At 42.7% G+C, this 60,948-nt stretch overlaps 2 protein-coding genes across 3 annotated transcripts; one reads left to right on the top strand and one right to left on the bottom strand.

Moving 5' to 3' along the window:
- Nucleotides 1-523: 523 nt before the first annotated feature.
- Nucleotides 524-4,000, top strand: LOC120017898 (fidgetin-like protein 1). Its single transcript, XM_038960856.1, has 2 exons — nucleotides 524-571; nucleotides 1,425-4,000. Exon 2 carries the CDS (start codon nucleotides 1,442-1,444, stop codon nucleotides 3,386-3,388), a length of 1,947 nt encoding a protein of 648 aa, XP_038816784.1. The 5' UTR covers nucleotides 524-571; nucleotides 1,425-1,441; the 3' UTR covers nucleotides 3,389-4,000.
- A 4,533-nt stretch (nucleotides 4,001-8,533) lies between these two features.
- On the bottom strand, nucleotides 8,534-32,163 carry LOC120017897 (DNA-binding protein Ikaros-like). 2 transcript variants are annotated; one of them, XM_038960855.1, is made up of 8 exons: nucleotides 32,033-32,163; nucleotides 27,016-27,069; nucleotides 26,723-26,845; nucleotides 20,333-20,614; nucleotides 17,854-18,021; nucleotides 17,218-17,343; nucleotides 10,885-11,019; nucleotides 8,534-10,123 (listed from the first exon to the last, which is right to left on the bottom strand). In XM_038960855.1, exons 2-8 carry the CDS (start codon nucleotides 27,053-27,055, stop codon nucleotides 9,414-9,416), a joined length of 1,584 nt encoding a protein of 527 aa, XP_038816783.1. In that variant the 5' UTR covers nucleotides 27,056-27,069; nucleotides 32,033-32,163; the 3' UTR covers nucleotides 8,534-9,413. The 2 variants fall into 2 exon arrangements, with proteins under 2 accessions (XP_038816783.1, XP_038816782.1); XM_038960854.1 differs by lacking the exon at nucleotides 10,885-11,019 and having other exon boundaries at nucleotides 32,033-32,162.
- Nucleotides 32,164-60,948: the final 28,785 nt, after the last annotated feature.

Here is a 60,948-nt window from a genome sequence, read left to right as displayed (position 1 = left end):
CCGTCAGTTGAGAGATCCTGAAATACTAATCGTGAAGAAAGTTGATTTTGTTGCGTTTATTGCTCAGGTGATTAATTGTACAGGACAAATGAACAAAAAAATCTAAGAAACTGGAAATCATTGTGAAAGTGGCTAAAAGGTTCTTTGATCTCCAAGATTTCACAGCTGAAACATTGCAGAGAATACTGTCTTTTTTATTTTACACACTCAGGTGTCACTACAGTCCCTGGTTTGAATCCAGGCTGTATCATATCCGGCTATGATTGGGAGTCCAATAGGGCGGCGCACAATTGGCCCAGCGTTGTCTGGGTTTGGCTGGGGTAGGCCGTCATTGTAAATAAAACATTTTTTAACTGACTTCCCTAGTTAAATAAAGGTTAAATAAAAAAATATATTAAAAAAAATAGTATAGAATTGGGCAGAATACATTCCAGCACAGTAGGTGGCAGCATGCACATTAAAGTTTGTTTGCGGTCCGCCATGATATCATTGAAGAAGAAGACCATAAAAAAAAAAATATGAAGAAGAAGAAGAAGAAAGGTCACCTGACGTACCCAAAAATAACATAGGGGTGAGTTCAAAGAGTTGGCGCGGGAATTATTTTTGTTCTTCCAACTGCGAATATGATATTGATATAACCACTTTTCCATGGTGCAAAAAAGTTATGCTCTCTGTTTTCCAAACTACAACTGTTTGTTACTTATCTGTTGTTAAGTCGAGATATGTGTAACACGACAGTTACAGTAGGTTAGTAGCTAAGTCAACTAGCTAACTTGGCTCTTGCTATCTTAGCCGGTACTACAGTAGTTAGCTAAACAGTCTAGGAACAGTGAGCTAACGTTAGCTAACAATGGAACCCCGTTCCCATGGCATTGGCATTTTTAAATCAGCGCCAAATTCGAGCTAGCTCTATTTTTTTTCCCGAGCTAGATCGAATTTCGCTGGTTCGGGGGAAACCCGGGCTAGCGCATCCCTCTTCCCCGAGAAAATGAGCATCCTAAATGTAAATTGTGTTCCAAGTCGTTTTTTTTCAGTCGCGCAGCATTTATCCTGGCGTTGTTGTGAGAATATGCGCAGCGCGAGTGAAAAATGACAACCTGGAACACAAATGACAACAGTAATTTAGGGGACACATAGCTAGCTTCTGCCACAGGCTAGAGGGGTACATATTTGACACTACGTTATTTTTCACTTATCGGTATATTCATAATCCCAATATGTCATAGCTGGCTATGTAATTTTAGATACTTGTAAGTCTAGACATGACTTACATTGAATAAGTGAAGTTATAATGTGGTGATCCCTTAAACACAATTTTTTTTTTTAAGGCTCATGGAATTTATAAGATGTGAGTGTTATTGTTTGCTTGGCTGCTTCTTGGGTCATGCATTTTTAATAACTCCTGTCCCCCATTCCTCAAACAGGCGGGAGCACGCCAGGCATGAGTGGTGCACACCTGGGCGAGTGGCAGAGGAGGTCCTTTGACATTTCATCTGGCACCTGCACACCTGAACAGACGGCAGACGCCTATCGGGTGCACATCCTTGCCATACAATATGCATGGGCGAGCGCCCAGCTCTCTCAGGCCGGCACGGGCAGCCTGCTCAGGACCTACTCGGAGCGCTATGCTGCAGTGCTGGACTCGGAAGAACCTCGCACGGGGCTTAACAACTATGCAGAGAGCGTACTGCACCTGGCCCGCAGTCAGAGGAACCACAGCGACAAATGGGAATCGTCCCTGACAACTGCAGGTGTGCTGGAGCTGCCGTGCGTGCGGAAGATGCTTCGGGCTGGGACAGGGGGTGGAAAGTCCCTTGTTGCACCTGCAGATGTTAACATCTTCGTTGGACAAGAGAGAGGAGGCAGCTCCCTGTCTCTTCCTTCCACTGGACTCGAAGCTTCAGAGACTCCATTCAAAGCATCGGGGCCGCCATCATGGCCCAAGCCTGAGGGCAACAGCACTTTCAGCATTTTACATAGTGCTACAGCAGAAAGACGAAGAGGCGCTCAGGGAGTCCCCAGCTACCCCCATTCCTCCGCTGGCCCCTCGGCACGGGCCCAGTCTCTGTTTTGCCAGCACTCCTCAGCTCCACCACAACTAAACCCAGCCCCTGCAGGTCACCAGTCTGTCTTAAACTCTATCACCTCCAAGAGGAACACGTTTTACAACTCTGGTGGAGAGAATGGCAGAGGGGGGGCATCTGGAGGACAGGCAAGGCAAGACCCATGCTGTGGTGGCACAAACTTCAAAACGGCAAGGGAGCAGTTTATTGTTGATCAGCAGAAAAAACACCCACACCAGTCCCAGAGAGCCCAGCAGCCCCCTGCGATGGCAGCTACCATCGGGGGTGCCACAAAGAAGTCACTGGGGGCCAACAGGCCACGGGGGACATTTTCCAAATTTGTGTCCCCCATGCCGAGGCCGGAGGACCAAGAGAGTGGTGTCGGTAGCAGCAATGCTCAGGAGACTCAGCCAGTCGACGAGCGTCTGAAAAACTTTGAGCCCAAGATCATCGAGCTGATCATCAGTGAAATTATGGACGATGGTCCGCCCGTAGCCTGGGACGACATCGCTGGCCTGGAGTTTGCAAAGGCCACGATTAAGGAGATTGTGGTGTGGCCTATGCTCCGGCCTGACATCTTCACTGGCCTCCGTGGTCCACCCAAAGGCATCCTCCTATTCGGGCCCCCGGGCACAGGAAAAACTCTGATCGGGAAGTGCATCGCTTGCCAGTCAGGGGCCACCTTCTTCAGCATCAGTGCCTCGTCTCTCACCTCGAAGTGGGTGGGGGAGGGAGAGAAAATGGTTAGAGCACTCTTCGCCATCGCCCGCTGCCATCAGCCAGCTGTTATCTTCATCGATGAGATTGACTCTCTTCTGTCCCAGCGTATGGACGGGGAGCACGACTCATCCCGACGGATAAAGACAGAGTTCCTGGTTCAGCTGGACGGGGCGGCCACCTCAGCCGACGACCGCGTCCTGGTGGTGGGGGCCACCAACCGCCCTCAGGAGATAGACGAAGCGGCCCGGCGCCGCCTTGCCAAGCGCCTCTACATCCCCCTCCCCGAGGCAGCTGCCCGACGGCAGATAGTCTCTCACCTCATGGCCCGCGAGAAGAGCCAGCTGGGAGAGGACGAGCTGGAGACAGTGGTCACAGGGACGGAGGGCTTTTCTGGGGCTGATATGACGGGGCTGTGTCGGGAGGCAGCGCTTGGCCCCATCCGGAGCATCCAGCTCCGTGACATTGCCACCATCACCCCCGACCAGGTGCGGCCCATCCTCCACTGTGACTTCCAGGAGGCCCTGAGGACAGTAAGGCCCAGCGTCTCAGCCAAAGACCTGGAGCTCTATGAGGAGTGGAACAAGACTTTTGGATGTGGTCGTTGATCTGGGCAGCAGTATAGACTCAAATTACAAATATCAGCCTATATTTAACATTTACTGCTGTTGGGGATATATTTAATTTGTTTTGTTCAGTAAATGACCTAGCATTTAAATGTTAGTTTTCCTGCGACAGACTACCATAAGATTTTAATATTCTTTCTGAATGTTAACTTGATTTTTCACTTACTGATCATTGGCACAGTATATTTATTCACAAATATAGGTTATTTGTTTTTCTACACTTGGATTCACTAAGTAAGATGTTGGTGTAAGTAATATGTTCTTAATAAAGTTGCTGAATGTTTTCTATGGTATTGCATTGCAAACAGGTTTTCCTTTGTACACAGAGAGGAAATGTGGAAAGTGTTTTTCTGAGGATGGGTTATGGGGCCATGTGGCAATATGTTCCCTTTTCACTCCATTCGCTACCTGTTTATCCAAAGTAGGTGAATATAGGCCTACATCAGCTATCAGTTTCTCATCAACTCGGTTTGTTAAAGGTCCAATGCAGCTGTTTTTCTCTATCAAATAATTTCTGGTTAAAAATGAAGTACCTCACTGTGATTTGTTTTCAATTAAAATGGTAAAAAATAAATAAAAATAGCTTATCAAATAGCAATTTGTAAAGTAATTATTTAGCTAGGACTGTCAGGGAGTGGTCTGAGTGGGGAGGGGAGAACTAGCTGTTATTGGCAGAGAGGTTTGAAACTCTTATTGGTCTATTTACTGTGTTTTATATATATATATATATCCACACTAAGGGGTTGGAGTAATACTGTGAAAATGATGAAAATTGCCCTTTTAGTGTAGAGAATTGTTGTACCATCTAAACCGCTGTGACAATATTTTTGGTATTGGAAAAAATATTTATTTTCAGCTGTTTAAAGCTGGTGTACAAAACCGAAAGTAAAAGACGCAGAAACGAAACTTAAGAATGAGAGGCATAGAAATGGAACACATAGAACATATCTACCGCTTCTTAGACTTGCTTTCAACGAGAATGACAGATCTATAACGCATATTTCTATGTTAATCTGGTCGGTCGCCCAAAAAGTTACATATTGCAGCTTTAATAGACCAATAACAAAGAGTGTTTCAAACCTCTCTACCAATAGCAGCTAGTTTTCAGGTTATCCGATCCCTCCCATTAGGCTCATGCAATTAGACAACTCAGACAACTCCCAGACAGACCTAGCTAAATTCTTGCTTAAGAAATTGGTCTTTGCTAAGAAGCATTTTTTTCCCCTTTTTTGACCATTTTCATTGTAAAAAAAATAACAGTAAGGTAGTGGCTGCAAGGGGCCTTTAAGTGATGGATGTGCCAACCATGGCTGGGGAAGTTGGTTAATGCTGAGAGTATCCTGGTCTCATGTTAAGGCTTGCCCACAGATCTGCCTTGTATTGCCTCTCTTCCTGCCACAATGACCATGTGCTATTAAGCTGGTACTTGACAAAACAGGAAAACTGTAGTTTAATATTTGTGTAAGAACCCATATTTGAATCATCCCAAAACAAGTACTTTAGGTATCCTGCTGACCTCACAAAGCTATTTAGTCAGGTTTCACCAAATGCAAGACTGTCCTCTCCTTAAAGCCACAACTTTTTTCCTTCTCTGCCAATTCTTGGTCCTCCAGATGCATAAGGAGTCAACAGAGATTTTGAATGTAGTTGATCTCCTTTTAAGTTGATCGCCTTTCTGGACATAGACTGCCGCTGGTCGAGAAGTAGACGATTATAGATTGTGCACACATGAAATGAAATTGTAATGTAATTTTCATGAAACAATCTTTGAAAAACTGGAAGACCATGAAAAAAGTATTTCATGTATTTTTCATCTTTTTGTCAAGTCGCTGATTAATATTTCAGAGTTCTGGGGTTGGCTTCAGTATTGAAACTTTGTAAAATTAGCCAGCAATGCAAGTACTGAGCATATCCCAGAGGGCTGGTGGAAGCTTGTTAGAACAGCGGGGCTCCCCGCAGCTGGACCGGGCCAGATGCACAGAATTCCTCTGGTGCATGCAGATCCAGCCACTTGACACCAAGAATAATGTCATCTTCTACCGTCTTGTATCTTTAACACCTTATGTTATATGTCTAGGAATGTTGGGTTGAGTTTTGGCTTTGAATTGAAGTTGAACAGTACTAGGCTACAAAGGAAAATGACCCCTGTCAAGAGGATATAAGATGATACACTGGAGATAAATATTTCCTATGTATTATTTTAGTTGCTGACTGCCAAATAGGCCCATACATCCATGTTTCGCAGTATTATGCCCTATCATTTGTCCCAGTCGAGCTATGATCACGGTCGCCCACGGTCTGCGCATGTAATCTAAACCTTTGAGGACCAGTATGACATTTGCAGTCCATGGATAAACGCCTTTCCAACAATTCCTAAGATTAACAGATATGATTTGTGGGCATGTTAAATTGTGATGCTTTTTTTCATTATCTTTTTCTCTGGACATAATCTGGCATGGTCAAATAGGATCCTCCCTAATGGAATAGTTCACTGATTCTTAAATGGTAGAGTAGGCCTATTTCAGTAAACTGTCCGAAAGGGGAAGTGACATTTGGGATTCTGGCAGGGGGAGAGTGGGTTGGCCAGATTATCCTTTTATGCAAATGTCCTCCCTCCCCTGTTAGGTCCCAGTGAAGCGTGGAGGGAGCCTCGGTGCTGCCCACAGCTGCTTCCCATTTCTGCAGAATCACATAGTAGCCATCTGGAAGGACACCGTTGTCGCTGCACAGCCCTGATGAGCTCCTCTGCTGGGCCTCGCCTCTCTCTCCAGGAAGCTAGGCCTGGTCCTCTGAGCCCTGGCCCTAGCCTCATGCTCCACTGCCTCATCCTCAGTGTGCTAGCTAGCTAGTTGTCCACTCTCTTGTTCTGTATCCCCCTGGCAATTTATTTCACTCTTCTAGGTTATCTCTGTGCTATATGTAGCATTCACCCACATCTTCTCTCTGGCCTGGCATTCCTTTCTCGGGTCCTCTGTGTGTTAGCACCCCCCCCCTCCCCCCCGGCAGTCATTCTGTCTGGTTCTGTGTGTAAGCACTGTTTTCTCTCAGGTTATCATGGACCTCTGTTGTCCAGTATTCAGTGCCCTGCCTTGTAGTTATTTTCCTGAATTCTGAGCCTTACTCCTCTATTGCTAGATCTTTTGAACTATAGTAAATGACCTAATCAAATCCTCTGTCCTTCAAGCCTTAGTGTACCACTGCTTGGTGATCATGTGGTTTCATTATATCATTCATCTATTTATATTTTATATTTTAACCTGATAGTCAGGACACTTTAGCAAACCCATGTTGGAGTTAAAAGTCATGAAAAGTATCTTATGCGTAGTTTAAATACAATAAGCATTCATTTATTCAGCATTAATTAAGTTGGCTGCAATGTTTTTACGTTGAAAAAAAATATATATATATATTCACCAGGAATATGACTGTCAATCATTCAGTCTGTTTTTCCTTGACAAGTAGCGGCTACATTTTGAATGACTGGCACATTGTGAACTTACCGATTTAGGTACGTTTGAGAAAGTGCAATTACATTTCATATTTCTATAAATGTATTTATCCATTTGGTTATCATGGCAGTACGGTTTGGTAATGAAAGTATTGAGAGGGTTGCTCACTCAAATGTTTCGGGTCATGTACTGTACATCTAGTTTTGCCTATAGGCTATTCTCAATGAGTGAAATGTACAGCGCAAACACAGTTCTCTATTCCACGGTATATTGTCAGATCAATAGTATTTGTTTTAAATGTATAAATGTGCCAGATGTTACACCCTGATGATTCTGAATTGCTTTTAATAACTGCAATTAATTTTCATTCAAATATCCATGTGTAGAAATGGAATAGTGTGAAAAGTTTGCTATGGACATGGGTCCAGTGGGAAAATACAGTGCATCCTCTATTTACCAGCCACTGGTGAATCTTACTATGAAAAAATACCAAATATCAGTATTATTTTTGTGTATGTAAAATATCCTTTATTGATATTTGCAAGCATGATATATGAGTAAAGTTACTTTAAAAGTTTAGTTCAAATTGAGAGTAACATTTTATCTGCCACCGAGGTAAAAAGCTGGGACAAAACTGAATACCATCCATACTTTATATAAAACAAAAATATATTTCAGTAAATAACACTCGAGTTCAGTCATTCATTTATTCAACTCAAATCCATCTATCACATTTGATTAATGGTAGGGAATGTTTGAACTGAACAAATCAAACATAGGAAACCCTAACACCAACTAATAAATTACAAAAAGAAACACATGCATGTGTACACAGCATAAATAATGTATAAAAAACTTTATACCATGGAATTGTTGAATTCTCATTTCTGACTGGCTTGAAGGGCATTCTAGAGCGTGCATTATTTAAGCAATAAGGCCAGAGGGGGTGTGGTACAGTATATGGCCAATATACCACGGCTAAGGGCTGTTCTTAACCACGACGCAACACGGGGTGCCTGGATACAGCCCTTAGCCGTGGTACAGTATATTGGCCATATATCACAAAAGTAATGAGAGCAGTAAATATAAATGTTTTGTCATACCCATGGTATACAGACTGATATACCACAGCTGTCAGCCAATCAACATTCGAACCACCCAGTTTATAATTACCTTTATAAACTGGGGGGTTCGAGCCCTGAATGCTCATTGACTGAAAGCCGTGGTACATCACGGGTATGACCAAATAATTATTGTTACTGTTCTAATTACGTTGGTAACCAGTTTATAATAGCAATAAGGCACCTCGGGGGTTGTGGTATATTGGCCATATATAACACCCTCTCAGGTGTGTTTCTTTTGTTATTGGTTAAATAATGCACGGTATATTGCTTAGTTCATTCTATAGCTCATTCTTGCATGTTTTGTTTGAGCTCATTTTGAAAGCAAAAGTCAAATTGAAAACAATATTGGTATTGTTGAATCCGATTTTCATAATAGCAAGCTAGGACTGATGGTTTGGTTAGCTTTACAAGCATGGGCTCCCGAGTGGTGCAGCGGTCTAAGGCACTGCATCTCAGTGCTAGAGGCGTTATTACAGACACCCTGGTTCGAATCCAGGCTGTATCACAACCGGCCGTGATTGGGAGTCCCATAGGGTGGTGCACAATTGGCCCAGTGTAGTTTGGGTTTGGTCGGTGTAGGCCGTCATTGTAAATAAGAGTTGGTTCTTAACTGACTTGCCTGGTTAAATTTAAAAAGTCTGTTTGTTTAGTTACCACAGCAACTACTTTAGTTGTAGTAAACTCTACAGTGAATGTTGAACACATTTCTACCTGCAAAGTAACACATTTCTTGTGGCAAATGTGCTAAATTATAGCCATGGTATAAAAGAGATATTCAACTTGGTGCTCTATGCGTTCTCTGGATAATAATGCAACTCAGTGGAAGGTTTAGTTCCTCTCCTCTACCGCATTGTGGAACACACCTTCCACAACATTCATTATTTTCCATAGAACGCATAGCCCCTTGTTGATTATCCCTTACGTAAATGTCAAGCAATACCTTGCCATTTAAAAGCCAACTTTATTGGATGATTGTATTCTTTAGAATAAAGTATACAGATATTTCTCCAGGTAGGCTATCAGATATTCCTCCAGGTAGGCTATCAGATATTCCTCCAGGTAGGCTATCAGAAAACAGACATTTATTTAATGTATACAGACATCAAAGGGTAGATCAATGACTTAAAACTATACAGTATGTGACACATAATACTTACTGCTGAGGCACAATCATTTCTAAAGTTGTTTGTTTTGTTCACTGAACAGTTATTTTAACACCTTTTGTTTTCTAAAAAGCAGATGGAGGAATCGTTTCCCTTTTTCTCCTGAACATGTGAAATTAACATAAACTAGTCTTGTTCTTTGTTTTTCAAACATGCAATTTCTTGACAACGTATAAAAATCGCCACTTTCATAGAGCAAGTGTGTGTGGGTGTATGTCTGTGTGTGCGTGCGTGTGTGTGTTCATGTGGTAGTGTGTGTTCAGTGGGCCACTCAGTAGCAATGCTCCCCTCGGGTCATGTGTGAGGAAAACTCGTAACGGTCCTGACTGCGGTGGCCACAGAGGTTACACTCGAAGGGGTCTCGGAAGCCGTGGCAGCCCATGTGGATGGTGTACATCACGTGGTCTAGGAAGAGGATGCGGCAGTGTTCACAGCAATATGCCCTCAACTGCTCCCCCTCTCCACTCAGCACCTTGAACCCCTCTGAGGCCATCTCGATGCTGGCCCGCATGGCCTCGTACTGCCGCTGCTGCTCCTCCTTCGCCAGGGGCAGCACGCCATTACGTACCGCAGGCGTGATGTGGTTGTTCAGGTAGATGAGGCCCGATGCCCCGCCACCTGCCCTCTCTTCATTGTTGCTCTCCGTGTCAGTGGAATCCTGGCCACTGTGGTTGGGGGAGCCGTCCCTCTCGCTGGAGGCTGATTTGGACTTGGCGAGCAGCAGCAAGTTCTCAGCTGCGCTGTCCTTGGCTGACAGGCTGTGGCCCCCCGCCCCTTGGCCCTCTACAGGCGGCTTGTGGAGGGGGTACATGGAGCCAATGACCCCCACGTCAGAGGAGGTTGGGGAGGTCTGGATGAGAGGTCGCAGAGACTCGGCACCCAGGTAGCTGATGGCGCTGTTGATGGCCTGGTCGATGACATGAGGCTGCATCAGTTCCCCGGGGTTGCCCTCGAAGGAGAGTTCGGAGAGACGCTTCCCACCTGAGGATTAGAAAGGGAAAACAGATGAATTACCAATGTTACAATTCAAATATAAAATCCCTCATATCAAACACTAATGTTTCTCTGTAGTTCTACATTTTTTTAGCTTTATTTAACTAAGCAAGTCAGTTTAGAACAAATTCTTATTTTCAATGACGGCCTAGGAACAGTGGGTTAACTGCCTTGTTCAAGGGCAGAACGACAGATTTTTATCTTGTCAGCTCAGGGATTCGATCTTGCAACCTTTCGGTTACTAGTCCAATTCTCTAACCACTAAGCTACCTGCCACCCCAAAATGTATTGGTCACAATTTTACTGATATTGATTGGTGATTCTCCTTATTTCGAGTATTCCATTCTTTACATGTTCTCCTTAGTGTCTCATGGCTGATTACTTTGTTTTATTTGTTGTAAGTTTTTACATGTTTTGTCAATATATTCTTATTAATATATTTAATTAATTTAATTTAAGTAAGAGTCATCTTCAAATAAATGTATAATACACAAAGCCTTGGAATGGAAATATTATGTTTGATCAATTTAAAATAAGCTCAAACATTGTTATAATGATAACAGATTCCAGGCACAAGGGTGCCTGAATATGTGTTGTTTTATTAAATAGCATATTCTGCAGGGCAATCGTGGCAAATCAGAATGCATCAAACTGAAATACGCAATTCTCACGTTTGGAACCTAAGTCGTGTGCTTTGCAGTTAAAGCAATGTTTGTTGGTATACAAAGGAAGCAGACTTTATCCCTTACCTACAAACTTCTGTGGCATAGTGCTCTTACGTTTGGCTACATTATTAGCTAGTCTTTCTAGCACCAAGACTCTCTCAGATCCCGTCTGGCTTAAGTCTTCCCTCTGCTCATTCTGGTTGCTTTCTTCCTTTACTACTGGAAAGCAAGATAGAAAAGTAGGTTTCAGAATCAAAGTAGTAAAATCTGTCCCGATCAAATGTAGGATTGTTGTATAACAGGATCTTGCTAATATTGGCTTAAGCATCCCTGAAAGTAGATTTCTTACAGGATGCTTTTATTGAGAGACTTGGAATGCAGTGCCTTCAGAAAGTATCTATCCCCCTTGACTTATTACACATTTTGTTGTGTTTCAGCCTGAATTCAAAATTGATTATATCGATTTTTTTTTATCTCACCCATCTACACAGAATAACCCATAATGACAAAGTGAATTTCTTGCAAATGTATTGAAAATTAAATACAGAAATATCAAATTTACATACAGTTGAAGTTGGAAGTTTACATACACTTAGGTTGGAGCAATTAAAACTCGTTTTTCAACCACTCCACACATTCCTTGTTAACAAACTATAGTTTTGGCAAGTCGGTTAGGACATCTACTTTGTGCATGACACAAGTAATTTTCCCAACAATTGTTTACAGACAGATTATTTCACTTATAATTCACTGTATCACAATTCCAGTGGGTCAGAAATTCACATACACTAAGTTAAGTTGACTGTGCCTTTAAACAGCTTAAATTCCAGAAAATTATGTCATGGCTTTAGAAGCTTCTGATAGGCTAATTGACACCATTTGAGTCAATTGGAGGTGTACCTGTGGATGTATTTCAAGGCCTACCTTCAACCTCAGTACCTCTTTGCTTGACATCATGGGAAAATCAAAATAAATCAGCTAAAACCTCAAAAAAAATTGTAGACCTCCACAAGTCTGGTTCATCCTTGGGAGCAATTTCCAAATGCCTGAAGGGACCACGTTCATCTGTACAAACAATAGTACGCAAGTATAAACACCATGGGACCACGCAGCCGTCATACCGCTCAGGAAGGAGACGCGTTTTGTCTCCTAGAGATGAACGTACTTCGGTGCGAAAAGTTCAAATCAATCCCAGAACAACAGAAAAGGACCTTGTGAAGATGCTGGAGGAAACAGGTACAAAAGTATCTATATCCACAGTAAAACGAGTCCTATATCGACATAACCTGAAAGGCCGCTCAGCAAGGAAGAAGCCACAGCTCCAAAACCGCCATAAAAAAGCCAGACTACGGTTTGCATCTGCACATGGGGACAAAGATGGTACTTTTTGGAGAAATGTCCTCTGGTCTGCTGAAACAAAAATAGAACTGTTTGGCCATAATAACGATTGTTATGTTTGGAGGAAAAAGGGGGACGCTTGCAAGCCGAAGAACACCATCCCAACCGTGAAGCACGGGGGTGACAGCATCAAGTTGTGGGGGTGCTTTGCTGCAGGAGGGACTGATGCACTTCACAAAATAGATGGCATCATGAGGATGGAAAATTATGTGGATGTATTGAAGCAACATCTCAAGAAATCAGTCAGGAAGTTAAAGCTTGGTCACAAATGGGTCTTCCAAATGGACAATGACCCCAAGCATACTTCCAAAGTTGTGGCAAAATAGCTTAAGGACAACAAGGTATTGGAGTGGCCATCACAAAGCCCTGACCTCAATCCTATAGAAAATGTGTGGGCAGGACTGAAAAAGCGTGTACGAGCAAGGAGGCCTACAAACCTGACTCAGTTACACCAGCTCTGTCGGGAGGAATGGGACAAAATTCACCCAACTTATTGTGGGAAGCTTGTGGAAGGTTACCCAAAACGTTTGACCCAAGTTAAACCATTTAAAGGCAATGCTACCAAATACTAATTGAGTGTATGTAAACTTCTGACCCACTGGGAATATGATGAAAGAAATAAAAGCTTAAATAAATAATTCTCTCTACTATTATTCTGACATTTCACATTCTTAAAATAAAGTGGTGATCCTTACTGACCTAAGACAGGGAGTTTTTCTAGGATTAAGTTTCAGGAATTGTGAAAAACTGAGTTTAAATGTATTTGGCTAAGGTGTATGTAAACTTCCGACTTCAACTGTAAGTATTCACACCCTTGAGTCAATACATGTTAGAATCACATTTGGCAGCAATTACAGCTTTGAGTCTTTCTGGGTCAGTCTCTAAGAGCTTTACACACCTGGTTCCTACAATATTTACAACTTATAAAAATTCTTAAAGCTCTGTCAAGTTGGTTGTTGATCATTGCTAGACAGACATTTTCAAGTCTTGCTGTGGATTTTCAAGACGATTTCAGTCAAAAATGTAACTAGGTCACTCAGGAACATTCATTGTCACCTTGGTAAACAACTCCAGTGTATATTTGGCCTTGCGTTTTAGGTTATTGTCCTGCTGAAAGGTGAATTTGTCTCCCAGTGTCTGTTGGAAAGCAGACTAATCCAGGTTTTCCTCTGGGATTTTGCCTGTGCTTAGCTCTTATCCGTTTATTTTCATCCTTAAAACCTCCCTTGCAGATGACAAGCATACCCATAACCTGATGCAGCCACCACAATGTTTGAACATTTGAAGAGTGGTACTCAGTGATATAATGTGTTGGATTTGCCCCAAACATAAAGCTTTGTATATTTAGGACATAAAGTTGATTTATTTGCCACATTTTTTTGTTTTACTTTAATGCCTTATTGCAAACAGAATGCATGTTTTGGAATATTTTTATTTTGTACAGGCTTCCATCTTTTCACTCTGTCATTTAGGTTAGTATTGTGGCATAACTACAATGTTGTTAGTCCATCCTCTGTTTTCTCCTATCAAATCTAATTTTATTGGTCGCATACACATATCTAGCAGATGTTATTTCGGGGGTTAGCAAAATGCTTGTGTTCATAGATCCAATAGTTCAGTAATATCTAATACACAACCATACACACAAATCTAAAAAGTAAGAGTATAAATATATATACAGTACCAGTCAAAAGTTTGGATACACCTACTCATTCCAGGGTTGAGCTGTTCTTGCCATAATATGGTCTTGGTCATTTACCAAATATGGCTATCTTCTGTATACCACCCCTACCTTGTCACAACACAACTGATAAAACGCATTAAGAAGAAATGAAATTCCACAAATTAACTTTTAACAAAGCACACCTGTTAATTGAAATGCATTCCAGGTGACTACCTCATGAAGCTGGTTGAGAGAATCCCAAGAGTGTGCAAAGCTGTGTGCAAAGGGTGGCTACTTTGAAGAATCTAAAATCTAAAATATATTTAGGTTTGTTTAACAGTTTTTTGGTTACTACATGTTTCCATATGTGTCATTTCATAGTTTTGATGTCTTCACTATTATTCTACAATGTATAAAATAGTAAAAATAAAGAAAACCCCCGGAAAGAGTAGGTGTGTCCAAACTTTTGACTGGTACTGTATATACTGTATATAAATATTGCATTCGGAAAGTATTCAGACCTCTACTTTTCCCACATTTTGTTATGTTACAGCTTCATCTAAAATTGATTAAATAAAAAAATGTCCTCATCAATCTACACACAATACCCCATAATGACAAAGCAAATACCCCATAATAAAAAACTGAAATATCACATTTACATAAGTATTCAGAACCTTTACTCAGTACTTTGTTGAAGCACCTTTGGCAGCGATTACAACCTCGAGTTTTCTTCGTTATGACGCTACAAGCTTGGCACTCCTGTATTTGTCTCTGTACTGGCACCCCCTGTATATATTGTTATTTTTTACTGCTCCTCTTCAATTACTTGTTACTTTTATCTCTTATTCTTATCCGTATTTTTTAAAACTGCACTGTCGGTTAGGGGCTCGTAAGTAAGCATTTCACTGTTGTATTCGGCGCATGTGACTAATACAATTTGATTTGATTTGGGGAGTTTCACCCATTCTTCTCTGCAGATCCTCTCAAGCTCTGACAGGTTGGATGGGGAGCGTTGCTGCCTAGCTATTTTCAGGTCTCAGGTCAGAGATGTTCGATTGGGTTCGAGTCCGGGCTCTGGCTGGGCCGCTCAAGGACATTCAGAGACTTGTCCCAAAGCAACTCCTGCGTTGTCTTGGCTGTGTGCTTAGGGTTGTTGTCCTGTTGGAAGAGGAACCTTCGCTCCAGCCTGAGGTCCTGAGCGCTCTGGAACAGGTTTTCATCAAGGATCTCACTGTACTTTGCTCCGTTCATCTTTCCCTCTATCCTGACTAGTCTCCCAGTCCCTTCCGCTGAAAAACATCCCCACAGCATGATGCTGCCACCACCATGCTTCACCGTGGGGATGGTGCCAAGTTTACTCCAGATATGACGCTTGGCATTCAGGTCAAAGAGTTCAATCTTGGTTTCATCAGGCCAGAGAATCTTGTTTCTCATGGTCTGGGAGTCCTTTAGGTGCTTTTTGGGAAACTCCAAACAGACTGTCATGTGCCTTTTACTGAGGAGTGGCTTCCATCTGGCCAATCTACCATAAAGGCCTGATTGGTGGAGTGCTGCAGAGATGGTTGTCCTTCTGGAAGGTTCTCCCTTCTCCACAAAGGAACTCTGAAGCTCTGTCAGAGTGACCATCAGGTTCTTGGTCAACTCCCCGACCAAGGCCCTTCTCCCCCTATTGCTCAGTTTGGCCGTGCGGCCAGCTCTAGGAAGAGTCTTGGTGGTTCCAAACTTCTTCCATTTAAGAATCATGGAGGCCACTGTGTTCTTGGGACCTTCAATACTGCAGACATTTTTTGGTACCCTTCCCTAGATCTGTGACTCGACACAATCCTGTCTCAGAGCTCTACGGACAATTCCTTCGAACCCCATGGCTTGGTTTTTGTTCTTACATGCATTGTCAAATGTGGGACCTTATATAGACAGGTGTGTGTGCCTTTCCAAATCGTGTCCAATCAATTGAATTGACCACAAATGGACTCCAATCAAGTTGTAGAAATATCTCAAGGATGATCAATGGAAACAGGATGCACCTGAGCTCAATTTTGAAGTCTCATAGCAAAGGGTTTGAATACTTATGTAAATAAGGTATTTCTCTTTTTTATTTTTAATACATTTACAAAAATGTTTTTTTTTGTTGTTTTTTTTTAAAGTTTTCACTTTGTCATTATGGGGTACTGTTTGTAGATTGATGAGGAAAAACATTAATTTAATCAATTTTAGAATAAAAAATAAAAAAGTTAAGGGGTCTGAATATTTTACGAATGCATTTTATATGTGTGTGTGATGGGATGTATAGATAATATGGACAGTATCTGTATAGAATATGTCGAACTGTATATCTGAAGAATAGTATATCACAGCCATTAAACTCTGTAACTGTTTCAAAGTCACCATTGGCCCTGAGCGGTTTCCTTCTTCTCCGGCAACTGAGTTAGGAAGGATGCCTGTATCTTTGTAGCGACTGGGTGTATTGATACACCTTCCAAATGATTGACTCAAGACATTTCAGCTTCTCATTTTTTATTTGTAAACATTTCTAAAATGTCCACTTTGACATTATGGGTATTGTGTGTAGGCCAGTGACACAAAATCTCAATTTAATCAATTTTAAATTCAGGCTGTAAAACAACAAAATGTGAAAAAATTCAAGGAGTGTGAATACTTTCTGAAGGCACGCACTGACTAAGCAAAGGAGAGTGATCAACCTGTCTCATCATTTCCTCTTATAATAATACAAACCTCTGCTCTCTCGGCCCACTTCCTAATGTTGTCAGATCAGTAGGTTACATTTACATCCACCTTCAATGGATCATTTGTATAAGAGGTATTTTAACGTGAGCAAAAGCCACATTATCTTACTATATTTAACTTTAAGCCGTGTTCCACATTCAGGAAATTATTATTAGATTTAAGCAGAACTGTCCATTCATTTTTTACAAAACATGAACTGAAAAGATTACAAGGGAAAAGACGTCAGACTCTTATTTATGGTTCGTTGATTCACAGAATGAAGTAGTAAAACGTAAAGAACTATCCGGCATCCAAGAAAATAAGCTTCCACTCTATTTTACCACATTTCTTTACAGAATAAAGTGTTTTCCCCCTTTAGAATAACTGGGTATGAGTCAGCCAGAAACAGCCAAAAGCCCTTGTCCAATACATCATGGAAGCCTTACTGATAGAGATACAGCATTTATTGTGCAGATAAATGTCATAAAATGTTGTCCTGACCTGTTGCGAGTATTGTTGTAATTGCAACATTGTTGGTTCATTAATGTTGCTACCAGAGAGAGTCCTGAGTAAACTACAGTGCACAGTAGGTCAACCAGTGTGGGTGGAGGTGAGAAACAGACACTAACCTGTATAGATGCTGTTCTGCAGCCCCATACACTGGAGATAGTTGTGACACCGCTCCTTGTGTTCCTCCAGAGAGCTACGCTGCTTGTAGCTCCGCCCACAGTAGGCACATTTGTGGGGTTTTCCAACTGTAAGATGTGACATTGCTAGAGCGGTGAGCACTGACAGCAATTACATCGAGAGCGGATATTCAAGTGCATGTGAGCGGTCCATAGTACTGTCCATATTGTGAGTGGTGTATACTGTATGTTGTATTTTGCAAAATATAATGGGATTGTTTTTCATTCTCCAATAGACCCAGTCACATGTTTCATTCACATGATAAATGTAATGGTTTTACAATAATTTCTTTGCAGTTGACAGATATGTCTCCCACTCCACAACAAGACAAGATATCCATCTCACAGAGTACACTGTAGGTGTTCCCTCACAATTCCACCTGGTAATTACCACGGTCGTGTTAATTTGGCCCCAAACGGAAGAAAACTGACTGAAACAGGGAGGGACTACATTGACTTGTCCAATAAGAGAAATTAATTTTCATTTTCTGTTGCAAAATGGTTTTAAAAATGCATGCCCTAATGAACACAGCCCATTTCCACAGCACACTGACCACTACTCCTGCCCTCCTAACTCACCGGAGTGGGTGCGCAGGTGACCGCTGAGGGCGTCTCTCCTGCGACAGGCGTAGTTGCACAGGTGACACTTGAAGGGCTTCTCTCCTGAGTGGAGCTTGATGTGGCGCAGTAGGTTGCCTTTCTGGGTGAAAGAAGCACCACACTGGCTGCACTGGAACGGACGTTCTCCTGAGGACAAGAAACACCACACCAGCACGCTGTGAGGGCCATCACACGGGTACAGCTGCCACTCATCTACAGTATCAACGCTTTAAATGTAATTGGCAGATTGCAAATGAGTGTTTGGATATTTTTCCCTCGCAAGCACACTTTTGTAATCTCACAAACACACACCTGGAGTATAGGCATCCGTAAGTTATGTAGATACTATCATGTAGACGTTAACATTAAATAGGAACATTTTCAGCAAAATCTTGTGTTGTGAGCTCAGACACAAAATTACAATAATATAGCAAATTAGTGTTTTATTTGTAAGAGTAGACCTATGTGAATGGAATGATATATGTTTTAGATAAACGAGGGTTAATGCAGAGTGTTGACAGTGTGTGGGGAATGTATGAATGGGCTTTCTTTTTTGTCATCCTACAGCAGGAGATGGACCAATTTGTAGTTTGTATCAGTTTATCAACCATTGAGAGTTTCTAGTTTGCTTTGAGATACACCAATGTCAGCTCAGCTCAACGAGAACAGCCTCTCCTCAGACAATAATAGGCTAGGTATAAAGCCATTGTCTGAATGTTGCTATGTGGATGCAGGAACTAATGCATCCCAAATAGAGCCACTGTGGATGTGAATTCGGGGTCACTGTACTAAAAGACTCCCAAGTACTTGAACACAGTGGATGATGGAGGAACTCGGAGCACAACCCAATCAACCAGCCTAGGAGGGTTTGAAAGCGGAGTGACACTCCATTTCTCCGTGCTCTCCCTGGCCCTGCACCTCAGAGCCGACTACCACTCTGATCGAACAAGAGCCTTTCAGACTAAGGCTGCCAGTTTCGTAATGCACCAGTGCCTGGGTCAATTTGATCTGAAAATCTAATTTTTTCCCCTCTTCTTTGGCTCTAAAATAAGAGCGGCCCATCACAATGCAAATTCAAGCTAATTTGAATAAAGCGAAGGAAACACTTTGTGTTGAGAGCCAGTCTTCCTGATCAGTGGTTCTGGAATAAACCAATATCCATCCTCTCCGCGTGTTGTGGCATTCTGTGAGAAGGTTTTAATATGGCTTTTTTTTTTTTTTCTTCAAAAGGCCCCATAAAATAAGACTCACCAGTGAAGCAGCAAAAATATAGAAAAAAGGAAACTCATTAAAAATGCATTTCAGGAGCAGACTCACCACAGAATATTTTCTATTTAAATAGGAGGCACTTCATTATATATTTTATTATACGTTCTTTTGCATTTACATTCGGTCTAGTGTTCCTTTCTTCCATTTTGGGTTTCATTAGTTTCTAAAGCTTGGCAGTTAAGTGCCTTTTTAAAAAGTGTTCCCCCCCACTGGTTTGGGTTCATTTCAATAGAATATCAATTTAGAATTTTGAAAAAGTTGTAATACTTGGATAATTGCCATTTTGTGGAGATTCCTTTTAATTGCTGCTGATATCCTGTTTTTCAACTGTGATTTAAGGTCATGTTTAGGGACTAAGTTCATTTAACTTTTTTATTTTATCACACAACCAATAGACCACAAGCATTTTCTCTCTTGTAATAATTTAAAAGGACACTCAGAGAATGAGTTACCCAAAAGTCACCCATACAGAATATCTAGATACTACACATGACACATGACATACTTGACTAATACTTCCATATTTGACTCTAAAACTCCTGTTTACAACATTACAGACCAATATATTGACTGTAGCACAGTAACTATGTGAAAATACACCTTTGAAACCCATTTGACCACTACAAACCAATGAAAGCTCTATATTATCCACATCAACTAAATGGAATGGATCTCCTCATGTTAAGCTCTTCCATCATCAATTAACTCCTATTGGTAAAGAAATAACTTCTACAAAACAAGTATTCAACTGCTTCATTGCACCTCACTTACTGAGAAAGTGCATGGTAACAGTTATCCCCTCCTGGTGCTTTTCTTACAGAATTCAACACAATTGGTGGATACCTAGCACTGTACCATGGTATCCTACTTAGTGGTGCTTAGTTCTCCAATATACAAAAACATACTTATTAGGTGATAAGCATGTAATTCATTTCTGTAAAATAGTGTCAAAACCCAATTACTTGTGTTGTAGCTTATGCTTTGTGGACAACTTTGGAATAAAACATTTGAACAAAGATTTACCCTAACTGTGCTCTGTCTACTGCTCTCAGTGTCTGAAGTGAAGATAAAGACACTGACAGAATCCATCTCAGCTTCTCCTCTCCACATACACATGACCTCTCTGTAAGGCTACCTACCAGTGAGCGTGGGTGCAAAGTAAGGGCGATGGGTATCGCAGATGGCTTACCAGTGTGGCTTCGCTTGTGCACCATCAGCACATTGGGGCCAATGCAAACTATCCCACAGATATCACACTTGAGCTTCCCGTTGGGCAGGCGAATACCCCCGGCCGAGGAGTAGGGGCCCTTGCTGCCGGGGCCGCCTGCATGGGAGCCGTTCACTTTGGCCCCCGAGGAATCGAGCACGCGCAAGTCTTCCGCACACTCCTCCTCCTCCTCGCCATTCATCATCATGTCAAAGGCGAGCCCATTCTCCTCGTCACTGCGAGCCTCAACTTTAATGTTACAGGCTGGAAAAGAGGGCAGTGGGCCACTGTTTAGAATAGGAGCATGTTTCTGGGGGACTATAGCCTACATTACTGTGTAGAAATATGAGTACATTACTATGTTACTATTTGAGTACATGTAAATCTTTGACTGTCTATGGGTCAATATGTGACTATTAGTTTAAGGGCATGTGTCTGTTTCTCCCTCTACTTGAATGGTTGTTTTAGTCTATGAATATGTATCGGTGATGGTATGCCTCACCCCCAATGAACGTACTGATAGCAAAAGTTCATTGCAGAGTGAGAGCATGTAAATCAATGCTTTCTGTGCAGCTATCCTCAATTCAACTTGATTGGCTGAGCACACTAGGACAAAACTTTGAAACAAATTTGGTGAACTCATGCAGTGGGTTCTTGTGATCAGTGCTCCAGATCAAACATTTTTTTTAACTTTTCGCTAAAGGAAATAGGGAAACTCATACTGCATCTCTCATCACACTTCTGTGAAAATGACAGCAAGATAAACAGGAAACAGAGACACAGGAAGCTGTGTGAAACAAGGGACGGCAGCGGTGTAAACCAGTCCAACAAACTACGGTAAACAAACACACACACACTAACACTCGCACACCAAACAAGTAAGGGAGAAATAATACATGTAAAAAATTAAAAAAATGTAAACGATAATCCAAAAACACTTGCATTCTAAGTGTAACACAATGAATGTTTGATTTATAGATATAACCCACTGGTAACATCTAGTTTTGATTTACATTTGGTTTAATTGTCAACTAACATGAATTCAGCGTGAAATCAACAAAGAAATTCACCATGTCATTGGATTTAGGTTAAAAGTTGGGTGAAAAAAAGATTAAACGCCCTTACGTTGCTAACTTTTTGCGAATTCAATTAGTTTTCCACATTGATTCAATATCCTCACATTCAATTTTTGGTTGAAATGATGTGGAAACAACGTTGATTCGACCAGTTTTTTGTCCAGTGGGAACTGTTGTTTTCACTAACTTTGGAACCAGACTATGGCATGACAATCCATTTGCACAAATATTTTGTTCAACCTTAATTGAATCAACATCTACCATCTCAAGAAGCACAACTATAAAAAAGTATCGGATGTAAAGGAAATGTGACGACAGGCATCTGATTGAGTATTGGAGGGATATCAGGTCAAGTGACTGGTTCCTCAATTTGTTGGACTTTACTTTTAACCACTTAAAACCTTGACAATCCCTCAACTATTAGCCTGTGATTTGCATGTCATGTCGGTTGATTTCCTCATGTGTCTAACTTGTTTGTACACCCGAAGAGGAAGGAGCGGCAATAATGAAATGTAGGAATCTATAGGGAAAAAGGAGAAGCTTCAGAAACAGGGTCTACCTAACCGAAATACCAATCATTATGGAGAAGTGACAGAAAGGGAAGCACAGACGAGGAATTGTAAAACAGTGTAAAACTGAAACAGTCTTTTGTGGGACGCTTGTTTTCACTGACACTCCTAGGGAACAAGCTCCCATAATGCATGATTCATCCAGTGAGATAGGAAAGGCAACTTGTGTGAACTCTTTTTGACTTTTTGTTGCTCTCAGATGAAACTTCAGTATTAACTGAATACCATCTTGGTGATACTGGATCAAATCAGCCTTTGGTATACAGCACTATGCTAACTACTCAAATAATACAATTAAGCACCACCTTGGTGATAGTGGACAGACCAAAGACCAAATAACGTTAGAATTAGTTATGTTATGCTAACTGCTGAAATACTGTAAATCCATGGCAGCCTTGTAAAGAAAACTGCTCCTCCCTCACCATACAACATTTTGTCTGTTTGCCTGTTGTTACTTGTCTTTGCAAGTGGACACATAGACCACTACATGTCTTTCCGCTGAGCAGGCGAGATGAGGGAAACACAAACCATATGCTTATAGAAATCGCACACCCGGCACAAAGGAAGTTAGCTAGATGAAAGCAGAAAGGCACAGATTACTACTGACATAGATAGAACACCCCGGGCACTGATAACCTTAAAGAGCATATTATCACTAACCACAGATGCTGAGTTAAGGCCTGCATCTCCCCAAGCATGTTAGGCCTACTGGTCAGGCAGAATCATAGACCTGAGGTTTACTGGGTTGTTGGCTACAACATGAATACAGCCATTTTCTTTTTAAACGTCTATGTGATTGCAGTAATGAGAGAAGAAAGATTTCACTTACAGAAAGTGCTCTTGTTGCAATGGTGTTACCCTTTAGCATCTCACTGAGACTTTCTGTTGCTTTTTGGTTCTATATTATTCATAGTAAAATATGTATTGTTCATTTGACTTAAATGTCTGGTGTTGAAATTGAGAGTCGGATCTAGTGATTCACTGTTGTTGGTTTATTGCACTATCTCTTTGTTTGTCCTTTCCTGTGAGATTTGACACTTGCTTCCCAAAACTAGTAAATCAGGATGTGTGCCAAGCATTATACAAAGTAAAAGCTCTTCTTCCCATCCCCAATTTAGTCACAACTTCCCCATATATCCCTGAGAAGCTGCAGCACAGCAGTAGTAGTTCCCTCGGCCTTGCCAATGTCAATGCTGTCTAGCTCAGCTATGAGCCTGTGGGTTAGAGGGGCCAGAATGACAACATGAGGGTTGGTGTAGACCACTGAAACTGAAGTATCATTCCAGAGACCTTCTGTGACAAAACCCTAGGCTTATTTACTTTGCTTGGAAGTAAAAATTAAACTAAAGACATTATTTTCAACATTGTAGGCTACCATATACTTAGTAACAGCTCCAGTGTCATTGATTTGATTCACTGGTACAAAAGAGATCACACACTGAAACTCACAATCTACTCTGACAGAACTAGCAAAAAATAGGAAACACAGGTAACTGATAACAAGCCATTGATGATGGCTCAGTTATGTCGTGTGGAAGTTAAAAAGAGCCTGCTGGAGGTTCCTGCAACGGGGCTGCTTTTCTCAGTGTCTGATGAAAAGAGCCCAGTGTGTGCTAACTCCGCTGTGGAACCAACCACATGTGTTTAAAACCACATAGACGCCATATTGATACACAATTCCATTGGGTGTGTCAGTTACGATAAGGAGCACCAAAAACAAAGTGTACTTTTCCCCACTCTTTCGAAACTCTAACCGTGCATTTTCGGGAACTCAAAAGCTTACCACTTCAGTCTGAAATAGACAGGATTGTAGTGAAGACTGGATAGCCCTAATTATTCATACATACTGAAAGAGAAATTTTGTCACCGGACAGGCATACCCGTGACATGTCATTTGAGACCCGATTCAGGAAACTAGGCGTCTGTGTGACTGTAATGACAAAAAATATTTTCAGACAATTTAATTCAGTAAGGCAACCTTTTGTGACAATGTGTCTTGTCCTTCCCATCCTTTTGGGTCTTTTTGAATCGTATGGGGAAGGCTGTGTAGGATGAAACTAGAGAAGCTGTGTAGGACAAACCTACAGTATGTTAGCATTGGAAAGTGAATGGAAAACTGCAACAAACAGCCTGGCTTTGAGGTCTTGAGCTTCCGTTATACTTGCAGCCTCCTTGTCTCAGTTACACAGTCCTGCTTGCGCCCTGCACTTCAGGCCAATAGCCTTTGTACCACATGATCCTAACAGATAATAATAACTCTCTGATGCATTTGGGGTTTATCAGAGAGCCAGCAATGCATTGCATAGATACAGTATAACAGTCACTTCCTCTCACAGTGGTGATTAGATCTTTAAGGAGTGCAGAGCAACACATACTCAAAAACATTTACACACACACACACACACACACACACACACACACACACACACACACACACACACACACACACACACACACACACACTCAGAGACAAACACTTACAAACACACACACGCGCACGCACACACACACACACACACACACACACACACACACACTCACACACACACACACACACACGCACGCACACACACACACACACACACACACACACACACACACACACACACACACACACACACACACACACACACACACACGCACACACACACACACACACACACGCACGCGCACACACACACACACACACACACACAGTGTTGTCTATGTTTCTGCAGACCTCTCTCCTGATTCAGGACCTCTTCCTGTGTTTCAAAATACTATAAGACTAGATAAAGAGGTCAGGAATCATACAACACATCCTTAAAAAACGAACTCGCCAAAGAAGACACGATCACATTTTATTTCTGATGTAATATGGGAATAATGTCTGTAACAACATTCCCAAATTGATTGACAGTTGTCATTCATTTTTCTTAGGTATGTAAAAAAAATGTTACTGTCTGACTGAAATCCCTATGGCATGGTCTCCATTGTGCATCAGTGAATATTTTAGTAATTTGAGCAGTTTTCCTTTAATTATGTCAAATCCGGTGAGTGAAGTGACTAATCATAGGCTCAACCACAAAGACAGTCATATGGAGAAAGAACAGCTTGACTGGACTGAACCTGTGGCCTCCTCTTCCAGCGCTAGCTCAACTGCAAACTGGCACACAAAAAAGGAGCATTTATGATAAACAAAATAAGTATAGTCCATGTAATGCTTCAGAAAGTCAATCAATTGGTGGCTGATGGATAAACATTGGAACTGCAGCTGCTGGAGGTGAAAGCCTCAAGATATTTGACGACGATTTCACCTCAATGCTGACAGACGTTTTCACATTGACTAAGGGACTTTTGATGAAGATAAATGTGTACTTCATGGTTAGTAGGGCAGTTACAATAAATTCCTGGTGCATGTCGTAAACTACGGCACGCTGGCGAGGGTTGGAGTCCCTTATGTGTGCTGCTGAGCTAAAAGCTTGACAGTTGAAGTGAAAGCGGTGAGTGCGTTTTGCAGGTGCGCTGGCTGTGTGGTGGTGCGATGCGCTGGCGATGTGCAATGCTGATCTCCGATCTTGGCTCTGCTCCTGAAGACTTTATCTCCTGGAGTGTTGAAACTGCCTGATGGCAAGTACTTCTTAGGAAACTCTTGCACATCCTATTTCAGTTTCCTCTGCTCCGACATGTTGTTTCTGACTAAATGCAGCCTCGAAGTACAAGGGTGAAACTACACCACACAGCTATCTGGAGCTAATACGAAAGGACGTTCCATTTTTACACCACAAATTATAGTAACACTTAATTGTGTATCCCAGTTATCACAATCACTAACACGTCCCCTAAACCTACCGTAGATATTGGTTGTATGAGATACTGTACTTTTACGTATACAACATGATATGGTTAACCTTGTACACAGGTAGTGCAGCACTGGGGGCGGGGGGTTCACAGATGTTCTCATGAAGCAAAAAAAATCTAATTCCAAAACTTCTTCTGGTAAATGCTGCCTGGAGTCCCCTGACATGCCAGTCATGTCCTGAGTTTCAATTAACTTGAAGATCAGCTAATGGTATTCCCTGGCTTAATTTAGTTACATCCTCATATCAAGGCCACATTAGCCATTCCTTAAGGTTTTGCACATCATGTGACGGATGAGAGAAATGTCCAACCGTTCCTGCCAATGACCTAAATGCATCAAGACTGCATGTTCAAAAGAACTAAGCTTGATTAAGCGCTAGATTGCAACTAATGAGTTGAACTAAGGGATTTGTTGTTCATGTGGTAACTACTGGTCGGGATAGCGTTACAATTTTTTTTATTTTACTAACTCAAAATAGTTAAGTTACCGACACATTTGTTTTTCTGAAATGTAGTTTTGGTTTCTTTTACTGTTGAAAAAATAAGGGGGTGGAACTTTTGCTGTTGTATCTAGTGCAGGCAGGTGTAACAAGCATGTATTATTATGCATGTATTCATCATATGACATTTATTAATATATTATGATAATTGCACTTTTTAAATCATATTATTTTCATTATAAGTAGTGTGAACAATACTACTACTTTTGTCCTTGTGAAGGTATACATATTTCTGAAGTTGCTATGGAAACTGCTCGGTTTTGGGGCACACAGGTGAAGGTTTGATGGCTATACTGGTCTAGGTGTAATAACTGGTTATAGGCCTACTGATGTGGGAGTGGTACATTTCAACATATGTGGCACAGACTTATATGAACTGTCACTCACCCATGCCTCCTTTGTCACCCCTATTGTTGTGTTGCAAATTGGAGCTGGCAGACAGGTCCTCTGGGACGAGCATGGCCTCATCTTGGTCTTCAGACACATCATTGGGAGGGGGGCTGTCCCTGCCTGCATGGGTAAACACCAGAAAACACCCATTAGTCACCAGAACATGGTTCATTATTGCTCATATGGTAGAACCATAATCATCTATAATCCATTTTATGTGCTGTGACTGTGCCACTCAGCTTGGGCTCTGTACAACTCACACTCTGAGGTCTGAAAACAGAGGCTCTTACCTGGCATCTGAGACATGTCCTGTGCCTCCTCCATCTCCATTCGGTGCAGGTACTCTAATGGGAGCGAGAGAGACAGAGATGTAGATGTGTTTAAATTGTATCAACGGCACAGCAGGGCTGAAAGAAAAACATTATAAAAAGCCACAACGGACTAAAGCTATGACCTCTCTCTGTACAACTCTGTCACCCTGGCAACATCCCTTTTGTCACACCGAAAGACACACCGCTGTCCCATTACATTACAAAGAATTACAGACATTTTCATTACATGTCTGACAGAGAGGATGGGCTGGGAGAGTGGCTTGGCCCTGCATGATGGGCTATGGTGATGAGGGGCTTTCAGACCACATTTGTTATTTATTGTTAATTTCCTGCCACCTAATCATCCAAAAACGCATACTGACTGCCGCAAAATTAAGCAGAAAATTCCGTGGCCCTAGGTCACTGAGGATACGGCTGTTTGTCGTGGCCCAGCTGATCGACGCTCGTGTTCACTCTAATTTACTGAGCATGCACCGCTGAGCGCGCCACTACCCGAGCAAAGACGTGTGCGAGAGGCGCCGCAATCAGAAACAAAGAGAGAGGAGAGAGAGAAAGATAATAAAGAGAGGGATCCCGAGAGAGCGATAGAGACAGAGATGGAGGGGGGGGGGGGGGGGGGGGGGGGATACAGAGATAGAGAGGGGAGGGAACCAAGACAGACAGGGAGTGTATCAGAGAGCGAAAGTAAAGAGAGAGAACCAGGGGACATAGAGAGAGATAGAGGAAGGAGAAGGCCAAGGGGCACCAAAGTAAGTTTCTCTCGCACAAGAGGGGAATTTAGTGAAGAAGAGCACATCCCCTGGCCAGGGGCCTGCTGCATATCTGAGGAGTCACCAGTGCGCGTGGCCCCATTAATAATGCATCCGCCTCAAGCCTGCAGCAGATGGGCACAACAGCCTCAGCCTCGGCTCCGCCACTTCAAGAAGGCCCTTGGTGGAGCCGCTTTCCCGGCCCAGCCAGCCACACAGGGAGAAGTGAAGCTCCCTAAAATAGCGAAGCGAGCCCGAGGGAGAAGGGGAACCTAGGCCTTCCTGTTTTACTGACAGATGGCTCCACACATTTGGAACAAATAGTGGGAAGCCACCAAGCAGCCCCTGCTGGGGTCGCAAGGCACCATGTTCAGCGGACAGGCGAGTCAAGTCAGAGGTTCGACAACCCACAAACACCCAGGACCCAAGTGGGGGAGGTGGTGGTGGGTTGGGGAGGGGGTAGGAAGGGCAGAGGTCATTGGTGCAAAAGATGCTGGCGCAGCGAGCACAGTGGGTGTTGCATGCTGGTGTGTCGATACAGGACTAGGAGGCCCTGCCGGCACCATCATTCTTTAGCATCTGGAGTTTGGAGGTCGGGAGGGGGTGGTATTCTCATGTGCCTTTTTTTCTGGGCGAATGGTGCGAAGGGAAATACTGATCGTGTTGGTGGGGGACTTTCACAGAAGTGAGAAATGTATTCCCATGTTTAACCACAACACAGTTGTTAAGGCATTCAGGAAGCTGTATATTCACCCAAAGTAACACTGTTATTACTTTTAGTTATGCTAGATTACATTTATTTTTTTATTTTTTTTATCATCGTTTTGTTTCCTGGTTCATTATAAACCACAGGTGTTTGTGACAAAACCCAATTAGTTGGATAGCTTAATGATATGTTATGTTGTAGTTTATTTCTTGTTGACAATTCTCAATATATTTTGTGTTTTGTGGATGGTTTCATTCAGACAATATTTCAGAATGACACCACCTTAGTCAAATATGACAAAACGAGGCTCTAAGGGCAACACCTGCTTTCTGAAAGTGCCTCACAAAGGGCAGGAAGAGTCATGGCAGTGGGTCTGAGTGCACTCAGTAAGGGGAGGAGAGGCAGGAAGAGGGTTGTGGGTTCACAACACCCCCAGTCCTAACTCAAGGGAGTGCGTGTGCGTGTGTGTGTGTGTGAGGGATGGATGGCGGGTGGGGTGGAAGGGCTGTACAGAGCAGGGTGCGAACACACGACAGGGAGCAGGGTGGAGACTGAAACAGCCAAACCGTTAAACAGCCAACGTGTACAACAACAGCAAACTTTGGATACTGGGAGGAAGTAAAAACCGACAGACAGGATTTTATAATGTAAACTATAATTTGGCAACAGATATTTATCCTTAAATGTCAGGAATATCAACATAAAACATAGGTGAAAAATATGGGGCCTATATGAATGAATAAAACAGTCATATGAAAATCAATACAATCTGAGGGGTGATACAGAACATTAGGCTAAGTTTCTAATAACTTTTTTAAAGAAAAGTCCAACAAGAATTATATCATATCAGGTATTATTATTGAAATGTTTTTTTCCCCCCTCAAACTATTACAAGTATATGCTGCTTCTGTGAGAAGTGTGATTCAAGACTGTACCTGTAAATTTGTTTCTCGAGAAAATCATTCATTTGGACAACAAATTAAGAACAGTGACTGTTGCTGCTAATTTATCCCCCCAAAAATAATGTCATCAGCTTGATTCATTTCATATATTTTGATACTGAGATGTAAAAATGAATATTCATTACTTTTTGTGTATTGAGACCCACCTCATTCATTCCCGTGTTACACAAAACAGTATTTGTGCAACAACTCACTCGTGCCTTAGCAACGACCCACCTGTGGGTCACAAACCACCATTTGGGGAACCATGCCCTACTACATTACTACATGCCCTACTACATTATATAATGAACACTCTAAACAGTCATCTTTTTCATTTTTTTTCAAATCTGAAAATTATAGAGAGAATACTCATTAGCAATTAATGAAACGTGCAGCCATAATTTGAAAGATGATAATCTTACTAAGCTGATGTTTTGGCACCTATTGTGGGTTAGAGGGGCTACAGTATAGGGGCATTGAAAGGAGTGTCCTTATTGTTCTCATTTGCATCTGACACACTTCATTACACCGGTATTCAGTGAGAATCATTTAAATAACTGCCTATCTTTCTCTGTCTCCTTCCTCAGTATGCTAATAATAAGGAAGCTGATGTGTCCACAAACATGTATCTGCAGCATTCCAACCCTCCTCAATAGGAATAAGCAGATAAATCAAATGTCATTGTGCTATGGGGTGGGTTGCAATTCATTGCTTGATTTACTAATAGTCATTTAAATATATCATGTTTTTTTTTTCTTGAGGGTGAGTCCATTTGTACAGGTTGCTGTGTTTTTAATTTTGGATTCGTTTTTAGAATAAACATTTTATTCAAAAAAATGATTCAGCAAATTCCTACCGTAATAAGGCTATCGCCCAAGTTTTCACATTATTATCGCATATTTTCAGTAGAACAGAAACCTTTGAGGTGGCAGTGGTTTGCGACTTGAAAAGAGAGAAAGGATACCCTAGGCCTGCTATCAAATTGAAATGCAAGTGTTTGGCTGCCCTAAAAAAAAGTGAGTAGCCTAACCTTGTTTAATGTTAATACTGAATGAGGAGGTAGGCTATGCTGCCCTATAAAGGCAAAACGCAGTAACTACGAATTTTGTCAAAAATGTTGATGTGTTCTAGCGGGCGAAGGTGTTTTCTGATTCATGTGGTATATAGTTTCCTGACACAAGAACAAGCCAGTTGATTAGAATATATCATGGAATATCAGAAATTGCTGTCTGTCTAGACATAAAAAGATTTTGAAATCAGATTTGCAGTAAAAAAAAAAAAAAAAAACATATTTACTGCGTTTGGCATTTGTAGGGCAGTTTGGACTGTCAACAAAATGCAAATACTACTGTTAACAACAAATTAAAAAGCAAGTTAAAACAAGATCAACATTGCTTTTGAAGTTTTGTGAGGACAATCTAGACAACGCAGTGATGAAAATATGATATCTTATTACTCCATATTAACCAAATTAATTAGCCGACTTGAGTAGGATTTTTCATTGTTTATGGTTATAGTTCTACATAACAAGAATCAATAAATATATTCCGTGTTGAAGCTTGTAAAATGTTGTCCCAGCGCACAAATGTGTGAGGAAAGTATTGTGGCGTTGTTTCCCCATTATTTCTCTTAAAATGAATATTCTATGGTGTTCTTGTTGAATGTCAGTTTCACAACATGTTAACAGTAGGCTATACTTGAGCCCTGCCCACCAATACTATCAACACACATGTCGTTTGGATCAGACCAACCAATAATTCAGACCTTCTTGGGCATCTTGAAAAGGAATTTTGAAGTGTGTGTCTTTTCATGTAACTTTGAAAAGGGCATAGAAACAGATTACGTTTTTCATACTGTCGGCAACGCAGTTATAGCCTATTTCTTTTCGCTCTCATTGAGGACTGTTCAGATCAATTTTATACATGTTATTTAAATTGACTTGGTTTCATTTGTAATAATGGAAAGTGGACTTCTGAAAGAAGAACTCCAGCTTGAATGACATGATGTAAAATGGTTTGTAGTCTTCAGATATTCATTCTGGATGCGCACAGTTACAACAGGTGGCAATCTGGCAGGAAAAGTGAAACGAGTCTATAGAAAACTTTGAAACCAAGGAAATGTCTGTTTTTGTTTTTATATTTAGCCTAATTCTAATAGGCTTAATTGTCAATGGCAAGACATATAGCCTACTGCTTCGATATGGTTAAGATAATTGTGAGCAATTCCTGTGATCTCCTAAAATTTGCTTGGGAAAGGAGGAAAATATTCCATTATTCCATTATTTTCCAAAGAAAATACATTCGATATTAATTATAATGCGTATCAAAATTGTATAACATTCATGTAACATTAACATTTTCCTTGACTTAGTCAACTCCGTCACATTCACCACTCGCGTCACAGGATTTCAGACGCTCACGCTCACGCACCTGCCCCAGACGTCAGGACAATGTTTTCCAATCTGTTACATAGTTCATTTTGAAAGAGTAACGATCTTTAATTTCTTACTATTTAGAAATACGAATAAACACTTTAAATGACATTGAACTTAACAAGCATCGTGAAAGTTACTCTACCTGCTATTCCTTGAGTTTGCAATATGAAGTTCTTCCAACTCTCCCCCGCTCCATGTGCAGAAGTTCGAAGCGCCGCGGCAGCCCCATGGAACTCTGCCCTCGGTCCCTCCCCTCTCCACTGTACTTCCTCTTTCCAGCCTAACATTTCTATGTTTCTGTGCTCGACTGGGGCATTTTGCTTGCTTTTATCCAGAGGCCGAGTCTGCTCGGGGAGTCGATGCAGCAGCCCTTGGCACTTGCTTTGTGTCGTGCAAATAAAAGCTGACACCCAGTAGACCATTACTGGCAGCCATGCATGAGATGGGATGAGGCGCACCAGACTGGGCGCACAGGAGACTGGACGATTCATTGTTTATTTATTTATTTCGTAGAGAAGGATGGGGACTCCTCACTTGCATTGGCAGCGCCCCTTCAGTCACCTGTTCTGGCATGCTATAATGGTCACAGTGCAATTAAAATAACAAACTGTGTTGGTTTCCGATTACATTTGAACAACTATTGTGACCGCTTACATTGACAACAAACAACAATCATTGTAGAAAGCTGCATCCTTCCTTGTGTTTATGTATCAACATATGAACATAGTCTCATATACTTACCTATACTTATCTACTATTTCAACACTTGTTTCATTATTTCAAAAATGCATAAGTTAATGACATTTCGGGAATGTAGGCAAATAGGCCTATAGGCCTATGTGCCTAAAAAGGCTATCACCCAAGCTTTCACGTTGTTTACATCCTTTCAGTAGGACAGATACCTTTGAGGTGGCACTAGTTTGCCTGAAAAGAGAGAAAAGGAGATCTGTCTCGATCAGGTGATGAGTTTGAGGATAACGATCTGGTCTAGAAGTGTCATTTGACATGATTTATTCCAAGCAGCACTGCCATTGGAATAACGGGGAGAAAAGTAACGCGTGAAAAGACCTAATTACAATTTAAACAGACTCTTAAAGACAAGCATCCCATTGACGCAATGATACTGTGTTTCTGTAAATCAGCTGCATCCTTGTTTAGGGATACCTCAGCATGTCCCTCCATAGGCAGACTGTGCACAAGGGTGATTGGATCCTTGAAGTACTGCCTTTCTCTTCGCTATATAGTTGCATTTCTTTCTAGTGCATTGAATTCAAATTCTGCCAACATAGTAGAAACATTTCAGCCAACATATTTCAGGCCCATGAACTTTTCTTATTTTTCTCAGAATTCACAGTCGTTTGTCAAATGTATATTTAAAAAACGAACATGTTCAGAACATTGGTTTATTACAGTATTGAATGCACAAATAGGATATTGCCTCAAATTACTCAAAGCAAAATCATTTGTGGATTAATAATTATGGAAATTGTCAATAAATCATGAGTAATATACCTCTTATTTTATTCAAACAAGTGGGCTCATTTCTCTGCCATGTTTTGTCATTATAATACCTTAAATGACGTTTCGGGTACAGGGAATCTTTGCTGCAAGTATGCTATGAGAAAAGTGACAGTTGTTCCCCATCGTCCCATTATTCTCTAACCTTTCTGAGTGGTATTATCTGTGGAGATGCAGCGTGTTCTGGATAGCTGAGTCACCTACAGTGGAAGGCAGCCCTTATCTACAAAATAGCATAACATTCACAGGCAGTTGGTCTGGTCATGGTGCAAAAGAGGAACTTTTCGCAGGAGTGTGTTTTTGGTCTGCTGTTTCCACATGTCAGTATGGATTACAACAGTCTCCAAAGAGTTATCTTGATCCAGCCTCTATAAAGGTATCTCCAGCTACAGTACAGGTCAAGTAAGGAACTTACTGTGAGTGAGAAGCCAATATAAATAGTTGTGTCATGGCGTTAAAAACCCCCATAGCCCAACTCCTGACCTGAGGCCAGCCAGAGGGAATCCTGGAGCAGAGGCGTGACTCATGACAACGCACGCTCCAATCATAACCAGCAGAGGAGCATGGTCTTCCCAGCCGTAGAGATACCACCCTATCCCAGTGACACAGCAGATCTTCTCACTCAACTTGTGTGGGGCTACACCAGCACACAAGGACAGTCTAGTTTAAAGAGAGGTTGAATCCAACCTTATGTTATCTCACAATGTTTGCAGGTGGTGCAGTTTTGTTTTTGAACACCACTATTTTGAAACTTTCAGTAACATTAATAAAGCCAACAGGTATAATGCATTATGATGGGGTTATAATGCATTGTAAGACTTTTAATAAGCATAGGTATTTCAAAAGAAATATTGACCCTGGCTGGATAAAAGCCCTTTTCAGTCACTTAAAAATGTTCTACACCAAATGATTTTTTCTTGCGCTGATGGTCAGTGGCCTGGAACATAATTACAAAAAAAATGTAGACTGCAAATTGACCGCAGGAAGCCCAAACAGATATGTTTTACTAAAACATAATCACTACAAACCTTGCTTACATTTGTATACGATCACATATACAATATCTCTCTATTATCCATGGGAAAATATTTACAAATGAAAATCACTTGGAGCTGATTTGTTGGTGTACAACGATGTATTGGGGGGAGAAATAAAATCACCCACGGGCCAAATTTGGACCATGGGCTGCCAAATGGGAAACCCTGATTTATAACAATGTTTTATTTCACACAGTGGCTTTCATTAACATACATGATCATCATAGACCAGACGACATACACCAAACACAATCCTACACTGCTTTAGGTTCTTCAACGTTTTGTAAAGCATTTTGCTGTAATGAAATATCACTACCTGGATCGCCTCATAATAACAGCATCTCTATGTAGCCAATAGACTAATGAACAAAATAGTCAGCCTGTTTCTTATTTCATGGATCTTTAAGCGGTGTTCACAGTTTATAATCTGGAAGCACGAACAGCATGTAGCCCTTAATTGGTTTCAACACCTTAATAAGTCAAAGACGTTCAAGACCGGTAATCAAATTCAATAGTCACACGTATCTAAAACGTCAATTGGAAAGTGAAAAACTCTTTATTTCAGAGTAAATTAAATTCCCCTCTGCACACTAAAAGCATCACTTTCCTTTTGGTAATTATCTGCTGGAATGGATGTGTCACTAGAAGGAGTCAGGCAAGCTTGACATTTAGCCTCTGTAGAGAGAAATGAAGACAAAAAAAAAATGTACACGAGGGAGAGAAATGAATCTCCTGGCTAGGCAGGAGATCCTGAATGATAGTGGGTGATTCAGTCATTGTGTTTGTTAACCCTGTTTTTAAAAGGGGACCAATAATGAGATTCAGTCCATTGGCAACCTTGTGGGAAAGGGTATTTTTATATCTAAAGCAGAAATATCAATATGCTCCTTGGCAAAGAAGAGGCATGTTGATCTTTTTTTTTTTTATCTCAATTTTGGAGGGCTTTTATTATCTCAGTACCCAGCCTCTGTCACGATCGTCTTTGGGTGAGAGAGAGGACCAAGGCGCAGCGTGTGAAAAATACATCTTCTCTTTATTTAGAAGAAGAAAAACAAAACAACAAATAGACGAACGTGAAGCTATAAACGACTAAGTGCAAACATGCAACATAGACATAGACACAGAAGACAATCACCCACAAACAAACAGTGTGAACAGCCTACCTTTATATGGTTCTCAATCAGAGGAAACGTCAAACACCTGTCCCTGATTGAGAACCATATAAGGCTAATTACACCTGACCTAAACATAGAAACAGAAAACATAGAATGCCCACCCCAATTCACGCCCTGACCAACTAAACACATACAAAAATAACAGAAAACAGGTCAGGAACGTGACAGAACCCCCCCCTCAAGGTGCGAACTCCGGACGCACCACCAAAAGTCTAGGGGAGGGTCTGGGTGGGCATCTGTCCACGGTGGCGGCTCAGGCTCTGGGCGTGGTCCCCATCCCACCATAATAAATCCCCGCTTTTGTAGCCTCCTCCCAATGACCACCCTCCAAATTAAACCCACCGGATTAAGGGGCAGCACCGGACTAAGGGGCAATACCGGAATGAGGGGCAACACCGGAATGAGGGGCAACACCTGAATGAGGGGCAACACCGGATTGGATGGCGGATCCTGGCTGGCTGGCTCTGGCGGATCCTGGCTGGCTGGCTCTGGCGGATCCTGGCTGGCTGGCTCTGGCGGATCCTGGCTGGATGACGGCTCTGGCTGGTCATGGCTGGATGACGGCTCTGGCTGGTCATGGCTGGATGACGGCTCTGGCTGGTCATGGCTGGATGACGGCTTTGGCTGGTCATGGCTGGATGACGGCTCTGGCTGGTCATGGCTGGATGACGGCTCTGGCTGGTCATGGCTGGATGACGGCTCTGGCTGGTCCTGGCTGGATGACGGCTCTGGCTGGTCATGGCTGGATGACGGCTCTGGCTGGTCATGGCTGGATGACGGCTCTGGCTGATCCTGTCTGGCGGAAGGCTTTGGCTGCTCCTGTCTGGCGGAAGGCTCTAGCGGCTCCTGTCTGGCGGAAGGCTCTAGCGGCTCCTGTCTGGCGGACGGCTCTGAAGGCTCATGGCAGACGGGCGGCTTTGCAGGCTCATAGCAGACGGGCGGCTTTGAAGGCTCAGTACCGACGGGCAGTTCATGCGGCGCTTGGCAGACGGACAGTTCAGACGGCGTTGGGCAGACGGGCAGTTCAGGCGCCGTTGGGCAGACGGGCAGTTCAGGCTCCGCTGGGCAGACGGGCAGTTCAGGCGCCGCTTGGCAGACGGGCAGTTCAGGCGCCGCTTGGCAGACGGCAGACTCTGGCCGGCTGAGACGCACTGTAGGCCTGATGCGTGGTGCCGGAACTGGAGGTACCGGGCTAAAGACACGCACCTTCAGGCTAGTGCGGGGAACAACAACAGGGCACACTGGACTCTCAAGGCGTACTATAGGCCTGGTGCGTGGTACCGGCACTGGTGGTACCGGGCTGAGGGCACGCACATCAGGGCGAGTACGGGGAGAAGGAACAGTGCGTACAGGGCTCTGGAGACGCACAGGAGGCTTGATGCGTGGTGCCGGAACTGGAGGCACTGGGCTGGAGACACGCACCACAGGGAGAGTGCGTGGAGGAGGAACAGGGCTCTGGAGACGCACTGGAAGCCTGGTGCGTGGTGTAGGCACTGGTGGTACTGGGCTGGAGCGGGGAGGTGGCGCCGGAAATACCGGACCGTGCAGGTGTACTGGCTCCCTTGAGCACTGAGCCTGCCCAACCTTACCTGGTTGTATGCTCCCCGTCGCCCGACCAGTGCGGGGAGGTGGAATAACCCGCACCGGGCTATGTAGGCGAACCGGGGACACCATGCGTAAGGCTGGTGCCATGTAAGCCGGCCCGAGGAGACGCACTGGTGGCCAGATGTGTAGAGCCGGCTTCATGGCACTTGGCTCAATGCTCAATCTGGCCCGGCCGATACGAGGAGCTGGTATGTACCGCACCGGGCTATGCACACGTACAGGAGACACCATGCGCTCTACTGCGTAACACGGTGTCTGCCCGTACTCTCGCTCTCCACGGTAAGTACAGGGAGTAGGCGCAGGTCTCCTACCTGACTTCGCCACTCTCCCTTTAAGCCCCCCCCCAAGAAATTTTTGGGGTTTCTTTTCGGGTTTCCAGCCACGTCTCCTTGCTGCCTCCTCATACCACCGCTCCTGGGCTTTAGCTGCCTCCCTCTCCTCCCGAGCGCGGCGATTCTCTCCTGTCTGAGCCCAGGGTCCTTTTCCAGCCAATATTTCCTCCCAAGTCCACGAGTCCTGGTTTTTAGGTCGCTGCTGCTGGTCCCTCTCACGCTGCTTGCTCCATGGTTGGTGGGTAATTCTGTCACGATCGTCTTTGGGTGAGAGAGAGGACCAAGGCGCAGCGTGTGAAAAATACATCTTCTCTTTATTTAGAAGAAGAAAAACAAAACAACAAATAGACGAACGTGAAGCTATAAACGACTAAGTGCAAACATGCAACATAGACATAGACACAGAAGACAATCACCCACAAACAAACAGTGTGAACAGCCTACCTTTATATGGTTCTCAATCAGAGGAAACGTTAAACACCTGTCCCTGATTGAGAACCATATAAGGCTAATTACACCTGACCTAAACATAGAAACAGAAAACATAGAATGCCCACCCCAATTCACGCCCTGACCAACTAAACACATACAAAAATAACAGAAAACAGGTCAGGAACGTGACAGCCTCTCGAGCATGCCTGGGTATATGAAGCCTTAGGGAAGTTGTAGAGTCTGCTGCTAAACTGCTACTCTGGCGGTTGGTAACAAACTGCACAGTAAAAAAAATGGGGATGAAAACAGAGTCTAAACTCATTTAAACTTTTGATATAAAAACGTTACATTTCTCAGTGTGAAATTGTGATTGGCAAGCAGTTCTATAAAATACAAGTAAGGCAGACTGATACTTGTGACATTGAGCTATGTTGATTAGTCAAAGACGCCTGGTCCCAGGTCTGTTTGTGACAATGACCATAAGAGTTGGCAAGACAAACAGATCTGGGACCAGGCTAGTCAGAGACATCTGATTCCCTTAGTCAAAGACAGGAACAGAGCAGAACCCTGCAGTTGAACGGTGGTTAACACATGTCAATTACTGTCCAGCAGACAGGCCCATACCCAGAGTGGCACAGCTATTTGTCACACCCTGACCTTAGTTTTCTATATTTTCTGTATTATTTTGGTCAGGTCAGGGTGTGACGAGGTTGGGTATGTGTGTTTTTGTCTTGTCTAGGGTTTTTGTTTATCTATGGGGATTGTGTATATCTCGGTAATGTAGGTTAATGGTGGCCTGAATTGGTTCCCAATCAGAGGCAGCTGTTTATCGTTGTCTCTGATTGGGGATCCTATTTAGGTTGCCATTTACCATTTAGGTTTTGTGGGTAGTTGTCTATGTGTAGCTGCATGTCAGCACGCAGTTATTATAGCTTCACGTTCGTTTTGTTGTTCTGTTAGTTTGTTTAAGTGTTCTTCGTTTTATTAAAGAAGAATGTATTCACATCACGCTGCGCCTTGGTCTCCTCACTACGACGAACGTGACACTATTAACTAACATCAAGCACAGAAGACTGCACAGAGGAAGACTTTTGCTTTCGCCGTCTCAGTAATCTCTGGTGGACAGACTAGGTAAACATTCTGGTACCTTAATCGAGCATCTGACCAAATTCCGCAAGATCTTAGTTCTGGGTTAACCAAGATTAGGGTCTCAGTAACAAGTATACACAAGGGTGAATGGGGAATGTTGAATGAAAAGTCTATACAGGAAAAAAAAGTGCTTGAGCTTGGTCAAGCGGTTAAGGCCCCACCAGTCTTCACACTAAGATACATGGTCTACCTCAGTGTGAGCATGATATAGACCAGTGTTTCCCGACCCTGGTCCTCGAGTACACCCAACAGTACACATTTTTATTGTAACCCTGGACAAGCACATCTGATTCAACATGTCAACTAATCATCAAGCCCTCAATGAGTTGAATGAGGGGTGTTTGTCAAGGGCTACAACAAAACGGTGTACTGTTGGGGGTGCTCGAGGACCAGGGTTTGGAAACACTATCTCAGTGAGAATGAAAGTCTTTCCTGGTTGAGGGTTGAGGAGAAATGGACTACTTTCCCTGGAATATTTTTGAAAAACAATTGTGTGTTGAAAATTCCTAACCACTTGTATAATCTATTTGCATACAATTCAAACAGACGTACCCATCAGACATGACATCATGGAATGCTCGGCCACCAGAGGTTACTCAGGCAAAAAGGAAGTTTATCTTTTTTTAAAAACACAGCACTTGTATCACAGCACCTCTCCTCTTTCTAAACATCTAATACTGTATGAATATGTTTATATGAATAATGTATAAGACATTTGTTGTTCTGTCTTGATGCCTATACAGTACACTGAGTATACCAAACATCGGGGCATGGACTCTACAAGGTGTCGAAAGCGCTCCACAGGGATGCTGGCCCATGTTTACGCCAATGCTTCCCACAGTTGGGTCAAGTTGGCTGGATATCCTTTGGGTGGTGGACCCTTCTTGATACACACGGGAAACTGTGTGCGTTGCAGCAGCGTTGCAGTTCTTGTCACACTCAAACCGGTGTGCCTGGCACCTACTACCATACCACGTTGAAAGGCACTTAAATTTTAAGTCAGAAACTCGGGCATCATCCTAAAGCCACGACTTCTCCGACCTGAAGTACACCGATGTCAAGATTTTTCCCAGTCTGAGCTCGTTTGTTTCCGTTTCGGCTGTGGCATACTGCATACTTTTTAAACATTACGTGCTAAATAGTACGTAGTACAATTAGTACACAGTATGCAGTTTAAGTAAGTAGTAGGCAAGCCAGATTTCGGACACAGCCTGTATGTCACTATGATGAAGGGAAACAGAACAGTTAATTGCATTGAGGAAGTTGGTCTGGTATGACATGACCAATCAATTTCAGACTTACAATGCCACCTCTGTAGTAGCAACAGGCTATGAATCAGAGATTGTGAGAAGAGTTTATAGCCATGGCGGACCATTCAAATCACATTTTTATTTGTCACATGCGCCGATTACAACAGGTAGACCTTACAGTGAAATGCTTACTTACAAGCCCTTAACCAACAATGCAGTTTTAAGAAAAATAAGTGTAAGAAAGTATTTACTAACATAAACTGAAGTAATAAATAAAATATAAAATAAAAAACAAGAAAGTACAAAAATATAAAATAATTAAAGAGCAACAATAAAATAACAGTAGCGAGGCTAAATGCAGGGGGTACCGGTACAGAGTCATTGTACGGGGGCACAGGTTAGTCGAGGTAATTGAGGTAATATGTACATGTAGATAGAGGTAAAGTGACTATGCATACATAATAAACAGAGAGTAGCAGCAGCGTAAAAATGGAGGTGGGGGTGGGGGGGTCAATAAAAATAGTACGTGTAGCCATTTGATTAGCTGTTCAGGAGTCTCATGGCTTGGTGGTAGAATCTGTTAAGAAGCCTTTTGGACCTAGACTTGGTGCTTCGGTATCACTTGGCGTGCTATAGCAGAGAGCACAGTCTCTAACTAGGGTGGCTAGTCCTTGGCAGTTTTTAGGGGGTTCCTCTGACACCGCCTGGTATAGAGGTCCTGGATGGCAGGAAGCTTGGCCCAAGTGATGTACTGGGCTGTATGCACTACCCTCTGTAGTGACTTGCGTTTGGAGGCCGAGCAGTCGCTATACCATGTGGTGATGCAACCAGCCATGATGGTGCAGCTGTAGAACTTTTTGAGGATCTGAGGACCCATGCCAAATCTTTTCAGTCTCCTGAGGGGGAAAAGGCGTTGCCGTGCCCTCTTCACAACTGTCATGGTGTATTTGGACCATGATATTTCGTTGGTGATGTGGACACCAAGGAACTTGAAGTTCTCAACCTGCTCCACTACAGCCCCGTAGATGAGAAAGGGGGGGATGTAGTCCACAATCATCTCCTATGTATTGATCAAGTTGAGGGAGAGATTGTTGTCCTTGCACCACACGGTCAAGTCTCTGACCTCCTCCCTATAGGCTGTCTTATCGTTGCCGGTGATCAGGCCTACCACTGTTTTGTCGTCGGCAAACTTAATGATGGCGTTGGAGTTGTGTTTGGCCATGCAGTCATGGGTGAACAGGGAGAACAGGAGGGGACTGAGCATGCACCCCTGAGGGGCCCCCGTGTTGAGGATCAGCGTGGCAGATGTGTTACCTACGCTTACCACCTGGGGGGTCGGCCAGTCAGGAAGTCCAGGATCCAGTTGCAGAGGGAGGTGTTTAGTCACAGGGCCCTTAGCTTAGTGGTGAGCTTTGAGGGCACTATGGTGCTGAACGCTGAGCTGTAGTCAATGAATAGCATTCTCACGTAGGTTTTCCTTTTGTACAGGTGGGAAAGGGCAGTGTGGAGGGAGATTGCGTCATCTGTGGATCTGTTGGGGGGGTATGCAAATTGGAGTTGGTCGAGAGTTTCTGGGATAGTGGTGTTGATGTGAGCCATGACCAGCCTTTCAAAGCACTTCATGGCTACAGACGTGAGTGCTAGAGGTCGGTAGTAATTTAGGCAGGTTACCTTGGTGTTCTTTGGCACAGGGACTATGGTGATCTGCTTGAAACATGTTGGTATTACAGACTCAATCAGGGACAGGTTGAAAATGTCAGTGAAGACACTTGCCAGTTGGTCAGCGCATCCTCGGAGTACACGTCCTGGTAATCCTTCTGGTCCTGCTGCCTTGTGAATGTTTACCTGTTTAAAGGTCTTACTCACATCGGCTGCGGAGCGCGTGATCTCACATTCGTCCGGAAGAGCTGGTGCTCTCATGCATGCTTCAGTGTTGCTTGCCTCGAAGTGAGCCTAGAAGTAATTTAGCTCGTCTGGTAGGCTCGTGTCCCTGGGCAGCTCGCGGCTGTGCTTCCCTTTGTAGTCTGTAATAGTTTACAATCCCTGCCACATCCGACGAGTGTCTGTGTGTAATAAGATTAAATCTTAGTCCTGCATTTATCAAGGCACAAGGCGAGACCCAAATGCAGACACAGGAGGCAGATGGTTGGAGTCTTACAATGTTTATTAATCCAAAGGGGTAGGCAAGAGAATGGTCGTGGACAGGCAAAAGGTCAAAACCAGATCAGAGTCCAGGAGTTACAGAGTGGCAGACAGGCTCGTGGTCAAGGCAGGCAGAATGGTCAGGTAGGCGGGTACAAAGTCCAGAAACAGGCCAGGGTCTAAACCGGGAGGACTAGAAAAAGGAGAATGCAAAAAGCAGGAGAAAGGGAAAAACGCTGATTGACTTGGACACATAGAAGACCAACTGGCACAGAGAGACAGGAAACACAGGGATAAATACACTGGGGAAAATAAGCGACACCTGGAGGGGGTGGAGACAATCAAAAGGACAGGTGAAACAGATCAGGGCATGACAGTATTGACGCTTTGCCTGTTTTATGGTTCGTCGGAGGCCATAGCGGGATTTCTTATAAGCATCTGGGTGTCACGGCCTGACGTTAGAGAGCCTTTTTATGTCTCTATTTGGTTTGGTCAGGGTGTGATTTGGGGTGGGCATTCTATGTTTTGTTTTCTATGATTTTGTGTTTCTATGTTTTGGTTCTATGTATGGTTCTCAATCAGGGACAGCTGTCTATCGTTGTCTCTGATTGGGAACCATACTTAGGTAGCCCTTTTTTCCCTCCTTTCGTTGTGGGTAGTTGACTTTTGTTAGTGGCACTTAGCCCTGTAAGCTTCACGGTTGTTTTCTTCGTTTGTTGTTTTGTTGGCGTCATTTTGTAAAATAAAAGGATTATGTACGCTCACCATGCTGCACCTTGGTCTTCCGTCTTCTAACACTGGGTTAGAGTCCTGCTCCTTGAAAGCGGCAGCTCTAGCCTTTAGCTCAGTGCGGATGTTGCCTGTAATCCATGGCTTCTGGTTGGGGTACCTACGGTCACTGTCGGGACGTCGTCATCGATGCACTTATTGATGAAGTCAGTGACTGATGTGCTGTACTCCTCAATACCATCGGAAGAATCCTGGAACATATTCCAGTCTGTGCTAGCAAAGCAGTCCTGTAGCTTAGCGTCTGCGTCATCTGACCACTTCCCTATTGACCGAGTCACTGGTACTTCCTGCTTTAGTTTTTGCTTATAAGCAGGAATTTGGGGGATAGAGTTCTGGTCATGGGGCGAGGGAGAGCTTTGTACGCGTCTCTGTGTGTGGAGTAAAGGGGGTCTAGAGTTGTTTTTCCTCTGGTTGCACATATAACATGTTGGAAGAAAACAGTTATAACGGATTTAAGTTTCCCTTTATTAAAGTCCCCGAACACTAGGAGCGCCGCCTATGGATCAGCATTTTTTTGTTTGCTTATGGCCTATACAGTTTGTTGAGTGCGGTCCTAGTGCCAGCATCAGTTTGTGGTGGTAAATAGACAGCACTGAAAAATATAGAAGAAAACTCTCTTGGTAAATAGTGTGGTCTACAGCTTATCATGAGATACTCTACCTCAGGCGAGCAAAACCTTGAGACTTCCTTAACATTAGATTTCGTGCACCAGCAGTTATTTACAAATAGACACAGACCGCCAAACCTTGTCTTAACGGAGGCAGCTGTTCTATCTTGCCGATGCACGGAAAACCCAGCCAGCTGTATGTTATCCATGTCATCGTACAGCCACGACTCGGTGAAACAAAAGATATTACAGTTTTTAATGTCCCGTTGGTAGGTTAGTCTTGATCGGAGCTCATCCATTTTAATATCCAGTGATTGCACGTTGGCTAATAGGACTGATGGTAGAGGTGGATTACCCACTCGCCGTCAGATCCTTACAAGGCACCCCAACCTACGTCCCCGATATCTCCGTCTCTTCTTCATGCGAATGACGGAGATTTGGGCCTTGTCCGGTGTCTGAAGTAAATCCTTTGCTTCCGACTCGTTAAAGAAAAAATCTTCATCCAGTACGAGGTGAGTAATCGCTGTCCTGATATCCAGAAGCTCTTTTCGGTCATAAGAGACGGTGCAGAAAATTATGTACAAAATAAGTTACAAATAACGCTAAAAAACACACAATAGCACAATTGGTTAGGAGTCCGTAAAACGGCAGCCATCTCCTCCGGCGCCATTCTTGATACACACAGGAAACTGTTGAGCCTGAGAAACCCAGCAGCGTTACAGTTCTTGACACAAACCGTTGCCCCCTGGCACCTACTACCATACCCCTTTTAAAGGCACTTAAATATTTTGCCCATTTACCCTCTGAATGGCACACATACACAATCCATGTCTAAATTGTCTTAAGTATTTTAAATCCTTCCTTAACCCATCTCCTCCCCTTCATCTACACTGATTGAAGTGGATTTAACAAGTGACATCAATAAGGGATCATGGGTTTCACCTGGATTCACCTGGTCAGTCTACGTCATGAAAAGAGCAGGGGTTCCTATTGTTTTGTACAATCAATGTATGAATCTTTTATCATATTTAAATGTTTTATTTAATATAATGTTATTTTATGCTGTTCTTGTCTATATCTATTTTACTCTGTCATGTATTTTATGTTTTGTGTGGACACCAGGAAGAGTAGCTGCTGCATGTACAACAGCTAATCAGGATCCTAAACTAAACTAAATCAAAAACTATTCTTGTGTACTGTTTGATTATTGAATTGAAATATATTGATTTATTATGGTGCATAACCAGGGGTGGTATTGAGGCAGAACATGTGGAAACTGAGTAAAATCATTTTGACATGTAAAAGTGTGTTCTTTTCTATGGTGAGTTCTATAATTTTATATGAGTGCGTTCACAGTGATTTCCTTCAAAACCTTCCTACAATTTCTTCTACCCCTGTGCAACAGACTACTTTGGATGATTTGTATTACTTTGGAGACGTAACAACATGCACATTCAGGTCAATCTCACTAAGTCAAATCCTGGCAAGACGATTTTAAACGCAGAAACATACGGTAGACAATGGAGAAGAGACAGGAAAGCAGCACATCCCAGTTTCCTGTCAACACATGAACCTGCACCAGCACTGTCTCTTTTTCATCTTACTGCAGATCTAAGCACGCACTTCAAAAATAACCCATATCTTTGTATCACTCTTAACCGAATAAGTGGTATGCCTGCATGATATACCTACAGTACAAGACATCACTTTTGGGGATGTTTACGATGACTGCACACAGATATACAATGACTACACACTTCCTAAAGAACTGAGTCTTGGTTAGTGCTCTCACTCTATATCTATATCAAGCGGTGTGAAAGGAAGGCCCGGAAAAATTGTTAAAGACTCCAGCTACCCAAGCCATTCTTTCTGCTTCCGCACTGCAAGCGGTACCGGTGCATCAAATCTGACACCAACAGACTCCTGAACAGTTTTCATCCCCAAGCCATAAGACTGCTAAATAGCTAACAAAATGGCTATACGGAATATCTGAATTGAATTCTCTTGCATTTCAAAGATAATTAAAAAAAAATAAACGCATGTTTTTTCCTTTGTATTATCTTTTACCAGATCTAATGTGTTATATTCTCCTACAATACTTTTACTTTTCCACAAACTTCAAAGTGTTTCCTTTCAAATGGTATCAAGAATATGTATATCCTTGCTTCAGGTCCTGAGCTACAGGCAGTTAGATTTGGGTATGTCATTTTAGGCGAAGATTTTTTTTTAAACGGTCAATTCCTTATTACGATGAGGGAGGAATATCATTTTTTTTAATGAACATAGCCTTATTTCTATTACAGCATATTGGATGACTGTCATTCATATTCCATACACACAGCTCAATGTAATATTGATAGGTTTAGGCTACTACCATTTTCCCTGTACCCATTATGAGGTTGCTACAACCTAGCCTATGAATGAAAGTTTACAACGTAGGCGCACAGGTCAAGAGAATTTTGAGTAATCAAGGTGACAGACAGTGACACATTCAGTACCGCCTTGCACACTCTTGCCTGCATCTAGCTGATCTAGAGTGTAATCATTAGTCCAACAGTTGCAAACGAGAGTTTCTATTGGAAAAATTCAGGTATTTTTATCCCTGTTTCGATCCGTTTGTTTCCGTTTAAGAAACATTTTTCAAACAGAATTGGCGCAACGAATACACCCCCGATCACACGTAGCTGCATCCAATGGTAGATAAGTAGGAGAAAGTGAAAATAAATATACTACGAAATAGGAATCTCTCTCTCTTTCTCAACATGTCAGTTCTTGCTGCAAAAGCTCTGATAAGTTGAAGGATGTCCTCCGGAAGTTGTCATAATTATTGTGTAAGTTTATGGAAGGGGGTGTGAACCATCAGACTCCAAGGTTTTGTATTGAAGTCAATGTACCCAGAGGAGAACAGAAGCTAACTCTCCTCCGGCTACACCATGGTGCTACCTTACAGAGTGCTGCTGAGAATACTGTAGACTTTCATTGCAAAACAATTATTTGGTGACATTAATATATTTAGTATACTTTTATCTAAAAAGGATAAATATTTCACTATTTGTATTTTTATGAAATTCACTGAGGAGGATGGTCCTCCCCTTCCTCTGAGGAGGAGCCTCCACTGATATCCACAGTTTCCCTGCACATTGTACATATGGTATTGGAACTGATCCTGTATGGAGCTTCTTACTTTTTAGTGTTCTTCTTATTTCTTATTTTTATTTCTTGTGTGTTTTTATTCTACCTTCTTACCTTATGCTATTTTTAATGCTACATTGATATTTATTACTGCGTTGTTGAGTTAAGAGCTTGCAAGAAAGGCATTTCACTGTACTTGTGCACGTGACATTAAAACTTGAAAAACTTGGAAGTGTTTTCCAATTCTGAGTGGCTGTGTGACTGTATTCTCTGGATGCCTCTTCCCAATAGCTAAACAATCGTACCTTCTGCGCGTGTGAAAGTTAAGCTGCCCAGAAGTGGAACAGGCTACCATGGCGAATTTCAATGAGGTGTTAATCAATGATTCAGTGTTGTCTGATCATTGAGAAGAGAAACAACAGTTGCATGTAATTTATGGTAAAAACGCAGATTGTTTTGCCCAAAGGCAATGTGTAGACATGGCTAGGCTACATGTTACATGTGATGTTGTCATGATGTAGGTTAAATGTGTTTGGTTTCACCCCACAATTAGGATAAGGAAATTGCAACAACAACAAAAATCTTCCTATTTCTCTCTCCCTCGCTCTTATTTTTCAGACAGGCAGACAGACAGACAGACACACGCATGCACATACGCATTCACACACATACGCATTCACGCACGCATTCACGCACGCATTCACGCACGCGCACACACACACACACACACACACACACACACACACACACACACACACACACACACACACACACACACACACACACACACACACACACACACACACACACACACTGGAATTTAAGAGGACAATGATAGCAAAAAGCTCACAGCCCTGAACTCACAAAACCACTCATCTAAATCAGGGATATTATGCCAATGAGGCCTCCCATTATTCTCCAACTCAGCCAGAATCAGTCATTTACATCACATCATTATATATCTATTCACACATACAGATTGGATGGCATAAAAGAGACGCTGACACCTTACAAACTTTCTCATATGCTTTCTTTAATATTTCTCATGTGTTCTTGAGGAGGCATTAGATAGGAAACACTGGTTGCGTGGGGTGCAGAAATGGGTTTCGTGGAGGCACAGTGGTCACCATTCTGGACAGGGGTGCAGTGCGAGCATGAGCGGGAGGATTCCGTAGATCCTAAGTGGTCCTGTGAAACACATCAACACTGAGGCAGTTAGTTTTAGAGCATAAATAATATTAACAGCAGAATGCTAACACATACTCCATTAACTGTGACTCTTTCTGACCATGTAGTTTTCATGAATGCATGTATGTTTTGTGAAGGCAACTACTGTACATTTTGAAAATGCATTTACTGTTTTGCAAAAAGCCACAGTGTTCTGTGTTTTGAATACACTCTTTTGAAAATTGACTACGTTGTTCACTTGTACACAATTGAGCAAAACTGTAACAATAATTGGAGGGAAAAAGCACATCAGAACAACATAATAGGCCAGAGTCCAGAGGCCTCTTAATGTTGGCGTTGATAATCAGTCATCTGATAACTTTTTGTGGGAAAAAGATGGGAGGCCAGCTTAATCAGTAGAGGAAACAGATCTCACAGGGTGTCGGGCACCAGGAAAATGGATCTGGGTTGTGAAAAACCACCATTACCACGAGCTGCTCTGGATTCAACCATCTGGAGAGAGGTGCTCCAAAAGCCGGTAAAATTCGCTCAACTGGGGCCCAACTAGGAAACAGGTTTTACATCCTCGACAACACACACAAGACTCCCTGACTTTGGGGGATGGTTTTCCTCTGCTTATTTGTAATTGTAGCCTATAGTGTGCAATACATGTTCCATTTGATACTTCTATATAGGTTCCAATCCTAATCATTATTTGTGTTCAGGCCTTCTTCTTTTGTCATTTGAGTACAGTTTAAGCTTGTGTTCCTGAGTTTCATATTGACTTCCACATACAAAGAAGTAGCAGTGCGTACATGTTTTTGGTCACTATGAAATAAGTTTGAAAGTATGTATAAGTATTAAAAATGCTTAAACGTTTAAAAGACTTGGAAACGTTTGGCAGTATGATGAATGGTTCTTTCTTCCTGATTTTTCTCCCAGACTTCCTTCTTTTCGTGGTGTGGTTCTGCTCCCTCTGTGCCAATGTCAACCATTGTTTTTCCTGTGTCACAACTGTCGTTGTTAGTCTTTTAGGTGACACTGTCATGTGCTAGCCACCAACCGTATTTCCAAAAGCGACACAAATGCTGACAAGTGTTAACTTATACAGTTGATCTAACAGAAACATGGGAAGCAAAACTTCACATGGAGTTCATCTGAACAATGGACTATGAATTTTCCTGAAAGACTAATATAGTCATTTGAGGAAGCCACTTTGTTTAGGAAATGTTGCAATAGTAGGTTTTCAAAACTCCCGGTAATTGAACAAAGTTACAGGAACTGTCAGAAATTATGGTAATTAGCAGACTATTTTGTAAATCTATGGGAATATATAGGCTACATAATTTTTCTAGATCCTTGATATCCTTTGGTATATTATGGACTGCCAATAAAAAACACAGGTTTTCAATGGGGTTCAAGTCTGAAGAAGGCAAAATTGCCAGTGCAAATTTCGATCTTGTGGTCAAATAAAAAAATTAAAAAATTGTGATCTTGTGGTCAATTAACCATTTCGTTGTGGATTTTGATGTGTGCATGGGGTTATTGTCTTGCTGGATGATTCACTTGCGGCCAAGCTTCAGCCTCCTGGCAAACACAACCAAGTTTTTGGCTAAAATGTCCTGGTAATGGGTAAAGTTCACCAGTGGAAACAAAATAGCCCCAAAAGATCAAGCTCCACCACCATATTTTACAGTAGGTATGGGGTTATTTTCTGTATATGATTCCTCATTTCGACGCCAAACCCACTACTGGTGAGCTCTACAGAGCTCTACAGTGCCTTGCAAAAGTATTCATCCCCCTTGGCATTTTTCCTATTTTGTTGCATTACAACCTGTAATTTAAATGGATTTTTATTTGGATTTCATGTAATGGACATACACAAAAGTCCAAATTGGTGAAGTGAAATGAAAAAATAACTTGTTTCAAAAAACGTTTACAAAACCCCCCCGGAAAAATGGTTTCTATAGGTATATTGGGGACACATTAAATGGATAGTGCAAGATTCTTGCAATTGAGCAATTTTTCTGCATACCCAGAGTCAGATGAACTTGTGCATACAATTTGTATCTCTCTGCGTGCAGTTTGAAGAAAGTTGGAGGTAGTTTCGATCGGCAATGCTAACTAGCGTAAGCACAATGACTGGAAGTCTATGGGTACCGCTAGCATGCTCTGGATAAGTAGAACAATGGCTTGATTGACAGAATCTCGCACTATCCCTTAAACCACGTGTCAAACTCATTCCACGGAGAGCCGAGTGTCGGAGTGTTTTTGCTCGTTCCTTGTACTTGATTGATGAACTAAGGTCACTAATTACTAAATAACTCCTCTCACCTGGTTGTCTAGGTCTTAAATGAAAGGAAAAAACAAAAATACGCAGAGACTAGGCCCTAAAAACATCCAGATTGTGTTCTGGCAACATTACTGTGAAAGCTATAAAAACACCATGAGAACCTTTGGAAAAACTTTTATAACATTCTGAAATCCAAACTCTGCTTTGTGCTTATTGCTATGGTATGATGAGCCAATATAGGAATTCTCCATTAGATAAAAAGTAGCCGTGTAGAATCCAGTCTTGTGGATTCCAAAAACTGTGTGATACGATTGGCAGCTAGCTGCTTAGATCCAGTGGCGTATATTCATGGATGCCAAGAGAAACATAATTCATAATAATAATGTATTTTTCTTCTCTCTCTCTCTGTTTCATCATTTATCTTCAATTCGCAAGAAGTTGAATGTATCACAAGAGAAAGTATCCGAGAGAGCGAAACAGCGCCCCTCTGTCTCCCAGCTGTACCTGTAGGCCATCTATCTGATGCTGTCTGATCCAAACGAGTATGACATTGTTGCCACCCATAGCATTGAAGACAAAGTAAGCCAGCGAGCATCTGGCCTCCATTAACAAAACAAGGATAAAAAATGTGCCAATCAGTGCTGAGCTGATTGGTCCTGGCACACAAAAAAAGTGTCAAGGGAAGCCAGCTCAGATTTGGCGTCACTCCTATCAAATCCCATTGAGAGCATACGTCAGTGACAGAAACAGTTGAATTGTTGCATCTCGTTGTCCTGTTGTCCTCCGGTGGTTAGCTAGCCAGCTAGCTAAAATTGTCCCTTTCCTAAATTAGCCATGGATGGAGATAGGGATTTGGACTTGTGGTTTCACTGAATTCTCCGTACTGGCAAATGATTATAACAATGATTCTGATCCTACCATTAATTCATACATTGTTGTATCCCTGGCCTGAGAGGATGGAAGTCCAATATGTAGCTAGATGTAGAGGGATAATGTTAAATAGCTAACGTTGCCCATGAATGGAAGTTAGGCTAGCAAGCAAGCATTTTAGCCAGGTAGCCTAGGACAACAAGAGAATTAAAGCATGTACTGTATGACAGAGTGATAGACCGTTTCATTAACATGAAAAACAGGAGGATGGCATTGGTGTTTCTCTACAAGTAGGGTGAGTCAACATGTTTTCTACTTTCCTGAACGCTCACACACACACACACACACACACACACACACACACACACACACACACACACACACACACACACACACACACACACACACACACACACACACACACACACACACACACACACACACACACACACACACACACACACACACACACACTCAGAAATCAGACCCATGGAGAGCCACATCCTATTTAGCTTGTTTATGGTATCTTTTAGTTGTCACTGTTGTTGAAATGTTGAAGTTGAAATGGTACTGGAATAGTGGAGGCAGCTGCTGTCTGTTACTGTACATGCAATATCCTTTGTGGACTTCACTGGACAGAGGTCGCTATCCGGTTTTGTGATAAAACAAATGTGTGGTTGAATTTATTCTGCCACTGTGTCTTCTTATTGTCTCGGCCTTTAGGCCTATATATATCACAGTTGCAAGGCATATGAATTAACAGGTTATAGAGCAAACAACACAATTATCACAACACACAGGTTGTAATATTACTTTTTCAGGTTTAAAGGAAGGCAGTAAACTCTATTTGAGACATCATTTCACAGTTCACTAACAAACATAAATGTAACTTATTTTCGTTTCACGTTTGTTGTTTCTAATATGGAATTATTTTGGAATCACACCTGTCAGAATAACCTACGGCAGTTATTAATTTATTTCAAGTAGAAAATGTATATATTTTTTGCAGGATCATTATTGAAATAAAAACACAATTTTCTGCTACTTGCTATGGCTCTGAACTGATATAGCTCAACGGTAAAACACAATATACATTTTTGCAATAAAGGTACCATAGGTCCCTCACATGCTGGTTGTACACTCCTAAAAACGTTCATTTTGGAATTGTCAGTGCAATCCCGAGCAAGTCCATGGATGCCTTGGGGTTTACAGTCATAGTCATAGCCTGAGGCACATTATGTTATTGAGTTTAGGATGCCCTCTAATGGATTCTAGTGGTAAGCCTTGTCCAATGTGAACTGGGAAAAAATACACTTGTTTCACATACACTGATTATACCAAACATTAGAAACACTTTCCTAATACTGAGTTGCACTCTCCTCTACAAGGTGTTGAAAGTTGACCCATGTTGCAGTTCTTGACACAAACCGGTGCGCCTGGTACCTACTAACATACCCCAGTCAAAGGCACTTCAATCTTTTGTCTTGCCCATCCACCCTCTGAATGGCGCACATACACAATCCATGTCTCAATTGTCTCAAGGGATGGTGGGGCGGCTGGGACAGAAATGTTAGAGAATCAAGTTTTGTACATTTGCACATTATTCAGGTATTGCATGTAGGTGTATGCACCTGTACATAGCTCATCTGTAAATAGCCCATCCAATCTTCCTCATCCCCATACTGTATTTATTTATTTATTTATCTTGCTCCTTTGCACCCCAGTATCTCAACTTGCACATTCATCTTCTGCACATCCTACCATTCCAGTATTTAATTGCTATATTGTAATTACTTTGCCACCATGGCCTATTTATTGCCTTACCTCTCTTATCCTACCTCATTTGCACATGCTGTATATAGATCTTTCTACTGTATTATTGATTGTATGTTTGTTTATTCCATGTGTAACTCTGTGTTGTTGTATGTGTCGAACTGCTTTGCCTTATCTTGGTCAGGTCGCAGTTGCAAATGAGAACTTGTTCTCAACTAGCCTACCTGGTTGAATAAAGGTGAAATAAAAAATATTTGGCAGTGTGGTGTATAATGATCAGTGAAGGTACATCATGAAGATACATGATGCTGTGCTGTGGGAGTGTACGGGGGCTAGGAGGTCTGGTGCATAGCCAGGGGAAGTCATGTCCTGTGTTATCTATGCTGTACATGTTCTTGGAACCCGCCTCACCACAGCAATGAAGTAAAGAGGACCCACACCAAAGCAAGTCCAGTCACACTAAGAGACACATTCTATATTCCATAGACGCACTGATTTAGCCTACACATGAACCTAAAAACAAACTGAAAATTATATCCACTGCCGTTCAAAATTTTGGGGTCACTTAGAAATGTCCTTGTTTTTGAAAGAAAAGCACATTTTTTTTGTCCGTTAAAATAACATCAAATTGATCAGAAATACAGTGTAGACATTGTTAATGTTGGAAATGGTTAGCTGGAAACAGCAGATTTTTTATGGAATATCTACATAGGCGTACAGAGGCCCATTATCAGCAACCATCACTCCTGTGTTCCAATGGCACGTTGTGTTAGCTAATTGTAACGGTACTCGTCCTCGTCTGATGACGAGTATGAAAGATCGAACCAATGTGCAGCGTGGTAAGTGTCCATTTTAATGAAATCCGACTGAACATGAACACTGAATGACAAAACAACAAAAGAGAATGAATGAGACTGAAACAGTTCTGTATAGGAAAAACACAGACACAGAAAACACCTACCCACAACCCATAGTGGGAAAACGGGCTACCTAAGTATGATTCTCAATTAGAGACAATGATCAACAGCTGCCTCTGATTGAGAACCATACAAGGCCAAACACAGAAATACAAAACCTAGACTACAAAACATAGAATGCCCACCCCAACTCACGCCCTGACCAAACTAAAATAAAGACATAAAAAAGGAACTAAGGTCAGAACGTGACAGTACCCCCCCCCCCCCCCCACCAGCGGCTCTGGTGCGGGACGTGGACCCCACTCCACCATAGTCTTGGCCCACTTAGGTGGCGCCTTTGGAGCGGCGACCCTCACCACCGACCCCGGACTGGGGACCCTTGCAGCGGGCCCCGAATAGACGGGAGACTCTGGCAGCGCCGGAGTGAAGGGCGACTCTGGCAGCTCCAGAGTGAAGGGCGACTCTGGCAGCTCCTGACCGAAGGGCGACTCTGGCAGCTCCTGACCGAAGGGCGACTCTGGCAGCTCCTGACCGAAGGGCGACTCTGGCAGCTCCTGACCGAAGGGCGACTCTGGCAGCTCCTGACCGAAGGGCGACTCTGGCAGCTCCTGACCGAAGGGCGACTCTGGCAGCTCCTGACCGAAGGGCGACTCTGGCAGCTCAGGACAGACGGGCGGCTCTGGCAGCTCGGGACAGACGGGCTACTCTGGCAGCTCCTGACCGACGGGCGGCTCTGGCAGCTCAGGACAGACGGGCGGCTCTGGCAGCTCCGGACTGACGAGAGAACCTGGAGGGAGGAGACGGAGAGACAGCCTGGTGCGTGGGGCTGCCACAGGACCCACCAGGCTGGGGAGACCTACAGGAGGCCTGGTGCGTGGAGGAGGCACCGGATGGACCGGGCTGTGGGGGAGCACTGGAGCTCTGGTGCGCAGCCTTGGCACCACTCCTCCAGGCTGGATGACCACTTTAGCCCAGATCCTCCAGAGTGCAGGCACAGGTTGAACCGGGCTGTGGGTGAGCACTGGAGATCTGGTGCATACTACTCGCACCTCTCCCTTAGGCTCAATGCCCACACTTAGGCTCAATGCCCTCAATGCCCCCGGCACGGGCGGAGCGCAGGCATAGGAGCACTGCACCCTCCCAGCGCCCCGGAGACACAGCACGCAGAGACGGCGCAGGATACCCTGGACCGAAATGGCGTACCGGAGACCAGACACGCTGAGCCGGCACAACACGCCCTGGCTGGAAGCCCACTCTCGCATGGCACTTGCGGGGGGCTGGCCTATAGCGCTCTGGGCTATGAGCGCATACTGGCGACACCGTGCGCTCCACCGCATAACACGGTGCCTGACCAGTACAACGCTGCTTTCGGTAAGCAGGAGGAGTGGGCTCAGGTCTCCAACCTGACTCCACCACATTCCCCGTGTGCCCCCCCCAAAACATTTTTTGGGGCTGCCTCTCGTGCCTGTCGCGCTGCCCTGCTACCTCCTCATATCGCCGCCGCTCAGCTCTCGCTGCCTCCAGTTCTTCCTTGTGGCGGCGATATTCCCCAGCCTGTGCCCAGGGTCCCTTACTGTCTAGTATCTCCTCCCAAGTCCAGGAGTCCAGAACCCTCTGCTCCTGGTTACCACGCTGCTTGGTCCTTTTTTGGTGGGTAGTTCTGTAACGGTACTCGTCCTCGTCTATTGACGAGTATGAAAGATCGGACCAATGTGCAGCGTGGTAAGTGTCCATTTTAATGAAATCCGACTGAACATGAACACTGAATGACAAAACAACAAAAGAGAATGAACGAGACTGAAACAGTTCTGTATGGGAAAAACACAGACACAGAAAACACCTACCCACAACCCATAGTGGGAAAACAGGCTACCTAAGTATGATTCTCAATCAGAGACAATGATCGGCAGCTGCCTCTGATTGAGAACCATACCAGGCCAAACACAGAAATACAAAACCTAGACTACAAAACATAGAATTCCCACCCCAGCTCACGCCTGACCAAACTAAAATAAAGACATAAAAAAGGAACTAAGGTCAGAACGTGACACTAATCCAAGTTTATCATTTTAAAAGGCTAATTGATCATTAGAAAACCCTTTTTCAATTATGTTAGCACAGCTGAAAATGGTTGTTCTGATTAAAGAAGCAATAAAACTGGCCTTCTTTAGACTAGTTGAGTATCTGGAGCGTTAGCATTTGTGGGTTCGATTACAGGCTCAAAATGGCCAGAAACAAAGAACCTTCTTCTGAAACTCGTCAGTCTATTCTTGTTCTGAGAAATGAAGGCTATTCCATGCAAGAAATTACCAATAAACTGAAGATCTCGTACAGCGCTGTGTACTACTCCCTTCACAGAACAGGACAAACTGGCTCTAACCAGAATAGAAAGAGGAGTGGGAGGCCCCGGTGCACAACTGAGCAAGAGGACAAGTACATTACAGTGTCTAGTTTCAGAAACAGACGCCTCACAAGTCCTCAACTGACAGCTTCATTAAATAGTATCTGCACTGACCCTTTTTGCACGAACTTATTTTTCTATATCACATACGCTGCTGCTACTGTTTATTATCTATCCTGTTGCAGTTTCATTTTATTCCTAGTTACACTCACCAGACAGTTAATTAGGTACACCACACCGTTCCATGAAAATAGATCGCTCCTACAGACGTAGCCGTGGCTTGCTACATAAAGCAGGCAGACAGGCATCGAGGCATTCAGATACTGTTTGATTGAACGTTAGAATGTCAAAATGAGAGACCTAAACAACTTTGAGCGTGGTATGATCGTCGGTGTCATGCGCGTCGGTGTCATGCGCGTCGGATCCAGTATCGAAGAAACGGCCGCCCTCCTGGGCTTTTCACACACAACAGTGTCTAAGGTTTACTGAGAATGGTTTGACAAACAAAAAACATCCAGTGAGCGGCAGTCCTGTGGGCGAAAACAGTTTATTGATGAGCGAAGTCTAAGGAGAATGGCAAAAATTGTGCAAGCTAACAGGAGGGCCACAAACAGACAAATAACAGCGTAGTACAACAGTGGTGTGCAAAACGGCATCTCGGAATGCACAACTCGTCAACCCTTGTCACGGATGGGCTATTGCATACTAAATGGAGTGTCTCAGAATAAAATGAAATGCTTTGAGACCAGGTTGCATAGCGACATCATAGGCTATTAAAGTGTTGGAAACTGTAAGCCTATTTGGCATAAGCTACAGTAAAATGTTGAATGTATATAGAATAAAATCTTAATAACAAAAATAAATAAATGAGAGAAATCCTATTGGTAGGCTTATGTGTAGGTAATTACCAGCCTTATAAATGTACTTCACATTCAGCCTTAAATTTCTTTAAATTCAAATTTTATGTCCAAGACTGGCCCGAAGAGCTTCGTCTGTCATTCTCCTTGAGTTCCATGTGTTGTTTTCTGACAGGTCGCATGTCCCTATGATGTCCTGACTGGGGGTGTCTGGGGCCTTTCTCTGGAACCGGGGGCGACCCGGGAATATAAGGGATATCTATAAATCAATGTCTTCCTTAAGTTGCCAAATCCACCTCAGCCCCGTGCACATCAGCCCAATTTTTTTTCACTAATTGGTCTTTTGATCAGCAATCACATCAGATCTTTTCACATTAGATCTTTTTCAGAGGTGATCTGATTGGTCAGATTTGTGAGAGAAAAAAAGATCAGAGTTGGGCTGCCTGTGTAAACGCAGCCTTAGATGCCCAGCGCATGAATCAATCAGCAAGCCCTCATCTCGTAAAGGTGCCAAAGGAGCATTGTCGGCAGGTGGATGGGCCAGTGGGTTGAATTTCGAAAATGTACTGCCCGGTTTTTCTAGTAAGCTGTTAAAGTCATATCGTCCCACCGGGGACAAGTTCCTTTGCCTGTGCATCCATCTCGCACCAGCTTAGTTCACATTTGATCGCACAAGTCTGATCTGGTGCGAGTCCGCAGAGGATGGCGCAGATGGAACACACACTCCAGGCATCGTTCAAGTCAGACACCGAGTGACAAACCTACAGAAAACATTAATTAGTCCCACTTTCGCTTGAGTCACAGAGCCTTTGTTGGTTAACTATGACAAAGTCAAGGCAGGTATGACTCTTCTGCGTCTCTTGTTTCCTGGAGACTAGTATTGTTGGTTGCTGGGGTCAAATTACTGACTTGGAAGGATGAGCAGCCTTTCAAGTATTTAATGAAGTCAAGGATTAAAAAATATATATATATATATTTAACCTTAATTTAACTAGGCAAGTCAGTTAAGAACAAATTCTTATTTACAATGACTGCCTACTGGGAAACAGTGGGTTAACTGCCTTGTTCAGGGGCAGAACGACATATTTTTACCTTGTCAGCTCAGGGATTCAATCCAGCAACCTTTCGGTAACTGACCCAACTCTCTAACCACTAGGCTACCTGATTTAATCAGAGAGAGATAATAATAAGATACAATTTATTTAAATTGTGTATAGTGTAGCTATAAAACACTTCAAGTGAATTTATAGGTATGGTTTTTAGGCCTACAGCGTATTGGCCTTCAGTGCTGGTTCGAGTGGTGTGTGACATTGAACAAAATATGCCAAGGAAGGGGAATTGGGAGAAAAGACCTCCCCTGTAATTTGTAGGAAATTCTAAATAAGAAAATATGTTCAAAACAAGGCCTGTACTAAATGTGATCACATCAGTATGTCTGCACACTGCACAGTGGGCCATCTTATTGAATTATCTTTGACTTTGTGCATTATGTTCAGCAATACTTAGAAATGATCACTAGATGGAGTCAGGAGCCTGACAGTACATGTAGGCCTACAATTAAGACTTGTGGACATGTGATACTACCAAAGCCCTTTTCTTGGACAAAACAACTACGGATGGGGACAATAATATAATACAGTTGAAGTTGTTGCATGTTGAATATTCAATCAAAGATAGTGCTGACAGTCTGACACAAGAGACTATATATGGAATAGCTGACTTTTAATTTGAAGAAAGAAAATGATGTCAGTTGGATACACAAGGACAGCTCATTTGTGAAGGACTTGATCAGGTGATGTTGTGTGCAGTGGAGCAAAAATACATCGGATACGTCACATACCATTTCAAATGTAAATGTTTGTGTAAATATATTGAAACTCTTCCATATTAAATAGTATCTTATAAATGATATGGTCATCTCAATCACTATTGTTTACTGTGGCTAAATGTAGGCCTATTTATGCTCTGACTTTCCGAGATAATTCATTGTGATCTAGGCTGTCATAGTGATGATGGATGGTTTTTACTCAGGCTGGATTTAGCTAATGTAAACACCCCAAGAGCAGTACATGTTAAAAGTGCTGTGATAAAAAAATAGCCTCATTAGAGTTATTCTGATAACCGGTGCTGTGAAAATGACACTGCCTGTCTCTAACAGTGTGGTTCACTCAAGGGTGTCAAAAATAGCCTCATTAGAGTTATTCTGATAACCGGTGCTGTGAAAATGACACTGCCTGTCTCTAACAGTGTGGTTCACTCAAGAGTGTCTCAAATGACACTTGTGACTTAAAAAATACTGAATAGGCCTACCTTAATAATACTAAAACCATTTCCCAAGTTGATATACATAGTAGTATGTCTTTAAAGGGAAATCTGGAATTGCTACATACATTTCAGGAATTTCTTTTTTGTTGTTGGTATAATGGGTATGATGACATAAACCCAATGTAACTTAGAAATGCCTCATGTGCCTCATGTACTTAGTTCAACAGTCGTACTCCATCAGAACCCAAAATGTAAGCTTGTTTTACTCCTATTGTTTGTAAACAATGCAAACATAAACAAACACTGTATAGCCCAAAACATGGTTAAAACTATAATTGTGATATCATGGATGGTCAATCCTTTCATTCATAGATCTGTCTACGAATTTGAGAGTGATTACAATTCTCCAGTCCCATTCCTCAGCTGTTTAATCAAATTGGCGGGGTGTCTTTTGAATCGCAGAGTGCCCCTTTAAGGCCATGTACATTATATTTGCGCTGGCATAGAATAATATTGAAGATAAGTTCAATGTCCATTCCTTCCGAGGTCAAATAATTAATTCCACCCACAGGCCTATTTATAACTTCACATTCAACATTTCTCTTACATGTTATTCCATCATTTATTTCAATTTAATATATTTTTTATTCCAGTTTTGGAGCAAAAAAAAGCTAGTAATGAATTGAAACCCTCCCCCTGCCACAGGAGTAAAGTCCTTTTGGTAGGGACATGGGTATTTCTGGAGTGAGAAATAGTTTCCTTTGGAGCAGTCCATGTTACAGAGTCCTATGTTATTAGTCAGCTTGTCTGCCTCTCTCTCTCCTCCTCTGCAGTCTCGCAAATTATTTAAATCTCACATCTATCTCATGGCGCCGGGCCTAACACTACCACGCCGCATTGACTATTCTGAACAGGCTGCATTCATCTGGAAGGAAATACAGCTTTGGAATTTGAAGATGTTATGATGCAGAGGGTCATTAAAACAAAGTCATGATTTCAGGGTTTTTGTCATAGGCAATGTGTGTGGGGTTGATTCTCCTCCTGGGCAGGGATTATTTTAAGCAAGCAGACAACTGGCTGAAGACTGAAGTTGACACAGAATGACATCTACAGATCAGGCAATCTTGAGGGGAGAAAGAGAGACAGATACTTGGGTGGACTCCTAGTCATGGCCAGTTGTGACACAGTCTGGGATCGAACTCCAGGCTGTAGTGACGCCACAACACTGAGATGCAGGCCTTAAACGCTGCGCCACTCAGGAGGCCCAAGCTCAGTGACTTTCAACGTGGCACTGTCATAGGATGCCATCTTACCAACAAGTCAGTTCGTAAAATTTCTACCCTGCTA

This window comes from Salvelinus namaycush, chromosome 22, assembly GCF_016432855.1.
Source record: "Salvelinus namaycush isolate Seneca chromosome 22, SaNama_1.0, whole genome shotgun sequence".
NCBI lineage: Eukaryota > Metazoa > Chordata > Actinopteri > Salmoniformes > Salmonidae > Salvelinus > Salvelinus namaycush.
The sequence above is the reverse complement of the archived record's forward strand: the minus strand, read 5'-3'. Positions and strand labels throughout refer to the sequence as shown.

Coding starts and splice junctions, on each gene's coding strand:
- LOC120017898 (XM_038960856.1), top strand. CDS start 1,442: ATGAGTGGTGCACACCTGGGCGAGTGGCAGAGGAGGTCCTTTGACATT.
- LOC120017897 (XM_038960855.1), bottom strand. CDS start 27,055: ATGGAGATGGAGGAGGCACAGGACATGTCTCAGATGCCAG. Junction 20,615..26,722: donor GGGTGACAAAGGAGGCATGG/GTGAGTGACAGT, acceptor CCTCTTTTCCAG/CCTGTAACATTAAAGTTGAG. Junction 11,020..17,217: donor GCAGAACAGCATCTATACAG/GTTAGTGTCTGT, acceptor CTTGCTTTCCAG/TAGTAAAGGAAGAAAGCAAC.